The 72,089-nt window shown below is 32.9% G+C and overlaps 4 protein-coding genes across 9 annotated transcripts; 1 reads left to right on the top strand and 3 right to left on the bottom strand.

Annotated features, from left to right (window-relative positions):
* Nucleotides 1–22,259: 22,259 nt before the first annotated feature.
* Nucleotides 22,260–34,121, top strand: LOC107892383 (sister chromatid cohesion protein SCC2). 5 transcript variants are annotated; one of them, XM_016817459.2, is made up of 27 exons: nt 22,260–22,896; nt 23,418–23,513; nt 24,429–24,570; nt 24,644–24,737; nt 24,822–25,078; nt 25,593–25,700; nt 26,145–26,256; nt 26,509–26,605; nt 26,692–26,878; nt 26,992–27,423; nt 27,511–28,040; nt 28,152–28,362; nt 28,439–28,489; nt 28,598–28,756; nt 28,882–29,049; nt 29,404–29,856; nt 30,353–30,522; nt 30,767–30,875; nt 31,068–31,229; nt 31,334–31,438; nt 31,520–31,753; nt 32,105–32,238; nt 32,321–32,614; nt 32,690–33,122; nt 33,215–33,307; nt 33,411–33,536; nt 33,615–34,121. In XM_016817459.2, the coding sequence occupies exons 1-27, from the start codon at nt 22,616–22,618 to the stop codon at nt 33,843–33,845; spliced, it is 5,469 nt and encodes a 1,822-aa protein (XP_016672948.1). In that variant the 5' UTR covers nt 22,260–22,615; the 3' UTR covers nt 33,846–34,121. The 5 variants fall into 5 exon arrangements, with proteins under 5 accessions (XP_016672948.1, XP_016672946.1, XP_016672949.1 ...); XM_016817457.2 differs by having other exon boundaries at nt 22,269–22,896; nt 23,418–23,527; nt 24,437–24,570; XM_016817460.2 differs by having other exon boundaries at nt 22,371–22,896; nt 23,418–23,527; nt 24,437–24,570; nt 29,461–29,856.
* Nucleotides 34,122–34,441: 320 nt separating this feature from the next.
* On the bottom strand, nt 34,442–37,007 carry LOC107892382 (biotin carboxyl carrier protein of acetyl-CoA carboxylase 2, chloroplastic). The gene is made up of 7 exons (XM_016817456.2): nt 36,587–37,007; nt 35,705–35,758; nt 35,456–35,607; nt 35,038–35,371; nt 34,871–34,942; nt 34,709–34,774; nt 34,442–34,624 (listed from the first exon to the last, which is right to left on the bottom strand). Exons 1-7 carry the CDS (start codon nt 36,737–36,739, stop codon nt 34,601–34,603), a joined length of 855 nt encoding a protein of 284 aa, XP_016672945.1. The 5' UTR covers nt 36,740–37,007; the 3' UTR covers nt 34,442–34,600.
* Nucleotides 37,008–38,023: 1,016 nt separating this feature from the next.
* LOC107892381 (probable mitochondrial-processing peptidase subunit beta, mitochondrial) lies at nt 38,024–43,614 on the bottom strand. 2 transcript variants are annotated; one of them, XM_016817455.2, is made up of 9 exons: nt 42,875–43,614; nt 41,493–41,657; nt 41,172–41,309; nt 40,937–41,088; nt 40,708–40,816; nt 40,153–40,251; nt 39,113–39,178; nt 38,733–38,842; nt 38,024–38,392 (listed from the first exon to the last, which is right to left on the bottom strand). In XM_016817455.2, the coding sequence occupies exons 1-9, from the start codon at nt 43,535–43,537 to the stop codon at nt 38,305–38,307; spliced, it is 1,590 nt and encodes a 529-aa protein (XP_016672944.2). In that variant the 5' UTR covers nt 43,538–43,614; the 3' UTR covers nt 38,024–38,304. The 2 variants fall into 2 exon arrangements, with proteins under 2 accessions (XP_016672944.2, XP_016672943.2); XM_016817454.2 differs by having other exon boundaries at nt 38,024–38,396; nt 38,735–38,842; nt 42,875–43,613.
* An 8,556-nt stretch (nt 43,615–52,170) lies between these two features.
* On the bottom strand, nt 52,171–56,038 carry LOC107892380 (uncharacterized). Its single transcript, XM_016817453.2, has 8 exons — nt 54,976–56,038; nt 54,842–54,887; nt 54,571–54,660; nt 53,979–54,098; nt 53,795–53,893; nt 53,070–53,129; nt 52,891–52,985; nt 52,171–52,441 (listed from the first exon to the last, which is right to left on the bottom strand). The coding sequence occupies exons 1-8, from the start codon at nt 55,809–55,811 to the stop codon at nt 52,309–52,311; spliced, it is 1,479 nt and encodes a 492-aa protein (XP_016672942.1). The 5' UTR covers nt 55,812–56,038; the 3' UTR covers nt 52,171–52,308.
* Between the last annotated feature and the right edge of the window lie 16,051 nt (nt 56,039–72,089).

The following is a 72,089-nucleotide window of genomic DNA, read 5'->3' on the forward strand; positions in this document are numbered from 1 at the left end:
ATAACATTTCTGTGATAATTTTTTCATGTATTATATCATTTTATCCTTAATATCTAGATTGGAAACTAGCCATGGAATAGTCACATTGTATAGTCTAATATCATATTTCTTGATATTCTAAGTAGATTACTACAAAAAATAAGTGTGATATCTCATATAAACTTATTCGAGTATGGCCATACATTTCTAGTCTCACTCCATCAAAAGGCCTAAGATATTGCTCCCATTATGTAGGAGGGACAAATCCTATCTTGATCAACCATATCCCTCTACATAGATTGCGACATACCCAACATCAGTCTTTTTAGCATAACCTGTTATGGTAGACGTTTGATTGTGTCAAAATATACAACTCACTATGTTGGGACAATGATGATCTCATGTCTGAGGATCATATACATAGTTATCACTATGAGTAATGTTGTGACTATTACATAATAATCCAAGAACCATACTCATAGCGGGCCAGTCCAGTATGTTGTTCCCTAACACATACTCACGTATTGATTTTGACATCCCTATGTCAATGAAAACACTTTGTCATCAATCAACTACACATTAGTCTCAATGCATTATCATTGTCCAAGCCCATAATAATACTTGACTAAAGACCTTTTAAGAATAATCATATTATTCTCAGGAATTTATTATTAATCAGTTTGTTTGTACACGCAGAAAAACAAACTGAAATAACAATGACAATGCCTTATATTAAAAAATAAGGGAAAATGAATATGTGATTACAATCATGTCATGATTAAACTTTGGGCATGCTCTAACACAGTTGACTTCACGGGTAGAGACATAGATGTATTCATTGGCAGAACGATACATTGGACTAGACCCAAGATGAATTATTTTTGAATCTATTTGTGAATTAATTCACTTGTGACATTCATGGTGTGGTTTACCTAAATCCTGAATTAGTCACTTATCATGCGTATGTAACTCATGTGTTTTGATACAAATGGAGGCTTATTCTCTAAAGATGATCGAGCCGATAGCCAGTGTGTTGTGTACATGACTTGTGTATGGTATGACTTTACTAGAAACAGTGGAATTTATAGTTCAATTAAAGAGTTAACGATATCCTCTCATTGCCATTGTGTGGATTGATAAATATGGAACATAACCACGGGTTGCTGGTTCTCGAAGGAGCAATTTATCACAGTCATTTGTTGATAGTGATCATAATCATTAAGAAGACACAATAGTAACAATGAGATAAAATAGGATTGTATTGAGTGAACGGATTTAACTCAAATGAATCAAGGATATCATATGAGGGTAACATACACATAATGAGATCATTGGCAAAGCTGTTGGATGAATTGCTTTCGTAAAGAGTATACAATAAGGAGTTTTCAATCATGGTACTTCTTTGTGGATTGACTCCATGATTAAGTATTTGCAAATTATCGAAATGATACTTCTGGACATAATTACAATTACTAGAGCCTAATTGTATATGCCCGATTGGTCCCTCCGTTAGCTCAACAAAAGCTCAATCAGTCTACATTTGAATTAGAAGAAAATTCTACGACTTTGGAAATAATTTAATTGAGTCGATTTATTCGATGTGGAATTAAATTGGACGGTCGTAAGAATTGTTCAACTAGAGAATTTGATTAAAGAATTTTCTTGAAAAATTAATTTGTAAAATCTAAGTGATTTTTGGGAAAATTAATATTGATCAAGTAAAATTAAATTAATCAAATTAATTAAAATTAATATGATATTTTTGAAAATTAATTTTTAAAGTCAGATAATTGGCCTAATGGGTAATTGAACTTGAAAATTGGACCTGAGATCATAAATTGGGCCGGAGAGCTCAAAACTGATACCAATACCCAAAATTTGGTTGAATCGGGCCTAGCATATGAAACCGGGCCGACAGTACATCAGATAAGACCCAAGTAGAATTTGATTTCAAATTATTTATTCCAAAAATAATATTATTTTAATAGATTTAATATTAAATTAAATTTAATACTTATCTTAATAGGATTTTATTAATTTAATATTAAAGTGATTATCTTAATATTAAATTTAATTTAATGCTTATCTTGTAGATAAATATTCTATTAATTTAATAAGATTTAGTATTAAATTTAATCTAAAATTTATCATTTATTAATTTAATATTAAAGTGATTAAGTTTAATCATAGTTGAACTCTCTAAACTCTCACTATATAAATAAAGCATTGGGTCATTATTTTTCACACACTTGAATTCAATAAAATGTTGTAAAGAGAAAATTATTTGAAAAAATTATTTTAGAAAATTTTTAGAGATATTTTTCTTATTTACAACCTGACCCAAAAGTTTAGAGAAGTTGCGAAATTACTCAACTGGTAATTTTTGTGACAATTTTTTTATTCGAATCGAGCCCATACTCGGCAGACGTGAGCTTGAGGATAGCGGAGAAGACTACTCGGTCAAAGCGTTCATCTTAGAGGAATAGAAAATATACAATTTTGATTAAGTGTTTATTACTTTAGATATCACAACCAAGTTGTTGTTTTGGAAAAAAAATTAGAACTTTGGTTTTTCCCTAAATTTATTTTCCGTTGCATTTTCCAAACACGGTTTCCCAACCCTAGACTGATAGTACATCAGGCAAGACCCAAGTAGAATAGATACTAGATCCATTTATGGATTTATTCACTTGTGAGGTTTATAGTGTGGCATACCTTAATCCTTAGTGAATGATGGACTCTGTTTGCGTGACTTGTATATTTTGATGTAAGTAAAAGCCTGAGTTCAAATAGATAAGGAACAGAAAGCTGGTGCGTTGGGTATACAACTTCTGCAATACGTAGTATCCTTCACAATAGTGGAATTTATAGCCCAATACATGGGTAAATGATATCCTCTCATTGGCATTACATGATAGATGAAATGTAAACATGGCTATGGGTCATTTGTCTTTGTGATGAATAATTTAATTACTATATGATAGTAATTGACTTTTCATGAATGAAAATGTAATGGTTATCATGAGATAAAATAGGTTCATATTGGGAGAACAGATTTATCCCAAAGAGATTAAGAATATTCTATGAGGGTAACACACTTATGACAAGATCATTGGATGAGGATTGATCGAATAGCTTTTGTAATGATATGTTATTAGTGAAAGCTTAGTCATGATACTATAGTGGAATGACTTCATGACTAAGTGAGTTTATAATTAATAGGCAAAAAGTTGGAACTTAATTATAAATCATTTGAGCCCTAAATACATATGTCAATCAGTCCCTCTACTAGCTCATTGAAACCAGAAATGAATATGAACCGAAATGAATAGAAATAAAAAAGTTAAAGAAATGGGTTACATTCAGAATTGAATGTGGTTTCTCACTAAGTATGGAAATGATCTTAAAATTAATTTATTTTTTCGAGTTATTATTTAATTAATTGAAGTTAAAAAATGTAATTAAAATAATTTGTCATTGTGAATCTGTTGAATGTAGAAATTAAATATATTTTCTCATAGATTCTTTTACGGAAAGGTTGCCATGATTCTAATTGAATTAGAATTGGATTAAGAAAATTATTTAATTGGAAAAATTAATTAATTAAAATTAATTTAATAAATAATATTAAACACCAAATGCCACTCCACTATCATCCACTAACTCACAAATGGCATATTTACCACTTAAGGACATTTACTTTAATGTTCTATAGCTATTGGACACCTTTAGCTTATAGAACACAACTTTTACGCTTTACGCGATTTAGTCCTTTTTACCGAATTAAGCATTCAAACAGTAAAATTTCTTTACGAAACTTTCACACATATATAATCACATGCTGTAAATATCAAAAATAATATTAAAATAATTTTTTAACCTCATATTTGTGGTTCCAAAACCACTGTTCCGATTTAATTAAAATCGGGTTGTTACACCTTGCATGGTTTTAAAAGATTGAGTGGGAGAAGGTCCCCAAACAAGACCTGCGGCCTCCATCAATGGTCTCTTGTGATGACATGATAATCTAACTACCCCATAGTGTCTTCACTGAGGATATTTCCTAAAAGAAAGAAGAATTATCTTGTAATTGTATGATAGTTGGTCAGCCACGTTGTAGGTATTATCATGCAATATAATTGAACAACGTGACTATAGACGTCTAGCCATACGTATTGAGGGTTAAATAGATACATCACGGTAGATTTTGTAAAAATAGAGTGAAATAGGAAAGATTAGTGTGATATAAGAAAACTGCAAAAACAAAATACAAGTAGAAAAAAAAAGATGTGAAAAGCAAAAGCATTTGCGAGTGAGATGTATTGAAAAAGAAAGTGAAAAAGTCTCGAAAATAAGAAAAACTCATTAATTAGTGCACATGAATTCATAAGCTAGCCGTAGTTACTATATTATGTTGTGATTTCCTATGTGGAGAGATAAGGTAGGTGAGAGAAGGAGAAATAAGACGGTGAGCGGGTAAGGGTCGCTAAGGGGGAAGAATAGGGATTGATACGATATGTCAAACTATTTTCGTGTTTGTAACCATTTCAATGCTTATTGTTTTTTAAATTTCATACCAGCCCTAAGCCTTAGAATATTACAAGCCAAAAAGTCCTATATAACCTAGGTATCCTTATGCATAAATGGATATTATACTAAATAATCGCATAAGTTGTTTTTTGCATTCTGCTAGGATAATCAAACTACTTGTATTATTTGTTGATGGATGCCTACATGCGAGACCCTTAATGCTTTTATACTTTGTAGTGCACTGAACTTAGATGTTTGAGGTCAAAAATGGTAAATCAATTATTCATCATGTCAAAATTATTCGTAAGAATGAAATGCCTAATCAAGTGCTCCAAAGTCAGTACTTGTATCATATTTGCTCAAGGGTTGTCTTTTCCATTTCTTGTTTTTTGTTTGTGCTGCTTGAGGACAAACGACTTAAGTGTAGGGAAGTTTGATTTGTTGTACTTCGGTATAGCAGATTAAACTAATTTTTGCACTTTAGGAGCTTGAAAATTAGCATTATCATTAGGTTTTAATTATGTTTTAACAAGTTTAATTAAATTCAATAAAATGTGCAAATTGAGTCTTTTATTGACCTTAGGGGGTGAATAAGGCCTAAGGGTGAGCTAATGAACTTTGTGGGTGTGCAAGAGACCATTAGAAGACGTGCTAAACCGATACTGGTTACTATGTCGCAACACAGCCAATGGTGTCGCAACATACCTCTAAAAACATCTTGAAGAAGAGTATATTGACTTCTATGTCACGGCACATGACCTGATATGTCACGAAATCGACTCTAGACGAGAATTAATACGAGCCAAAGGGTGTTTTGGTCCACACAACCAAACTTAAAGCTTAGGAACGTTAGCTAACCTAGGGTTAAGGATGACAGCCACCTCAAATCTATAAATAGGCTCATTTGGCACATTTTTTGGACACCAATTACTTAGCCTAGAATCTTTCTTTTAATTTCAGTTTAGTTTTTCTCTTTTTTAGGTTTTAGATTTATTTTCAGTTTGTTCTTTGTTTTATCTCAAGACATCTGATTCGTGGATGCAATTAAACTTTGTGAATTTATTCTTCTTCGTAATACAAATCAAGCTTTTTTTTAAAATTTATACTTTTGATTCAATTATCATGTTTACGCTTTATATTAACTCTATATTATTTACGAAAAAACATGAGGAACTAATCTCTCTATGGAAAATTAATGAATGGAGGTATAATCTATTAACTGTTTTATAGTGTTACTCAATGGATCAACTGTTTGGGAAAGGAAAAACCTAAACGCTAGGCTTAACGACCTTAGGAAGTCATCAAGGTGGGAATTAACCTAGAATTGCTATGGACTATCCGTGAACACCTTCACCCCAAGTCGGTCTAGACTGTGAGGTTGGAAGATAAGTAGTCATTGCTGACTAATTATTCTAGTGGACGTATCGAAAGATCCTGCTAGAATATCGACTAGTTGGTAAATAAGGAACCCGAAGCAATAGTTGATAAGGATTACCAAAGCGAGTTAATCACCCATAATTAGACATGATTAATTCCACTTTTTAATTACTCAATACTTATGTCCTTATTATTATTATAAAACCCCAAAAGTACCTATTATTTATACTATCATAATATAACCTATTTCAAGTACTAAGTACTCACTTACTCCGTTGTAACTATATTACAACTGGACCCGTATACTTGTGGATACCACCTCATTCACATATATATCTTTTATTGCAATATTCACACTCTGGATACTAACAGAGGTATTAGCAACAACATTCAAAGCAATATTCATAAGAGTTTCATCAAGGACATTATTAATATCACCTTGAGAAATCACTGTATCGATCAAGGATTCCATCTTTTTTCTGTCATAGGTTGATGCTCTAGAACTAGTGGATTAGCTAACAACTCGTCTATTTATGCAACAACTTTCTCTATAGAGGTATCTCCACCATTATTCTTCTCCTCTGTTTGGCTCCTTTGAGCATCTGAAGGGCCAACGATAGTGGGGCATTACCGCCTCCACTGGGCCCTTTTCCTTAAGACTTTCAAGTTGAGGTTTTGATGTACTTTCCTTTCAACTCTAGGTCATTTCTATACATTTTAAATTCCTCTTAAGAAGAGATTTTTGCTTTTGTTATCATGAATAAGAGAAGACAACGGAGTTGAATAATAAAGAGACAATGAAAGCTTGAATAGTTATAGCTATGGAAAATATGAATCGATGAGGGTCACTACATAACCCCTTTAAAGACGCTTTTTAAAAATACAATCAAATCAATTTCTAGTCTCTCATAAATGAAAAACGTATGTCGCCACCATTATCATCACTCCCCTTTTCTCCCTCTACGATTTGGTGAAAGAAACGTAAATCAACAAATATACTTTCCTAACAAATTTTTGAATCCAAAAATGTCCCTTATCAAAATAGCATCAAGCTTTAGCATTTAGATTCCTTCTAAAAATTGTTTGAGCCAGTTAGACTCATCACACACCAATAGAGGACCTCAAATGCTCGAACTTAGTAGCTTCCAACGGTTTAGTGAACAAATTAGCTAGTGAATCTTATGTAGACATGAATTTAAGCTCAACAACACCATTCCCAATCAATTCCCTTATGAAATGATGCCTTATGTCTATATGCTTGGTCTTCGAATATTGCACTAGATTATTAGAAATATTAATGGCACTTGTGTTATCACACAAAGTAGTAGTCATGTTCAGTTCAACACTAAAATCCTTCATCATTTACTTCACCTGGAGTAATTGAGCATGGCAACTCCATGTTGCAATGTACTCAGCTTCTATAGTAGATACTAATATAGGCGTTTACTTTTTACTGTACTATTATACCAAATTTGAACCAAGGTAGAAGCATACACCTAGTGTACTCTTCCTATCATCAATGTTACTAGCCCAATCAGTGTCACTGTAACTAACTAAACTTATCGTGCTATCTTTTGATAACCAAATTCCCAAATTAGTAGTTCCATAAACATATCGAATAATCTTCTTCACTACTTTCACATGAGACACTTTCGAACTTGCTTGGTACTTGGCACATACTCCCACATTGAATGATAAGTCAGGTCTACTACCACTAAGATACAATTGTCTACCAATCATACTTTTATAAGTGGTCTTTGAAGTGGGCGCTCCCTTATCATATTTGGACAGATTCTCACTAATAGCCATAGGTGTCCTAATTGTTTTAGAATTCTCCAATCCAAACTTTTTCACCAGGTCCTTTGCATACTTTTCTCGTGAAATAAAAGTTCCACCCTTCATTTTCTTAATTCAGAATCCAAGGAAATAGTTCATTTTCCAACCATACTCATCTTGAATTCACCCTGTATAGGCTTCACAAAGTTGTCTTTAGCTGTTGTTAAAGTGGCTCCAAATATGATATCATCAAATGACCCCCTTTCAAAACTTTGACCAATAAGAAACTGAGTTTGTAACACCCCTAACCCCTTTCTATTGTCGGATTAGGGTCATGGGCATTACTAACCAATCAGAACATCTAATGGCATTTTAAACAGTAGTATAAGCTAACTAATATCGTCATAAAATTTAGGGGGAAATCATGCCAATCAATTACTTTCAAGATAGTGTCTTAGATAATCGAATAATGTATCATGATATTTCATTCCAATTCAGAGTAAAAATATTCTTACAGGCTTTAATTCGAGTTTATATATCCCTAAAAATAGTCTATGAACAAACATGAACTAATTTGGAACAATTTTAAAAGTTTTATGGCAATCTCAAAAATACCTAGAAACAGGGGACACACGGTCGTATGGCCAGGCCATGTGAAACACCCGTAACTTTCGAAATTGGGACACATGACCATGTCCCAGCTCATGCCTCTGGTCGTGTAACTCATTGACTTCAGACACTCGGCCGTGTCTCTACTCGTGTAACTCATTGACTTAGACCACACGGTCGTGTCGTAAGTCGTGTGCCAGCTCGTGTAGAAACTACACCTATGCTATTCTTCAACATGCTCAGGGCACAGGCCCGTGTGTGACACACGGCCATGTGACAGACCATGTCTTAGGCCGTGTGCACCTAAAAGTACCTTAAAACTCAAGTTTACCATTTCCTACTTGCTTGAGCAGTAAACAACTCAATTACCAGCCATTTAACCTATCGAAAACACAATTAAACATACTCAAAATAATTCAAAACAATTATCTAATATGCCTAACCAATGCACCCACATCGATACCACATTTTATATCATCAAACATACTAGCAAGGCATCAACCATTCAAAGGTTTCATCCATACTAATCTAACCAATATTGAACTAACACCTAGATACTTAGGCTATCAAGCTTTAAGTTAAAAACACATACCAAAACATTAGGCTAAGCTATCATACCTGTTGAATCGCCGGCACCCCTATGGCGCAGCGAAAAATAAAAATCCGGCGATCCTAACCAGGGATCCATGTGTGAGGAACAAATCGGGGTGAAAGAGGTTGCGAAATTACCTAATGTTTATTCAAAGTAGACAGCAACATCTCAACAACGAGTAGTCTGATCTGCTGTCGAACCAAACCGCAATCTATCGTGATTCCGGCCTCTACGTAATCCACCCAGTTGACTACGAACGGAAGGAATCCCCAAAACAATTTTGAGAGTTATTTTTCTTTGACGGCTGCTAGACTCAAACAAAGAAAAACAGGATTATATATATCCTTTTGTTTTAGGGTTTTTTTTAAGAATTAAATAAATATAATAATATTTTAATCCGAAAATTATAATTACATTAATTATAATATAAGTTCGGTAAACCATATATTTATTTGAATTCTTATGCTAACCAAATTCATGTCCTCACTATACGTACAACAACATTGTACATAATGTGTTGGAAATTTGATTACCGAATTAAATTAATTCTATAATTAATTTAATTCAAGCGACCCCAAAAACAATACCAACTATGGTTTATTCCGTTCATTTCAACTATAGGGTGTGACCCTGTAGGTTCTTGTAACGTTAGCAGTAACACTAGAACGATTCTAATGCTACGAACAATGAGTGGCATCTAGCAATGCATCATTGCTACCTAAGTCACAAGAGATCATGATTCGACATAACCTTTTTATGATTAACCTTTTATGCAATAATCCTTAAGTCCTTTATCTCTGGATTGGACACAAGTCATGGAATAGTCACACTTGCATTGTCCATTTCATGTTCCTTGATATCTTAAGCAGGCTACGATATACAAATAAGTATGACATCTAATATCAACTTATTTGAGCATGGCCATGCATTTCTAGTCTCACTTAATTAAGTGGCCTAAGATATTACTCCCATTATGTAGGAGGGACTTATCCTATATCGACCAACCATATCCCTCTACATAGATTGTGGTATATCCAACATCAGTCTTTATAGAACAATCAGTTACGGTGTACATTTGACTGTATCAAAATATACAACTCACGATGTTGGGATTATGATGATCTCAAGTCTGAGGATCATATAAATATTAATCATTATGAGTAATGTTGTGACAATTACATAATAATCCAAGAAACATACTCATAACGGGTCAGTCCAATATGTTGTTCTCTAACACACATATTCATGTAATGATTCTGACATTCCATTTCAATGACAACTCTTTATCATCAATCAACTACACGTTAGTCTTAATGCATTATCGTTGTCCTATCCAACAATAATACTTGACTAAGGAACTTTTAAGAATAATCATATTATTCTCAGGATATTATTATAAAACAGTTTATTTATATACACAGAAAAGAAACTGAAATAATAATGGTAACGCCTTATATTAATAAACATGATAAATCAAGTATGTTATTACAACCATCTCATGATTGATCTTTGGGCATACTCTAACATTACCAACATTGCCTCAACTATAACCACATATATATACAATTATCCCTCATTTCACTAAGAAACCAAAATATCATCATATCATAAACACATCAACAAAAGACCCTTTAGGTACATGTCATTACAAAATAAAACATCACCACACTTGAGCTCGGGATTCGTTGTTGGATACTATGTCAACGATAAGTTGAAAGCACCTAACTTGCGTACGAAAAACAAAACCGCACACTGAGTATAACTTAGTGGTATTTCTATAATCCAAACAATTTAAACTTGATATGAATAAATAAGATATAAAGATGCAATAAGTAATGTCTTAAAACATATGTATCCAATCAATAATGCCAACTTACTCATTCTTTAATCATATTCAATAGAGTTCACAAATTTTAGTATATGGCAATAGTATTTTATATGGCATTTGAGAAACCAATTCATTCAATGGCATATTTCATCTATACTTCCAATTTATGATTTCATTTCTCATAATTCAATCCATATTCACAACAATCTACCATTTCATATTTCATTTCACATCACATTTCCATTTCTCATCCATGTTATTTCAATATCGAACACATTGATTTTTTATCATTTATTTTCCCTATTAACACAACTTAGACTTGGACGGATACACGGATCCAACCAACACCCCAGTTTGGCGCCCAGTGTCTCATTGGATAAATCTGAAGTAATAACTGCGCCCAGCGCTATATAAATTGACACCTAATGTCTCATCAGTTAAATCGAAGCAAATTGGCACCCAGTGCCTCATCGACTCGAGGTTCAAGAAATCTCTGAACTCTTCATATCCTATGGCATACCTTCTATATTCGACTTAGCCCGAATAGTTAATAGGGTTTCATTTCATATTTCAATATAACTAATGTCTCATTTCCATATATATATTTGTAACATATAGGCATTTTATTCAATTCATTAACAATCACGATTCTCAAAAAATATATTCAATTCATCATATATATACAAATACGTACATTTCTCGATATACATATTTAAATCCTTATAAACATTCATCAAATCAATTCAATTTGTTTCATCCCAATTTTAACAAAACTACTCACCTCATGTCTTACCGTGCATAATAGTTCAAAATGCAACAATTTACAAGAGTTTGAATTATAGAAACACAAACCGTATATTCAGAGCTACTCGATGTTGACCTTGTCTTTCCCCTTCTTACTAGAGGATTCCGGAACGACGTTTACTACAGAATAAAATAATTACAATTAATTAATAACAGACCACTCAATTCACAAGAATTTCACTTTTTCTACTATATTTTGCTAAATTTTGAATTTAGTCCCGAAACCAAAACTAATTTTAATCTCCACATTAAATCTCTAATTTTTATACTAATTTAACTCTAAGCTAAATTTAGCTTATTTTCCACTTCTAGCTTAAAAATCTATCAATTCAACCCTAGTACTTAAACTATTCAACAATGACAACATCCAAAATCTTGAATAATACTAAAACTTACAACATGGGTCGGGTAGCCCTAGATACCGTGATTCTAAAAATGTAAAAATTACAAGTATAAGGACTAAATTGACTAACCAATTGAACTTGAAAGGTTAGAAACCCCTAATGTTGTCGGTCTCTTCTTGTTCTTTCTATATTTTTCTTTTAATTTGCATGCACTAATTCTCTCTATTCCCACTTTCTTCCTATTATTTCTTTTATTATGCTTTAATTTTTATTCATTGTTATTATATATTATATATTATATATTATATAGTCATTTCATTTTTTTGTTATAACATATATATAATAAGTTAACATATATAAATATATGTATATTCATCATTAATGTCGTCCACTTCAACAAAAGTAAATGTCTATTTACTATTTTAGTCCCTTTAATTTATTTAAATCTATAATCAACTTTTAACTCATATGCGATTTAGTCCCTGTACTTGAACAAGTTCTAATTTCACGAAATTCACTTAACCAAAATCTAATTCATTACTAACCTCGTAATTATTTAATAAAAATATTTATAGATTCATTTTACGGGAACGGAGTTCCGAATCTCACTTTCCAACACCCTTGACTATCGAGTCATGACAAAGTTAGCCTTTCATTCCATGCATGAGGTGTCTATTTGAGACCATAAAAGGCTTTACTCAATTTGTACACATAATCAGGATGTGTAGGGTCTTTAAAACCTTTTGGTTGAGCCACATAGACTTCCTCTTTCAAGTAACCATTTAGGAAGGCATTCTTGACATCCATTTGGTACTATTTACTATTAATATGGGTGGGCACAACAAGCAACATCCTAATGGCTTCAAGTCTTCCCACTAATGAAAAAGTCTCATCAAAATTAACTCATTCAACCTGTGTGTACCCTTGTGCAACCAACCTTGATTTGTTCCTTGTTATGTTCCACCGCTCATCAGTCTTTTTTTTAAGATCCAGTTAGTGCCAATGATTTTGCATCCAACAGGTTTAGACACAAGTTGTTAAACTTCATTCCTATCGAATTGTTGGAGCTCATCTTGCATAGCTTGGATCTATACATCTTGTAGAGCTTCTTTAATACTCTTAGGTTTGTATTGAGAAGTATAGCATGTAAACCTCATCATGTTTCAATTTTTGTCTAGGCTTCCTTCTAGTTCATACACCACCATGGATGCCACCAATAATATCACTGGTAGAGTGATTATTTCAGGCCCTAGAAGAGGGCTGAGATTGGTCAAATTCATCATAATACTCTTTTGTCTCAAATTCATTTTCATCTTCCTTACTCTCATTAGCAAATCTGTCATTCATCGTTAAGTGGTCACTAAAAGTTGGTACAACAGCTTCCACTAAGGATTTCAGAGGATTATCTTCTATCTGATTGCCTTCATGTGAGCCTTCATCATCTATCACAATATTAATGGGCTCTATCACCTTCTACGTCCTTTTTTTGTAGACTCTATAAGCTTTACTATTTGTGGCATACCCCAAAAACACACCTTCATCAGACTTGGAGTCAAACTTTCCTTAATGTTCTTGATCTTTCATAATAAAGTAGGTATTTCCAAAAACATGAAAGTATTTCACACTTGGTTTTTTACCTTTTCGCAACTCATAAGGGGTGACTTGAGTCTTAGGCCTTAAATGTACCCTATTTATCACATAGGTAGTTGTATTAAAAACCTCATCTCAAAACTTGTGAGCAATACCTTTATTATTGAGCATCACTTTAGCCATCTCTTGAACCGATATGTTATTTGTTTCTACAACTCCACTATGATATTGAGTTTTTGGAACAGAAAACTCATGCTTAATTCATTCATCCTCAAAGTAATCAAAAAAATCCTCATTCTCAAACTCCCTTCCATGGTTACTTCTTATCCTTCTCATCGTTCCAATAACTCGACCCTTCTCATTCATTAAGGTTCTGCACAATTTCTTGAAAGCTTCAAAGGTGTCAGACTTGCTCTAAGAAATCTTACGCAAATGTATCTTGAGCACTCATCCACACACACTAACACATATCTCTTGTTACCAATACTATCTATTTGCATGGGGCCTGTCAAATCAATGTGAAGTAATGCTAGAGGTTCAAACGTTTGAACTTGAGAGGCTCTTTAATGCTTCCCCTATGTTGTTTATGTTGGAAAAAATGGGTTTGGAAAACACAGTGGAAAATAAATTTAGGGAAAAACTAAAGTTTTAACAACTTTTCTGAAACAAGAACTTGGTTGTGATATCTACAGTAATAAATACTTAATCAAAATTGTACCTTTTTTATTCGTCTAGGATAAACACTTTGACTGAGTAGTCTTCTCCTCTATCCTTAAGCTCACATCAGCTGATTGTGGGCTCGCTTCGAATTAGAAAATTTTTCACAAAAATTACCAGTGGGGTAATTTTGTAATTTCTCAAAACATTTAGGTTAATTTGTAAATCAGAAAAATATCTTTAGAAATTTTCTAGAATAATCTATTTAAAGAATTTTCTCTTTACAACTTTCTATTGAATTCAAGTATGTGTAAATAATAACCCAATGCTCTCTTTATATAGTGAGAGTTTAGAGAGTTCAACTATGATTAAAATTAATCACTTTAATATTAAATTAATATAATATTTATCAAGATAAATATTAGATTAAATCTTATAAAAATAATAGAATGTTTATCTTCTAGATAAACATTAAATTTAATTTAATATTAAGATAATTAATTTAATATTAAATTAATAAAATACTATTTAGATAAGTATTAAATTAAATTTAATATTAAACTATTAAAATAATATTATTTTTGGAATAATTAATCTAAAATCTAATTCTCTGGTGGAATTCCAGTAGGAGTGTAATTCTTCCACTACTCAACCACCAACAACCAACCGCCGCAGGCCACCGGGGCGCCACCGTCGCAGCCACTGGCACTGTCGTGTCTGGTGATGCAGGTGCGACACCCTTATGGCACCCTGAGCCAGTTCGGCTGTTGTCAGTTCGGTCCAGGTCAATGGCGACCCGACCGGTTCGGTCTAGCCACTGGTTGGACCGTCGACTCGGTTTTACATACTGGGCCCGATTCAACTAGTTTTTGGGTCTTAGTCTCAGTTTTGAGATCCCGAGCCCAATTTACCATCTTCAAGTTCAATTACCCATTAGGTCGATTGTTTGACTTGAAAATTAACTTCCAAAAATATCATATTAATTTTAATTAATTTGATTAATTTAATTTTACTTAATCAAAATTAATTTTTTCAAAAATCACTTAGATTTTCCAAATTAATTTTTCAAGAAAATTCTTTACTCAAATTCTCTAGTTGAACAATTCCCACGACCACTTAATTAATTCCACATCTTATAAATCAACTCAATTAAATTATTCTCAAAGTCGTAAAATTTTCCTCTTATTCAAATGCAGTCCAATCGAGCTTTTGTTGAGCTAGCGAAGGGACCAATCGGACATATACAATTAGGTTCTAGTGATTGCAATTATGTCCAGAAGCATCGTTTCAATAATTCGTAATTACTTAATCATGGAGTCAGTCCACAAGAAGTATCATGATTGAAAACTCCTTATTGTATACTCTTTATAAAAGTAATTCATCCAACTGTTGTGTTCAATGACCTCGTCATGTGTGTGTTACCCGTATATGATATCCTTAATTCCTTTGAGTTAATTCCGTTCACTTAATACAATCCCATTTTATCTCATTGTCACCATTGTGTCTTCTTAATGATTAATATGATCTGTCAAAAAATGACTATGATAAATTGATTGTTCGAGAACAAGCACCCCGTGGCCACGTTCAATATTTATCAATCCACACAATGTCAATGAGAGGATATCATTAACTCTTTAATTGAGCTATGAATTCTACTGTTGCTAGTACAACCATGCCATACACAAGTCATATACCCAACATACTAGCTATGGGCTCGATCATCTTTAGAGCATAAGCCTCCACTTATATCAAAGCATATGAGTTGCATACGCATAGTCAGTGACTAACTTAGGATTTAGGTAAATCATACCATGAACGTCATAAGTGAATTAATTCACAAATAGATTCATAATTAATTCATCTTAGGTCCAGTCCAATGTATCATTCTACCAATGAATACATCTATGTCTCTACTCATGGAGTCAACTGCTCCGATAGCCAAAACTAGTCGTCCCTTCAATTGGAATTGTAGACGACATAATAATCCTTCCCAGTATTTGAATCAAATGTTCACTTTGATTCTTTTACAAGATTACAAACTCATTTAGATTATCTATTGAAGTAAGTCGTCTTTCTCGCAAAAATGTAAACGTTCTTTACAATGTCACTTATCTTCAGTTTAAACTTTAGACAATCAATGAGCTAATATTTGCTTATCACAATATCGCTATGCATACAAAAAAATAAAAGACAAAAAAAAGACATAATAGTGAAATGTGAAATTAACTTTATTTATTTATCCATCGTTCAAATAAATAGAAAACAGTTACATGTTTACTACAATATGGGCACATTTCCCAACGGTTTACCCTTAAAACAAATATTGCAGACTCTTAGAACAACATCACTCAGTTTAGGAATACCCTTGGCAGCCTCGAACTGGATCAGTCTTTGAAATCCTTTGTAATGCATATGCCCAAGCTTCTAGTTCTATAGTTCTAATTCAAAGACACTTGCCTTGTTACACTTCACAGACTGTAGAACATTGTAGCAATTATCAAAAGTCCAGACCCCTTTTATAATATTCTCTTTGTCTTGGAAGAGACTTCACATCCATTTTTGGTGAAGTTGACCAACATCTCTTGATCATACAACTAGCTTATACAAACCAAATTAGCTTTCAAACCACCTACCAGTAACACATTTTTTAGCCTAGGAAAACCAAGAGCATTTAGAGTACCTTTATTTCCATTACCAAAAGTAACTCTCCCACTTGGAAAATCTTTAAAGTCAACAAGGAAATTTTGATTCCCTATCATGTGTTTGGAACAACCACTATTAAAATACCACACATCTTCATGAAAAACCTTCAAGTATCTATTTGCTACAAGTAAACATTTTGTTTCATTCTTCCTCCAAACTTGTTTTTATCTTTTAGCATATGAGTGGATGCGTGTAGTTGGAACTTCAGGTGGCATTGAATGTTTCCACCTCAAATCATGTAACATCTTGAAACACCTTGGTCTAATATACTTAGGTTTATGACAATAATGACAAACTGTTCTAAAACGAGTAGGTACCTACTTATCAGTTTGAATTACCACAGCCTTGGTTGAGCATTCACCAACTTCACTTTGCTTGGATGCTTTCACAAATACAACATGACTCTCCATAATACCTTTCCCTTTGTTAACAAATCCTAGTCCACCTCTTTTAGGTTCTCTTATTCCAAAGGAAAGTATTTCATCCAGTTTGTTACTCCTAGCATTGAACTTCTCCAAAAGATTTTTAGTTTCAGCTAAATCCTTCTTGGTGTTAACAAGATTATCTAATTCCTTGGTCAACAAAGACTCCTTAACCTCAACTTGCTTGATTAACTTCTTATTTTCTTCCTTAAGTTGAGCATTCTCTTGTGACAATTGAGTGTTCAACTCACAAACTTGTTCCCATTTACTCAATATTGTCTTCTATGTGTTTAATCTCTCTCTCAGAACTAGAAACCACACTTGAAGTAAAGGCTACAAAATTATTCACTTGATCCTCATCAAACTTAGAGTTCCTAGAGGTGTTTTCATCACTTCACGAGGCACACAACACCTTCTTTTTCAGTTTGAATATGTTCATAGCTAAGGTATACATGGAGCTAAATGCTTTTCTTCTTTTCTTTATTAGTTTCCTATTTAACAACAATACCTTTACTCATGTTCTTAGGAGTTTTCTTTGATGTTTCAAATTTTTTGAACCTCTTATCTTACTTCTTAACGGCTTTATTGAAGTTTTGTGTAAGCAGAGCAATCTGCTATTGGAGCTATTTTATTGAAGAGGCATTGGGAATTACCATTTTGTTGGCAACTTGGAGTGTAATACTTCTTTTTCCCTTTGACTTAACCCTCTTATATTCATCCAAGTTTAGTTTAAAAGATTGTAGGTGACCATGCCCCAACGTGCATGTGTCGGAGCTATGAATCAACACGAATACAATTATAACTATAGCGGTGCACTGCAAGTGTGACAGGTTAGTTGTAATATTTATATGTATTATAATAGAACACTTTGAGTATTCTAATGATCGAACCCAAGGGATTGCCAAATTGGTAAATGTATTTATCAAGTTAATTACAAGTTAAGCAATTACTAATCTAATTGAGTCGAAAATTATTAGTGCAACCAAATAAAATAAGATTTGAGCTCTATCCAAATTAAAAAATAAAAAAAAAACCAAACTAACTTTCTTATTTTTTACTAGAAACAGTACAAATGGATTGAAATGATGGTAAATGAGTCATGGTTTACTAACTAAGCTAATAAACCTATGATAATTATATTGTTTGCCACTCTTAGTTAGGAATCTCCTCTCGATCTCATCTTAAACTAAAAAATACCATCTAAGCTCTCTTCTCGATCTCACTTAGGCATATAGATCTCCTCTCAGTCTCATTACTTGGCACAAGTGTATCAAAGTTCTATATGATAAAGTCTCTTCTCAAACTCTTTTATCTAAATCTTCCGCTAGAGGCGTCAATTTCAGTGTAATATACAATTTAATACACTTGAACAAACAACCAATCTAAGACATGGATAATAACTTAGTTAATTAACTCACTCATCAATCAAACAATAAAACAATTCAGCACATGATTAAACTTAAATTCCACACAAGCATTTTAACAAACACATGGTAGGCATAAAATATAAAAGATAAAGGTTGAGAAATTGCTTATTAATGGATAAACATATGATGAAACGTGAACATTTAATCCATCTTCATCCACAAGATTCCAACAAAAATGAAGAAACAAAAATACTACAACAAAAATGAAAACAAAATGAAAAGAAAAAGAAGAAAAGAGAAAAGAAAAATGAAAACCTAAGCTAAGAAAATAACAATAATTTTTCTACACTATCATATCCATCCCAAATAGTTGATATAATATGGTATTTATAGGCAAAAAGTATTGGACCTAACATTGACAATTATGCCATTTATATGAAAAGTAACATGCTTCTTTGGACACAAAATTGCCTCTGTAATTTTTCACTCGTTAGGCTTCAGTGTCGCAACACCTAGGCTTTGGTGTCACAACACCATCGTTAGTGGTCCTAGCTTCTTCATTTCAACCATCAGTAGTGGAATCGTGACCTCGAAGACTTGGAGTCACGATCTCGAGCTTGGTGTCACGACATAACACCCTTAATGTCGTGACATCCTCGGTAGACTGCTCCACGTTGGTTTCTCGTTGAAGTCTTGCACCCCTAAGGTAATTAAGGCTCAGTGTTGCAACATCCTAGCATCAATATCGTGACACCCACGTTAGATGTAGTTTTCCTCAAGGTTTAACTATTGTTGTTTCCCTACACAAGCTGAAATCAATCATTAGACTATGACATAGTTTAACCAATTTGGGTCTCAAAAGAGGTAAAATATAAGAAAACCTATCATTGACACTATAATATAAGAACTGAAAAAAAATTAAAAAACTCATAAACTACTTGAAAACAAGCTCATTAAATACTCGAGAGCCTAATTTGACATATCAAATTATGACTAATCAGTAGGGACCCTATCAACTCAACAATCTTCAAGCTCTCCAAGTCTTTGGCCTTTTTAATAGCAGTCACTTTGATAGAAAACCTTTTAGGTAATGACCTAAAGACCTTTCTTACCAGTTTAGAGTTGGATTACTATTCACCAAAGGCAAATACCTGATTGACAGGTTACACAACTTAGTATAGGACTCACCAATTGCCTCAAGACCTTGCATTCTCAAAGTCTTAAATTTGGTGGTCAAAATCAACATCTTGGATTACTTGATAATATCATGGCCTTATATTTGGCGTTGGCAACTCTCTCTTCCAATAGTCCATTCAACCTCAGGCTTAGGAACCTTTCCAACATCTGAATCAATAGTAGGAGCTTGCTAGCCAATGAGAACAAAATGTTATGCCCTATAATCAACATACTTAATATAGGTTTTCATTCCAACCTTCTAGTAGGGATAATTACCATTCTCAAGTACATGGGGACAGGTAATTGACGAACCTTCCATAGTCAGCAAAAAAAAAATAAGATTCACAACTAAATACGTTAAGTGTTCACTCTGATACTAATTGTTGCTACCTTAAGTTGCTTATTTGCTTAAAATGAAAACAACAATCGAAGTGCTTAGTGAATAACAAATAACACCAATGATTTGTTTACGCTGTTTGATTTCCCTACGTTTGCGGAGCCTAGCTCAATGAATAATTCAACTATCTTTGTTCATAAATACAACAAGCGATTCACACTCCATCATTCCCCAAGTATAGATATCTCACCTTTGTACCTAAAGACTAGAACATTCACTTTCAAATCCTCCGCTTGAGAACTTGGGCAGAAACACTCAACAATATTTACAATAACAGTTTGTACTCTCTTACAAAAAAAAGGTTTCTCAATGAACAGATTAAAATGCACTCAATAAGCTCTCATACATAACCCAAAAAAGCCTTAAAGCATATATCAATTTCGGCTTGCTAACATAGAATCTAAGTGAATACAAAGTAATTCATTGAAAATAGTTATTGCAATTACAACTTTCAAAACACAACCAATCAAATATATATTTCCAAAACAACAACACAATCTACATCGATCCTCCACATTCTAGGGGTTAATTTGATTCACTCGAATCCAATCCAATCTTCAAAGCCTATGGATTGGTTTCCATAGATGGACCAAAGTATCTTCAATATAACAACACATAAACAAGTCCAAATATTTTCTTCATTAAATTGTCAATCTAAATACGATAAGTAAAAAACTACCTCAGTGGCAGTCTGCAGTTGGCATTACCAAGTGTCACTTAGCAATAATCAGCTCACCTTGCCTTAACATATATCATATTATAAATATATCAATTATATGTGTTAAAGTACAATAATATATTTTGTTGTTTTGTTAATGTTACTATTTCAAGGTGTTTTTTAAGTTCTCAATATTTTATTTTAATGTGTTTTTATTGTGTTGGGAGTATTTAATTTAGCTATTTTAAGTGTATTTAAGGATTTTTAAAAAAAAATCTTTTTCATACAAAAAATAATAATTAAAAATATAAATATGGGCAAGTTAGGTCAAGTTTAAACTTTTAGTTTTCTATTTGAGTAAAAAATCAAATAATTTTTTAAGTCAAATTAAACTTGGGCAATAAAAATCAACATAAATACTATCTATAGACCTGACTCATAAGCAAATCTATGACTTGCATTCCAAAGCTGGATGAAAAACCAATTTGATATATCAACAACCTTAACAATAATAATAGTGAAGCTTTCCTTATATTGCTTAAGCAAGTACATATAAAGAAACTCACATTATTTTTTTCTTGCAAAAATAATTTGAGTTTAATGATAAAGATAATGTTTAACTATCTTTTCAGTCCTCGTACTTTTTGCACATTTAAAATGAAGTTCTTTTACTCAATCTCACGAATTTAAGAATTAAAGTCTAATAGATATAAATCAGTAAATTATTTTTTTGACATTTTCAAAATAAAAATAATTTAGTCAAGTGATTAATTTAATGCCTTGCGAAAGCCATATAAGTAATAAAAAATAAAAAATTTGTTCCCAACACGAATGACATTCTCGTCATATCGAAGACATTCACTCCACGCATTCCGCAATGATTGTTAGATGGCAAGTTCAAAACGTTAACATCATCTTACACGAATCCTCGCCTATAAATACCCCCAAGAATAATAAAGAGGGGATCGCCTCCCAAGCAAATAAAGCCTACACCCTAGCAACTTATTCCTCGCACCTAGTCTCTAGCCTCCCTTTACCTTCACTCTTTGTAACCTCCGGCTCTCCACCCCGATTGGGTGAATTGGCCTCCACATCCTTCTCCTATCTCTCACATTGTTGTATCACTTTATCAAAAAATATATGATAAAATTATAGTTTGACCCCAAAAATGTTAGAATTTCAATTTAATCATTTTGAAAATCATATAGATATAGCCTGATACAATGATGAAATTACATTTTAACTATCATAAAAAATATATAACTTAATCTCGGCTTCTGGCTTCGCCCCTGCTTTTGACGATGTTATCCGTTGGACTTAAATTATTAAACCAAAAGAGTAGTGAAGCTAAATTTCAAATATACCAAAAATACAGGGACTAAGAGATAATTAGTCCAATTCAATCACGCAAATATAGCTTTTCTGCGAGACTCTAACAGCCAGCAAGACAAGAAAGCAGTAAAATAGGTCAACCAAGGGCATTTTAGTAACTTGCTAAATTTCGACGATTCCAATTTCAATCTTTTTTCTTGTCATAATAAAAATCACAGAAAGGAAAAATCCCCCCCCCCAAAAATTCACACTTTTTCCCCGCCATTTATTTTATCTCTTTTAATTTTTTTTTCCTTTCTTCCCAAATCTGTTCTCTTTTTTCTTAGGGCTCAAAACCTCTTCTGTTCTTGTTTTTTTAAATGAAACCCTAATTCCTTTTAGATTACCCTTAGATTCCTACAATATTTACTAAAAGAACCACTCATTTTCAACTCTCTTCATGCTCTCTATCTGCACCAAATCCCTCACGGATCGATGAGCAATCCAAGTAGCTCGTCCTGGGTCTCGGATCAACCGGGGCAGAGGTTAATGGACATGGCCCACTGCGGTATCGGCTTGACCAACACCATCCACTCCGAGGTGGCGCAGTGCTTGCCGCTTCCTTCGTTGCCTGTTTTCTGTGGTGCTTCGGATCTGGAGCTCCGGCTGTTTGACGATTCGGCTGTTGGAGCTTCCAGGTCTTTGAACCGACCTCAAATTATAGCTCAGGCTAGTCGAATTGCTGATCTGCTTCGCGAAACTGACGTTTCATATCTGTAAGTGTTTAAAATTCTAGTGAATTTGAAATTTTAGCTCAATTCTTTAGTGTTTTCTCAATGCAGTGAAATCTGAAAGAAAATATTTGGACTTCTAAGTCTTTGATATTGTTATTGATTATATAAGCTTTATCTCTTCTTTTTTTTTTTTGAATAATTTGAATTTATTGGTTAAAGCTCCCACATAGTTGCTATTTGATTTAATTGCTGTTCGGCGTTCGCTATGTTCTATATTTCTGTTCGAAGTTGTTAAAAGGAAAAATTATACTCGTTTGAAAGAACGATTTATATATAGAGAGCATATGTAATTCTATCATTTATGAAAAAGATGAAAGTAAAATTATGCGTTTTATGTTAAATAACTGTAATTTTGATTTTTCAGAAATTTTTTATTTTTTCTCCATAAAAAAAAGCCAAATATAAAAAAAGTAACAAACAACGGAATTTTAAATGATTAGTTATGGATTTGAGATGCCAGTCTTAGGTGTAAGCAAGTGAATATATTTCTTTTTTTGGCGCAGGAATCTTAGGGATGAGGCAGATTCAGTTTCGCATGACCATTTGGAGCCCTTGGAACTTCATGCACAAGTTCTCCAATACAACCCTGCAGCATTTGAGTATGTTACCCCTGGTAAACAAAGTATTCTCGTTTCTCTTGTTCATCTTATCTGATGCCCTAATAAATGGGAGTACTAAAGGAATTGAGCCAATGCATGATAGTTCTTTCTGATATATGTAGATGGGGAAGTCCCTTTACAAAATTAGAGTGTGATTTCTAGAGAGATCACTGAATTATTTCATTAGCTTATTGAAGTATTTGTAAAATTGTACTTACCTACAAGAGAACTGTTGTGATGAATCCCACTTAGCTTTATGGCATGATGAAAGACTGATATGCTGCTACTTTAGAATTCAATATCCTTCTATTCTGCATCAGAGTTGCTATTAAATGAAAAATCTCTACCACGATAGTGTAGCCCTTAACTTAGATGATTTGCATTGTGCATGAAATAGTCGGCATATATATATATGAAAAGTGGTGTAGGTTCTTTTGGTTATATGCTTTTGTTCCATATAAGAAATAGGGCATATTAGCTTATGGTTTGTTGTATGAAAGTTAGTAGAGTAATGCAGAGAAATTGTGGATGGGATGTGTTGGTAGGAAGATTATGGTGCATTTGTGTTTCTGGAAATTGTACATGCATGAATGCACTTAAGCTACAGCTCCTCTCGTGTGCTGATTTGCCACTTTTACTATGAATTGGTTAAGCAAAAGTGTATGTCTAAATTCCAAGTCAATTTTTTATTTTTCCCTTTTGGGTATACTTTATCATCCTATTCTTCATACCACTGATGCTTTTCCACTTTCCACTGCATTTTAAAGCATGTTTTGGGAGTGCTTGATATAATAAAGTCCTTTCTGTTTTGTTACTGTCCATTGACTTTGTATGTTTGCAATCTTCTGTGTTGTATTCTTTCCCACATTCTTGGATGTTGTTATCTGGGCTTATTGTTCATTGCATTTCTTCAAGTCTCTCAGGTCTTGTCAAGGGGAAAAACTCTGGTGGCGCTGTGTTTGAAAGGAAGCCATCTGAGTCAAGTGCTCCTCTTATTGGTCAATTCCAAAGAGAGACTCGCGGCAATCGCAATCAGCAGACTGATGTTGTTGCTAATGTATGGATGGGTTTCATTTTAGTTATTAAAGCCTGACTATCTTAACATACTTAATTTTATAGTTTAATTGCAGGATATGCCAAAATCGTCTTCCAAGAAGCCAAAAATAAAGAAAAAGGCTGATGACACTGGGTCATCAGTTCTACCAGATCCTTCAGAGCTTCAAGGTTGCCTTGGTTTTTCCCTACTCCTCCGCTCCCTCCTCTCATTTGTATTAACACATTTATTTTGCCTCTAATGTTTTTCTTTAGATGCTATAATTGGGAACTTCCGTGAGCTGCTCGAAGACTTCTGCAGCAGAGCTCAAATTCCTACTGATGATAGGGATGAGATGGAGTGGTTATCATTGCCAGTTAATGATGTTAGAATGCTTGTAAATGAAATTATGTCAGTACGTGCAAAGAGACTTCTACATTTGGTTCCTGTAGATATTCTTGTGAAATTGTTACGGGTTCTAGATCATCAGATACATCGGGCAGAAGGCTTGTCTATTGATGAATGTGAACATGTAAGTGATGATTATCTGGCTTTAGGTGTGCATAGTGTTGCAATTATTATTTTGTTCTCATCTGTTATCATGCTTGGAAACAGGAAAAGTGGGGATAGTTCTTAGGTTCAAACTTAAGCAATATCATTTTGCCTTTGGGTATGGATGGTTTAGCAGCATCTTGTTTCAGGTTTTGCATTGGCACTTGATGGTTCTTGATCAATCAGAACTGATGCTGTGTGCCTATTTCCTAGATTAGTTTTCATGTTTGTCTTATTTTTCAAGGATTCCTCTACTTTGCTGAAGGATTCTTATTAATTTATATGTAACAATGCAAGAGGAATTTGAAAGCAAAAATGAAAAATGTGCTTACTGTTAATAGATAACAGAATATGAATTAAACAAATCTGTGTGGTGTTCCTATAAAGTCTATTAAAAATTTCTGATCTTTTTCAGTTTTCCTGGTGTTATGGATTTATATCAGGAGCATCTTGTGGTTCATAAGCCTTAACTCATTTTTGTTCAAATGTTTCAGCAAGACTCAGATGTATTCTCATTAGTATTCTGTGCCCTGGAGTCCATTCATGCTTCTTTGGCAATAATGGCACATAATGACATGCCAAAGCAATTATACCATGAAGAGGTATGTGCCTCATTTGGGTAGCTCTTAACCTTGACCTTCTGGTGAAGTTTCATTTTGTCCTTATGCGTTCTGTTGTTCCATTCAAAGTCCAAACCTTTTAAATTATTCCAATAATTCCTGACTGCTAAAAATCTGTTAAAATAAATGGAAGTCTCATCTGTCAAGAGGGTGGTTTTCATGCAAGCTCTTTCTCTATTTTTTAATTGAATTCACTATGGGTAGGACTAAATAATAACACTAAAAAAGGTTTGGAATTTAAATTAAAAAATTGAGAGTTAGGGATCAAAATGAAACTTTTTGAAGGCTATGGCTGGTGCATTTTGCTCACATCATATCTTTTGTTAAACGATGATCCCTGCTGCTGTACCTTGCATTCAGTTTTTATTCTGCTTGTCTGTTTCTGCCGTTGTAACATGGATTATTTATTCTCTTTTTTCTCACCAGATTATTGAAAGGATTTTAGAATTCTCTAGGCACCAGATAACAGATGTTATGTCAGCTTATGACCCATCATATCGTGCCTTGCATAAACCAAGTGAAAATGGAGCAGTTGAAGGTTAGCCATCTGATTTATGCAAAATGTGCTGCATCTTTTTTTTCTGTGCATCTTACCAATGACAGAATTGTCTTCATTTGCATCAATAATCGTGACAGTGTGTCAAAAGTTCATATTGTCTTCATTTTTTATAATAAAACTGTATCTTTTTTCTAGTCTGTTCTCTAGATTTCATGGTCAGTCAAATGGTACTGGGTATATTATGTTAGCTTTCTAGTACTGAACAGCTTAATTTTACGTTTTTTCCTCTAGATGATGATGATGAGGAGCCTGATGCTGAACTGGGGTCTGCTAGCAAGAAAAGACGCAGTACCAAGACTGCTAAAGCAAAGAAATCAGCGATGAATAAGTGTGTTTATTCATTAGTATTATGGAAAATAATTTAGTGTAGCAGAAGTTAGGTGTCTTCTTATTGTTTAACTTCTTCCTTGATAGGGTCTCTGGTGCTGTGAATGCTATACTACAAAAGCTCTGTACTATTCTTGGTTTACTCAAAGACTTGTTATTGATTGAGAAGTTATCTGATAGTTGTGTTCTACAACTATTAAAGACAAGCTTTACTACTTTTTTGGTGGACAACATTCAGCTCTTGCAACTCAAAGCAATTGGCTTGCTAACTGGGGTATGAATCCAGATGTTCAATTTGCGGTTAAAAGGATAGACATGATTAAATGCTTAAGGTAAATTATGGCAATTAGATGTTGTTCTTTAATCCTAGTGTTATTTTTGATACAGATATTCTACTCATATACCCAACATAGAACATATATAATAGATGAAATGGTTCAGCTTCTCTGGAAGTTGCCTGTTTCAAAGCGAGCAGTAAGAGCGTATCACCTACCTGATGAAGAACAGAGGCAGATCCAGATGATTACAGCTTTGCTGATTCAGTTGGTTCATAGCAGTGCTAACCTTCCTGAAGCTTTAAAGCAAACATCAATTGGAAGTCCCATCTTGGAAGTGTCAGTTGATGCTGGTTATTTAACTAAATGCCATGAATCCGTTCAGGATACATGTTGTCATTTCTGGACTCGTGTCCTTCAACGTCTTGCTTCTGTAAAGACTCAAGAGGCCTCTGAGTTGAAACTGATGATTGAGAATCTTGTCACTGATTTACTGACAACATTAAATCTACCTGAATACCCTGCTGCTGCTCCTATTTTAGAGGTGAAAAAAGATTGATTATATTTATTTCATCATTAGTATTTGGATAAAGATGGTAGTGGTTCAAAACTAAGGAGCTATTGTTTGCAGGTTCTTTGTGTTTTACTGCTCCAAAATGCAGGTCTGAAATCTAAGGATACCTCTGTTCGTGCAATGGCAATTGATCTTCTAGGCACAATAGCAGCAAGGTTGAAGCATGATGCTCTCCTCAATAGGAAGGACAAGTTCTGGATATCGGAAGAATTGCTTAGTGTGGATGATACTGATCGTAGTTACCCAAAAGGTGCATGTTCTATTTGTTTTGATGGAAAGGAAGAGAAAGTGTTATATAGGTGTCAAGGTTGTCAAAGATTTTTCCACAGTGATTGTATGGGGGTAAGAGAACAAGAAGGTCCTAACCGTAGTTGGTACTGCCAGTTTTGCATGTGTAAGAAGCAGCTTCTTGTATTGCAATCATACTGTGAATCGCAGTACAAGGATGATGAGAAACCGAAACGTGGTCGCTCAGAAAGTTCTAAATCTTCTGATCCAATTACGAAAGTTGAAATTGTTCAGCAGATGCTTTTGAATCATCTTCAAGATGCTGCTTCTGCTGATGATGCCCATCTTTTTGTTCGATGGTATATACTTTTAAGAAATCTCTTTCCTGGCTGTTATGCATGTGAGAATTGAAAACTCAAAGTAACTCTTCCTAATTGGTTTTTTGTTTAAACTTGTGTTCTTTGATGCAGGTGTTATCTTTGCTTATGGTATAAAGACGGCCCAAAATCTCAACAAAATTTCAATTACTATGTTTCTAGACTGAGATCAAAAGCAATAGTGCGTGATTCGGGGACTGTTTCTTCACTGTTTTTAAGGGATTCAGTCAAGAAAATTGCTTTATCACTGGGACAAAATAATTCTTTCTCTAGAGGATTTGACAAGATTCTTTACTTGCTTCTGGTTAGTAAAATATTTTGCAAGTCCTTGATTTAGTAGGTAAGGCAGGCCTGGTTCTTATTACATGTTTTCTTTCCAGGTTAGCTTAAGAGAAAGCTCCCCTGTTATTAGGGCCAAGGCTTTACGAGCAGTAAGTGAAAACTTCTTGCAACTTGTCATTACTATTGTTTGGATTTAGCATATTCATTTTTCATTTATGTTGACAAACCAAGTTTCTGCATGTGTTTGATCATGGCAGGTTAGTATTATTGTAGAAGTTGATCCAGAGGTATTAGGTGACAAACGTGTTCAAGTGGCTGTTGAGGGAAGGTTTTGTGACTCTGCAATATCTGTCAGGGAAGCTGCATTGGAACTAGTTGGCAGGCACATTGCTTCACATCCAGATGTTAGTTTAAAGGTACTTCCTACTTGAACTCCACTAGTCCATCTTATTAAAGCTGGGCATCTTTTATTGACAACACTTGTTTCTGTTTCATCCCCCCCCCCTCTTTTTCTCTTTTCCTAAAATATGGGGATGATTAGTACTTTGAGAAGGTAGCAGAGAGGATTAAAGATACTGGAGTCAGTGTACGGAAACGAGCAATCAAAATTATTCGAGATATGTGCAATGCGGATCCTAACTTCTCAGGGTTTACAAATGCTTGCATTGAGATTATTTCTCGTGTTAGTGACGATGAATCAAGTATTCAGGTAATTCTGAAACAATAACAATGAATTTCATGTCAAAGACTGAGGCACTAATGCCAGTACCTTTGTGGTGTTAAGAGTTACTTTTTTCTTCTTTTCAAATATTAGACTGAGGCATCAGCAAAATTGTTGTGCAAATAATCCTTTTCTTGTATATTAAAAACCATCTTGGGGCGTTTTTGTTGTATGAAGGGCATTACCGTGGTACCTAGAACCTGGTGATGCAAACTATGAGTCCTGTTTTTCTTTTGTTCTAACTTAATGAAGTGACATTGGACATTTTTGTAATATATATTTTAACATCAAAACTATTGCTCTGGCAGTTTTCTTTCTTAGTCTCTTCTTTTTCATCTTCAGGATCTTGTTTGTAAGACATTTTATGAGTTCTGGTTTGAAGAACCTTCTGGAATGCAGACTCAGTATCCTGGAGATGGTAGTTCCATTCCGTTGGAGGTGGCTAAGAAGACTGAGCAGATTGTTGAAACACTGAGGCAGTTGCCTAATCATCAGTTTCTTGTAACTGTCATTAAACGTAACTTGGTCCTTGATTTTTTCCCTCAATCAGCGAAAGCTGCTGGAATCAACCCTGTCTCCCTTGCTGCGGTACGCAGGCGATGTGAAGTGATGTGCAAGTGCTTATTGGAAAGAATATTGCAGACAGAAGAAACAAGTAATGTGGAAGCAGAAGTTCCTACACTCCCCTATGTGTTGGCCTTGCACGCATTTTGTGTTGTGGACCCATCACTTTGCATGCCAGCTTCAGATCCTTCCCAATTTGTTATCACACTACAGCCTTACCTTAAGAGTCAGGTTATTTTATACTTTCTTTTAATGACATTGATGGAATCAGGTGTCTTTTGGATCTATTAGCTTTCTTGTCTGCATTCATATTTTAAGTCATGATCTTTGTGTTTACAGTCTAGCTATCTTCATTTGAATAACCAACCATTCTGTGCTACCTGCTTTTTTAGTAGCTTTAATTGCCAGAAAGCCAATAATGTTAGTTTTGAAATAACAGACTAGTCTTATTTTTGTTGGATTACATCGAATATGATATTCTTTGTCTCTGGACTGCACTGAAGTTTTGCTCCTTTCCACTCATCTTTGGGCATGTCAATCTTATGGTTCTTGTTATTGGACCAGTTTTTTGTTGTTTCAGGTTTTAGGCTAATTCCTTCAATTTTCTCTATTGTCATTGATTATTTTCTAAATTTTGCTTCCTGTATTTTTTCTTCACTGCTGTAATCCAATGGTTTATAGGCTGTGGGGGTTTCACCTTAATTGCTTTTTCACTTCTTGTGTTCAGGTTGATAACAGAGTTGGTGCACAGTTACTGGAGAGTATAATCTTTGTAATTGATGCCGTTGTGCCGTTGATGCGAAAGTTGCCTCCTAGTGTTGGTGATGAACTAAAACAAGATCTGAAGCACATGATCGTCCGGCATTCTTTTTTGACTGTTGTCCACGCTTGCATCAAGTATCTTCAGCTTCCCTTTCTTAGCGTCTTCAACTTTTGTGTAATTCCAGTTGTTTGCTAAATTTTAATCTTCATATTAAATTCTATTTCCGCCAGAGGTCTAAATTTATAGTTTGTTCCAGTTTTTGTATGCTTGGAATGTGATTCTATGCTATATTTGTGAGTAAAAAGGCAGGTGTTTCTACTCAAAAGGTATTCTGTTTCTGCTTTCAGTTCCCTCATTTATTTTTATTTCTCGTTGCAGGTGTCTTTGTTCAGTGAGTAGAAAGGCAGGGAATACTGGCGATGTTGTTGAGTATCTCATTCAGTTATTTTTCAAATTATTGGATTCCCGGGCAACTGATAACAAGCAGGTTCATTGCTAGAAATAATATTGTTATTTCCACCTGCAATCTTTTTGGCTAGTTTGGTTCATATGTACAGATCTTCTTTTTGATTATGGAAATAGGTTTGGTTCGGTTGTCTTTTCTTTCTATGAAAAACTTTATATGTGAATCATAAAGTTGAAGTCAGCTCCTTTTATATTTTATTATTATCTTTTGCAGCAAGTGGGCCGCTCTCTCTTCTGTCTTGGATTGCTTATCCGCTACGGAAACTCTTTGTTTGGTGGTTCTAGTAGCAAAAATATCGATGTTGCTAGCAGTATTAGTTTGTTTAAAAAGTACCTTGAAATGGATGATTTTAGCATAAAGGTTAGATCTTTGCAGGTAAGACCCTTTTTTTCCTACTTATCTCGGAGTTTACTTCATCTCCGTGCGAACATATTTTAATATATAACAGATTCTTTTGTTCCTATGGCTTATTATTTTAGGCATTAGGTTTTGCTCTAATTGCTAGGCCTGAATATATGTTGGAAAAGGACATTGGAAAGATTTTAGAGGCAGCATTAGCAGCGAGTTCTAATGTTCGTCTTAAGGTAAAATTGTCATCACTTAATTTCTTTATTACAATTATCTTTCTATGTACAAGATGCATGCTAAGCAACTCTCTCCACCAGATGCAAATGTTACAAAATTTGTTGGAATATCTTCTTGATGCGGAAAGTCAAATGGAAACGGATAAAGCGAGTGATGATCAAGTTCAGTATACTGTAGAAGGTGGCCACAGTGTACCTGTAGCCGCGGGTGCTGGTGATACTAACATTTGTGGGGGTATAGTCCAGCTGTACTGGGATAATATTCTGGGGAGATGCCTGGACTTTAACGAAGAAGTTCGCCAATCTGCCCTAAAGGTGAGAAATTTTTTACCTTGTCTTATTTCTTTGGGACGAAGCAATTTTGGTACTCTGAATCTGAGTGAATATATGTAAGATTTCAACAAAATTATGGGTGGCAGTTTGTCCGGATTAAGAAATTTATAAAAATTTACGTACAATTTGTTCATTTGGATAGAAAGTAGACTTTTAGAAGGGGAAAAAGGAAAAGAAAAATCGAGCCTTACATGATTCCAATTCTAGTATCGAACTATTACCAGATGCTGCATGTATGATTCTCTATTAATCAGTAAAATGGTTGACTTTCTTGATTTTGACTTTACAAGGTCTGTTTGGACTGATAATTTTTGTGATATTTTACCGATGCAGATAGTGGAAGTAGTTCTTCGACAAGGCCTTGTTCATCCTATTACTTGTGTCCCATGCCTTATAGCCCTAGAAACGGATCCTCTGGACGTCAACCAAAAGTTGGCTCATCATTTGCTAATGAATATGAATGAGAAGTACTTCCCTTATGCTATTGAAATCATTTTGTGTCCTTACATTTGCTTATCGTAATTAATTAATAAAAGCTTTAATTTTCAGATATCCTGCTTTTTTCGAGAGCCGACTGGGGGATGGGCTTCAGCTGTCATTTATCTTCATGCGCTCAATTAGTGGCAATGCACATGAAAATCCTAATGAAAAATCCCAATCAAAGCTTCCTGGAAATTTGAAAGCGAAATCTGATGCTGGGTCTTTAACACAAGCAAGGCTGGGAGTTTCTAGAATTTACAAGCTCATTCGTGGAAATCGGGTTGCCAGGAACAAATTCATGTCCTCAATTGTGCGCAAATTTGATACTCCTATCTGGAATGATTCCGTTATACCTTTCTTGATGTGAGTTACTCATTGCCAAATCTAAAACTTTCTTCCTTGATTAATTATGCTGAGAAGTTGATTTCCCTTTTACAGGTATTGTACGGAAACTCTTGCTTTGTTACCATTTTCATCTCCTGATGAACCACTTTATTTGATCTACACCATAAATCGAGTGATACAAGTCAGAGCAGGGGCTCTTGAGGCAAATTTGAAAACCTTGAGTTCAAATTTACTGCAAACAGATGCTCAGATGATGACTAGTAATAACGGGATAGTTCAGCCGGATTATAGTCAAGCTGCTTATAATCATATGGCTACGCTTGATTTGAACGGAACATTTCAGGAGCCGCCTGTGGTTCAGCCTCCTTTCTTTCACATGACATCAATCGATTTGAATGGTACAATCCAACAAAACTTCAGTTATCAGTCTATTTCACATTATCCTCCTACAATCGAGACAACAATGCATAAGATGGCCCCTTCTGAACCTCGTGCTCTTTCCAAAGATGAAATTCAAAAAATCCAGGTACTTTCGAACCCTGCAAACCCTAGTTTTCTATGGCCTGCATCGACTGGTTTTGAATTTCATGGATGAAAACCATTTTTTTCTATTTTCAGGCTGACGTTCTTGCCGCTACTGCATTACAGCTTCTTATGAAGCTAAAAAGACATCTAAAAATTGTTTATAGCCTGAACGATCAAAGATGCCAGGTTGAACTTACGCTTATGCCATTTATTTTTTTTCGGAACATTTTACCATGAATCGCAGATACGAAACTGACCTCATTGGTGAATCTTATTTTGTACAAATTAGGCCTTTTCTCCAACTGAACCCATAAAACCGGGGGATGTTCTAACGAGGCAGAACGTTCCCTTTGACATCAGTGAAACACAGACAACCTTGCCTAGCACCTATCAAGAATTGGTGCAGAGATATCAGGTAATTTGAACAAACTAGGATGTCAGGTTTAGAAGTTTGAACTTCATTGTCAACAGTTCTTACACGGCTTTTATACAGGAATACAAAAATGCGTTGAGGGAAGATGCAATCGATTACTCAACATTCACAGCCAATATCAAAAGGAAGCGACCAACTCCGAGGAAAGGAGGAAAAGCGGTGCGAACGAACGGTGGTGGGGATGAAGACGATGATTACGATGAAGAGTGGACAGGTGGGAGTGGTGTTCGTCGGATGAGTAACAGCGGACGGAAAAGTTACAACATAAGAAGCAGCAGTCGGCAGCGATAGTAGAGATGTAAATATAAAAATGACAGGTACGCTAACATGTACATCAGAATGAAGGAAAAAAGAAATGAAATAGGGAGGTTTAGGGTGATGAGGACTGCTTGGGGTTTTATTCATTTTAGATGGTTTCCATTTTGTAGTGTTTTAAATTCAAATCCACTTTTGATATTTTAAGAATGGGATGTTTGGGTCATTGCTGCTGCCTTGGCAACACACCATTTGTAACTTTTGTGGTCTTTTTATAAGCTGGAAAAAATTAATGAAATCTATTCGTCTGAATTCATTTATTATTAATGTGGGTTTTCTTCTGGGGTGCAGGTAGTGTTTTGAAAGTGTGGCTTTCGTTACACTGAAACTTCCATTGTTTTAATTATCCACATCTTGAGTGGATGTTTTAATAACTTGTTTTTTAAAATTTAATAATATGATTGATAGTTGATCTTTGACATTCTTAATTTATAATTAAATTAGAGTATTTTCCCACTAAAAGATGAGACAATTTAAAAGATAAAATCAAATCGAACTGTTGAAACATAATTTTGAGATTTTTATGTGCAAATGAGCATTCAAAATTTATACTAAATAAAAGCTCTCTACAATAATAATAATAATAATAATTCTGCCTCGATATCAAAAACATCAACAGTAGTGTTAATAATTCCCAAAACCACAAACACAACCATAATTATTAGTTTAAAAATTACAGATTAAACCAAAACCACTGCTCTTCTTGGTCACGTAACCTTCAATCTGCTCCTTCATGGTACAATCACAAATAGAGGCTGCAATTTCCCAAATATGACCGTGGATTCAGACTATATATATATAACGAAAAGAAAATATAGAATAGGAAAAAATAAGGTTACCATGTCCACACTAACTGCTTTTCCATCCTCAGCTACTATCTCAGTTATGGTTCCGGATTGGTCAGCCTGATTTGGAACCGAAAATTATGAATCAGAAATGAATATATAGACATTCAAGAAGAAAAATGATCGGTGTAAACACTTTCAAGAGTATGAACATACTTCGATTTCGTTCATCAGTTTCATTGCCTCAATGATGCAGATTACTTGACCTTTCTGTACTTTATCTCCCACCTGTAAAAACCATTTGAAATGAGTATCCAAATCTTCTTCATGTATCACTGAATGAAAAATTCCGACTAAATTATGAGTCAGCTACAAGCAATTACCTTGACAAATGGCGGTTCACCCGGTGCCGGACTCCGGTAGAAGGTTCCAGCCATGGGGCACTTGAGTGGAGGATGAGATGAGCTGCTAGTTTTAGCCGGGGATGCAGCTGAGGGCAGTGCTAGTGGTGGAGGGGCTGGGTTTGAAGGTGCCGGTGATGCTGTTGGGGCTGCTGCCGGAAATGGGGTTTGAAACATGGCATGATGAGGCATGTACTGTGGCATGAAAACTGGGGGTGCTTGTTCCGGTGGCTGCAAAGCTTCCTTTTTTCTTATTATAAGTTCACAATCCGATTGCTTCAGTTGCAACTCTGTAATATCTCTCGAATCAACAAGCCTATTCACAGTAACACCAACATCATCGATTACGAAACTGATGCTTCGCGTATACAACACATTTTATGTAAATGAACCAACTTACTTAACAAGGTCCGATACTTGTGTCATGAAAGCCGAGATTGCTGCAACATCCGGTATTGTATTGCCAGTAGATTTATCATCTTCCTTTGGCAATGCAGCTTTAGACTTCATGTCAACTACCGGTACAGAATTCGAAGATTTCTCTGCTGCAACCTTAAAGTTCACAAAGTTATATTTAGTAGTACAACATCGATATATATCTCTCATTTTAAATGCGAAAAACAATTAACTTCTCCGTCAAAAAACACACCTCGTTAAGCTTTGCACGTGCTTTGAAGGCCATAGTTTTCTTCTCAGTATGCCACTGCAAATCACAGCCACATCAAGAAACAATATCACCGAGATGTTGAACCGATGACTACAATGCAGACATGATTATCGTATCCGGGCATTTTTCGATTGCTAAAAAAGGACACTTATGTTCATATATGTCGAGATTGTCTCAAAAAACAAATATGTTTGATAGAAACCTTCAATGTTCTGTCACTAAAAACCCAAGCAGAAAAAACTAAGATATTCATCTAGAATTGATTTCTCATATGGGGAATACTAGAAACATAGTAATTGTCAAACCATGTTGCTTGAACTCGAGTACGAATGTTAGACACGGATATGTGGCCCCTATACGAAGAGTCAAATTACATTGATTGCATTTTGCCCCCTCTATTAAAGAAAAAGTAAATTAGTTATTGCAAACCGATCCTTGTGCTAAAGGTTTCATCTATTTATACTTTTAAAAGCGGTCTCTGTCAAACATGCTAGTTTTTAATTGTACAAATGGACGAAATTAAGGCAAAATGCAATCTAACTGACCTCCATAGTACTTTTACCCAAGTATTTTGCTATTGATCTATAATACATGGATTTATATTTAATGCAATTCTATGCATCATTGCTAAACAAAACACAAAGTAACTTCATTTTCTTTTTGCAGTGCTCAACCATGGTTTCATAAGGTTCTAAGAACAAATTAATCACATTTAAGTACTTGAAATAAAATGATAAACAAGTCATTCATGAACTATTGCAAACTAAAATCCTCAAAAAAAAATCATTAACCATATAATCAACTTAAGCCCCATATCTATTCAAAACACACCAAAAGAAAAGAAGAGAAAAATAAAAAAGCAACCTGGCATCCAGAAAATGCAGGGACCTTAATTGAAGATCCAAATGAGAAACAAGACTTGGAACAATGAGGAAGAGCAAAAGAGATCTTTTGGGTTTGCTTTGGTTTAACAAAAGAAGAGATCTTAGGGCATGGAACAGAGATTGAAGAAGCCATTTTAATGGAGGTTTAAAGCAAAACCCAGGCTTAGTTTTCAGCTTTATATATAAAAGGAAATGACGGCGATGAGATTTAAGAAATGGGGAGAGAAATCTTCGGAAAAACAAAAGAAAAGAAACCCCAAAATAGCAAAAAGCGAAAGCAGAAATTTTTTTCAAATGAATTTTTGTTTATTTATTTATTTATATTTGAAGTTCGATAGTTACGATGAACACTGTTTCGTGGTTTTAACTAACCTCAACTACATGTCGCCTGCTTCTTTTTTTTCATAATTTTATAACTCAATTCACTATTATTTTATTTTATTCAATAATAAAATATTATATTATTATTTCAAATATTATTTCTTCGAAAAATTATATTTTAGATTTTTTTGTTCAATGAATTTAAATGGTATGAAATTCTAAATATATTTTAATTATCAAATTAAATTGATGTTATTTTATGTAAAACTATAATCCCTAACTTAATATCACACCAAGGTTAAGCACATAAAACTAAAATTAAATAATTTTGGGATTACTTTTATAGTCCTAAAAACATTATTATGACTTTTTTAGTAAATTAAAATATTCCCAATAATAAAACCCAAAATGTAAAATTTATGCACTGAAAAAAAACATCAATTACAAAATTAAGATCCTTATTTGCATCACCTGATATAAATTAAAGGCATCAATCAATTTGGACCATAAAATTAAAAGGTTAAAACTCTGTCATTAATACCTCTACTTCCTAGAATTTATAAACTTAATTAATATTCTTTCACGTTAATCTTTATACTTTTTAAAATTTAAAATTTTAATCCTAATCAAAATAATAACAATAATGTGTTTAATTATAAATTTTATAGATATTTTATTATTTTAAATTTCTCTACTATTTAAAACTTAATATTTCAAAATTATAATCATTAATTTATTCATTAATTTTTTAGTAAGTGTAAAGACTACCATGAAATTTAATATGTTTCACGCATCAAATTGATGAATTTGGCGAGAATTAAAATTTTAAAAATCGAAAAATATAAGGATCAAATCCACAAATCTTACAAAGTATAGGACCAATAGCAAAATTTAACCAGCTAATGCAAAATATAAATGATGGGTAGCAATTAGCAAACTGGCAGTTGGACTGCCAGCGGTGACACCCAATATTTTCAGCTCAAAAATAAATGACATTTAGTGCTACCATCCCCCAACCACAAATGCAGCTCAACATTCCAACCTATGTTACTTGGCAAGCAAATGAATATATGCATCCAACAGGGGCATATCCAAATTATTTGAAATATCCTTCATATTCCTCTCAATGTGTTGGACATGAATACTTCAAATAAAATAAAATAGAACATACATTACGGCCATTTCTGATTCTCTCAGCTCAAACACTAAAGACAGCCATACTTATTACAGAACCAAGAAGACTACAAAATGAATATAAAATTTACCCTTGATTGTTTGTTTCCCTGGAAACTTTGCTTGTATATAAAAGTGCCAAAATGAATTTTTTTCTTGTGATTCCCCCCAAGAAGGTGATCCCATTGATAAAGAAAAAGCAAATTAATCTAATACCGGTTCCAGTAAGTACGGCGTCTGAACCAGTTGTAGTCGCGCAAACCTTGGATAGGACCCATGGCAGCAATGGCGATATCCTGTATAAACCAAACACAAACATTTATATCATAGAATTTGGTAAAAGTACCATCTATATCATGTAGTCAGATTGCATTTTGCACTCTATTCAAAGTGTAAATTGACCTTTTCTAGTAAAACATTTCATCCATTTGCACTATTAAAAACCAGCTTAGCTAACAAAATAACTAGCACATGAACGTTTAACAGGAGGATCAGTTTTGAACAGTAATTTGACCAATTTGCTCTTGGATTTAACGTGCAATGACTAATTTACCATTTTTTAAGTAAAGGGGGCAAAATGCAATTTGATTCTTAGCACAGGTAGTTAAGGGCTAGGTTTAGTTGCAGTTCATACCCTGTCATAAATAAATCGGTTTGCCACACGTTTAACAGTGCTGGGGTCAACAGCATCGATCCTAGCAAATAATTCAGCAAATGGGATTCTCCGACCGTATGTAAGTAGCTGCAAGGATGGGAGGCCAAAGGCAAATAAGTGCTCGAAATAAGTAATAAACAAGGTACACAAGTGTTTTGCCACAACTATTTAAGATCATACAATTCCGTATGAGCAAAACAAAATCTTTGTTTCCAGTCAATTGAGATTTGTCCTTGAATCATTTAGAACTTTATTTGGATAAAAAACAGCTGTTGTGCTGATTCAAATTATGTGATTGCTTGAATTCCATGCACCATTGGAATTAAAACCCTTTATAGTTTCGGAAAAAAACTGTACCTGGCGTCCAATGTCTTCAGCTACAGGACTGGTTCCATCTATGTGAAGCATCAAGGATGATTTTAACTGCAAAAAATAAACAGTAGTAGTTAAGCAAATGGCAAGTTCGATAGGCAAGTTAATTACAGGAGAAACAATACATTCACCGTTGCTTAAACTTTGCTAGTAGTCCCTATACTTCACAAAGGTTGTGGATTTAGCATTTATACTTTAATTTTATCTATTAGATCCCTGTGCCTTTCAAATTGGTCAATGTTAGTCACTGTACTTTTCAAATTTTGAACTTTTAGTCTTAACCAAAACAGTAGCAATTAAATTCGTTTGATTAAATTCAATTACTAGTCATGTACTACGCGTACACTTGTAGACTTGATCCATATACTCTAATTGAATTATTTTATGTCCCTATACTTCCGAATTTTGAAATTTCAGCCTTGAGGTAAATGATAGTCATTAATCCATTAATTGAATTTTTAGTGAGTAATGTGTGGAAATAATATGCTGACATAACATTAGATTTATGATAATATATTTGGCACATAAGATTTTATAAATAAATGAACTTAATGAATTTAATAGTTATCATTTGGTAAGGAAAGAAGTTTTAAGATTTGAAAAGTATAGGGACCAAAAATGACCAAATTAAAGTATAGGGATTAAATCCACAACTTTTGGAAAATACAAGGACTAATAGCAGAATTTAACCTTCACTATTTATAGGGCACAGGCATTGATTTGGAAATTGGAATACAGATGTCTCTGTCTGCTAATCAAGGATGATAATGGCTCAGTCTGGTTTCGGAAAACAAATTGTAGCTAAGTTTGGATCAGTTCATCAGTACTTCAACTTTTTTAAAAAGAAATATTTTTTTAATAGTAATTTTTCATTCTTTCAACAATTTAGGAAAACAATATTTATTTTTATACTATAAAAGTAAAAAACTAAGAAATAGAATTTGGCTTGAATAAACGAAATCAAACAAAGTTTCAAAGTTAGCATGTATCAAACGATAATAAAAGATAGCAGCATTTGTAGTTACCTGATTACGAGCACGAATGACATCAGCTTCCGAAACACGATAGGCTAGCTTGGTTGTCTCATACATAATAGCATAAGCCAAATCATCCAAACAATCAGGCTGAAACCATAACACAGAAATTATTTCCCAAAATAAAATAAAAAGAACAAAAATATACAAATAGCCAAGTACTGGTGAACAAAACAAAATTTTTACACCCTATGTTCTTCAGACTCAGGTGTGTCAGTTACTGGTGAGTGTCCAACATTTGTATGCTAAACTTTTTAAGATATTTCATGCATTTGGTGGGTCCTTGGAAGATCAGATCTTATACCCGTATCCAAAAAAGTGTTTGGGTACTTTAAGAAAAAAGCAGAGTTGGAGCAACATAGGTTAAACCACTCTCATAGGAAAATGCAGCAAGAAGATGAATTAAAATTATTCAGATGGTATCAAGTAATATTACGATCTTTTATCTAAACAATTGTCAATCAAACTTGTAGGATTTGATCCTCCTTTTTTTCAGCAAAACTTTTATTTCAATCATAACATAGTACAGAAACACAGCAACCTCACCTTGGCAACAGCATAGACACCGAAAAGACCGGTATCTTTATAGTTGGTGTTGAAAGCCATCATGCTTTCTGCAATTTCATTAATGCCGACTCTTTGTGCCAGCTCAGAGCTGTTTAAAGGATTTGAAAGCTAATCAAAACATTGTTGCAACATAAGAGTTTCATTGTGAGACTTGAACATAGTTTAGTGTAAAATATGATTCAAGATTCAGCATAAGAATAAAGCTCACCCCATGTGTTTTCCACCCCCAGCATTTTTGCTCCACGAACCCAACATTGCCTGCATAACCATGAGCGCAATGGAATCTGGATCTGTCCAAGAAGCTCCCTCAAAAGCAACAGCAAATTGCGCCAGAGGAACATCATCATTGATCATTCTAACCTGATTTCAGAGGGTATATCGCATTGAAAGTGAATGTTACTGAATAAAACAGTTCAAAATTTACGAAAGAAATGACACCCCACCTCAGAACCAGTAAAAGTTGCTGGTTCGTTCATAACTAACTGAGAACCAGTGGTTGGATCAGACGATAACTTGGTAAACAACTTCTTCACTTGGTCAACAATTTCCTCATGCTTAACAGCACCGGATGCAGCAATGACCTGTAATAGTTACCAAATAACACAAATTTTATAAGAACCGATCAACAACTATTGCACAAAGTACTTACATAATATGCTTGGAGATCAACAGAATAACATGGTATTCCTTAGTTTAAACTTTAAAGCGCATAGCCATGTCGTGTTAAATGAACAACAAGAGAAGATGATTAGTTCTTTGCATACCATTCTAGGAGCAGTATAGTGTGTCTGAATATAGCTTTGCAAATGCTCTTTGGTGATCGTCCTAATATTATCAGCAGGTCCGAGAATAGTTCTACCAAGAGGAGTGTACTGGAAAGCAGTTGAATGCAAATGGTCAAAAATAACCTCCTCCGTTTGACCCTCAACCTACAAAATTCCCCAGAAGATAGCTTGCGTTATGGATAATCAACATAGAACCAAAACAAGTGCATTTGGCATTATCTATAAAGAAAAGAATGATAACAAACATCTTTATGAGACTTGACAAAAGATTATTTAACACCAAATAGGCGCACCTGGGGAAACAAATGAGACACCTGTGCTTGCATACTACTCGAATTACATTCTAAAAAGTTTGAATTCAACTTGATCATTGACAATTTGAGCTTGAGCAACTCGAAATATTATACAAGCCATTTCAAATATCTTATGTTTGACTTGAGTAGCTTTCTAACCTAATTGAGCTTTTTTTCTTTTAATTAGCATTGGAAACTTTCAATTTGAACTTGAGCTTGAACAGTTCAATCTTTATCTCCAATCAAGCTCAAATTCGAAAATCTGAATTAAGCTCATTTTTTACTAAGTAAATACGCCTAATCAAACAAGCTAAAACAATTTGGTCTTTATCTCAAATTGAGCTTCAGCTTTAAAAGTGAAACTCGATCCAGCCAAGCCTCAACCAAATAGTCCATCTAAAGCAGCTACTTGGAAACTAAGGACTTCCATCACATATTAGTAAAAAACACAAGAAAATTATTTTAAACAAATAAATTTAATATCTTTACTATAAAAACCCTGAAGCCAATAATAATTTGTATTGATCTAACAATCCAATTACCTCCTTTGACCCTAAAAGTAAATAGTCAACTTCCTAAATTAACCACTAAAACACAAACCATTCAAAAACACACAAATAACCAAATCAAAATCAGGCAAAACACAGGCTCAAACACAATTTTTACCTCCCAACACACATCAAGCCAAAACCAATTTTTTTTAAAAATCCATTTTTAGCAAATCATATCCTTCTCCCTGCTAATTATATTTCCTTAACATTATACTCTACATTTCCTAAAGATCATATATATATAAACACATAACTTATTCAGCTCCTAATGCCAAGCAAAAACACAAACAACCCAAATTTATTCCCTTCTATAATACCTGAGAACAATACATTCTAAACATATAAAAACATATATTATAAAAAGAAACCTTACTTAGAAACCAGCAAAAACACAAACAACCCAAATTTATTCCCTTCTATAATACCTGAGAACAATACATTCTAAACATATAAAAACATATATTATAAAAAAAAAAACCTTACTTAGAAACCCCAAATATCAATGATTTTTAATTACCTCTTCCATTTCCCTTAGAATCACATCCCTTTCCCTACTAATTCTGTGTTCCTCAAACTTCGAATTCTGCAAAATATCGGCCAATATATCCAACGCTTTAAAGACATCTTTGTCCATAACTTTAGCGTAATAAGTCGTCTGTTCCCTAGAAGTATAAGCATTCAAATGGCCTCCCATATTCTCAATCTCTTCCTCCAGTTCCCTCGCAGACCTCTTCTCTGTCCCTTTAAATATCATATGTTCCAAGAAATGCGCTGTCCCATTCGTCTCCTCGGTCTCAAATCTCGATCCTGCATCGATCCAGACCCCAACCGTGGCTGTGTGGGAAGACAGGGTAGATTCGGTTGCCACACGAAGGCCATTGGGCAAAGTTGTGATTTTGGTTTCGGGGGAAGATAAGATGTGGGTGTGGGATGTTACGGTTGGGTGAGGGGAACCGTATTTGAGGAAACGAGGATCTGGGTTTTCGAGCTTTTGGAGCTTTGATTTAACGGCGAGGGCTAATCGATCGTAGATCATGGCGGTTGGTGGAGGAGGGGAGATTTCTTTAGATTCGGCGGCGGCGAGCGGAGAGGCGGCCGAAGAAGATGATCTAGCGGCGGTGAAAGAATATGATGGCTTGCGGGACCGGCGAGCAAGAGAAAGCAGTTGCTTGGTCGCCATGTTTGATGATTCTTTTTCCCCACTGTGTAATTTTTAGGGTTTCAGAGAATTAGGAAGAGACGATGGGTGTGATTGTTTATTAGGGATACTGCAGTCGTTTTTAAGTTTAAAGAAGAAGGGTAAACTACAGTTTTAGTCCTCCAACTATAATAAATTTCTTTTTTAATCATCAAACTATGAAAAGTTATAAAATGGACACTCAACTATTCAATTTCCTTTTTTCTGGTCACTCAACTATTGATTTTTGGGTGTTTCCATTTTTATGTTAACCAATTGGTGTCCAAAAATAAAAAATTAAATTGTTAGGTGACCATTTTGTAACTTTTTATAGTTAGGTGATTAAAAAAATACTAATAATTGAGTGACTACTAATGTAGTCTCTTTACCCCTCTTACAAGCTTGATTCATAATTTTTTGTTTTGGTAAGCCTCTGACACACCAGTAATTGCATACAAGCATCATAAACATAACTCTCGAGTGTTTAAGTAAATCTGTCTTATGGCATGTCAATTATATCGGAACACTTTTCAAATGGTAACATAAATTTCTACCACAACACTTTTCAAGTCTCAAACATTCATCTCAAAACATCATTAATAGAATTATTCATCCAAAAATGAAAAATTAAACCAAAGCCAATAATTTAGAGAAACATAGAACCAAGTTAGAATGTCAAAAAGTAATGAGTAACAATGCATTTGATTAAGTAAAACCTCAACATCGCTTTTTCTAACACTTAACCAAAACTCTCAAAAACTCCAATTTAATCTCACCTAAGCTGTATGATTAAGATTTAGAACTTAAAAACACTTTAAACCCTGTATAAAACCAATAAAAATCAGCCTCTACAACTCATCCAAAACTTCAATAATCTACCCAAAACCATACCAACTCTCAATTTCAATGTTTTAATGTCATTGTGGAGTGTGCCTCGTATTTATGAATCAATGTTGCGATGACACAAAAAATGACGTTCCGACAAGGGACATATGAGTTGCGACGTGGCGAAGTGTTTCCAATTCAATCGGATTTTCTTCTCCTAGTTAAACTCTACTATTGTTTCTCAGTTAAACTCTGATTAGTTTATGGTTATTTTAATCATGTTTAACCTGCGAATTTAGCCTATAAAAGGGACTGTTATAACCTAGATTAATCATCATCATCTTTGAGGTTGAGAGAGTTTTGTGAATTTTAGGGAATTTCAAGTTTTAATCAAAATGTTGCGTTCCTTCAGAATTTAAGGTTATTTGTTGAAATTATCTCTATCTTGTACTTTTTCGGTTTTTTGCTAATTTAGTGAAGTCTCAATGAAATTATATTTTCATGAAGAAATTATATTTACCTTGTTGAGATCAATGAAATTTTTATGAAGAATAAAAGAAAATGAATGAGGGAGTTAATGGGAGTTAGAATAACATTCCCTCCAATTGAAATTGGCTAATGGGTCATTTGCTAATGAGTCTCTGGTCTAATAGCATCTAATAGCTATTTAAGGCCTCCTCATCTTTTTAATTATAATTTCTATATTAAAGACATCTGCCTCACTAATTTTAATTTTCTTTCAAAATAGTTCATAACTCAAATTCTAATTTCTAAACTCTAATTAATTTAATGCAATTTAATAATGGATATTCAATTATACTAAGTCATAAAAATAATTTGATACCCGTTTTCGAAAAACATCTTTATTTAACTTTCCAGAACGTCTTAGATTTTTTATTTTCAATGCTTTACGAATTTTTTGACATCGAAAATTTTCGAGTTTTTACAAATTTGGTAAGTATGGTAGTTTGGTTGCAACGGGAACAACCTTTTATCAAAGTAACGCTTTATTAGCCATGACCTTTTAAGGGCCTTAATGTCGCTCCTCGAAGAAGCCTCTTAAAGCTCCAATACATCATTGGGTGAGGCCTACCGAAGACCTCAAATGCCGTTATTGTAGAAGCGTTTTAAGGCTTTAAATCCCCGTCGGGTGAGGCTTCTTAAGACCCTAATGTCGTTTTTAGTGTTGTCCTACCAAAGGCTCCAATGTCACTCTTAGAGAAGCCTGTTACGGCTCTAGTGCCCCATTTGGCGTGGTCTCTTAAGACCTCAACTCACTAAAAAGCGATTGCTAGGCCCATTGGGCATAGCCTTTTAAGGCTTCAATAGACGACACTACAACATGCCAAGTAAGACTACATAAAAAAAGGTGAAAAAAATAAAGTAAAAAATAACAAAAGGCATTAAGACAATTTTAGAGTTCATTACATATATACTCTAATGAAGTTTACCAAATTAGGCTAATCCAGATTTTATCATAAATTCATTCTTATGGAATTGACTCATTCTAGCGAATCGCTTCGTTTTTAGTAATTTTTCACACTATTTAAGAGGGGAACCCCCTATTTTAATGACTCGACGTACCCCTTACAATGTGAACTACCAGAAAAACCATCCTAACTTTTCTACAACAACCGGGCAAATGAGGAAATTGAGTGGTGAAATGTGGAAAGAGATGTATATAGTTGTTTATTATGGATAATGCACTAAAAGATTTTAAATCTTACTAAAACCAGGTCATCTTTAAGTTTAAAGATGAAAAGGTAAATGCGTAATTTAGGTATTCACCATTTAAAAAACTCTTGAAATTAGGGTTTTCGAGAGAACAAAAGTTTGATTCATAATTTTTGTTTTTGGTATACTAAAGAAATATGTTTAAATATAGTCTAGATTATGGCGTACCTACGATGTGGATGAGAAAAAATTAGAGTTAATGCAATAGTTGGGGCCTGAACTTGGCAAATATTTTCAAATTGGGTCTACTTTATTTTTGTCCAAGTTAATCCTTGATCTTGACAACTGTTACCACATTAAGGCCTATATTTTTCTTGGTTATAAGTTAGTCCCTGATATTTCTTTGAAAAAAAAGTTGGACAGAAAAATATCCAGACTCTAATGTGAGAACAATTGTCAAGTTAGAGGATTAACTTGGATCAAGAAAAAAGTTTAGACCCAAATGTGAGAACAATTCTGTAGTTTGAGTCCCAATGTAAGAACAATTATCTAGTTTAAAGATTAACTTAGTTAATAATATAAAAGTTCAGCCCAATGTAGGAACCAAAGCTCAAGCCCCAAAATACGGATTAACTCGTCTATGTAATACATATATTTATTAAAAATGATATAAAAATAAAATGCATATTTGGTTGGAATGGTAAAGGTAAAAGTAAAGATTCAAAATTTATTATGTGGGGTTCAAATATTTTTAGATTGAGTTTTTTTATCGATTTTATATAAAATGTAAAATGATAAAAACATCCTCATTATAATATAATTTACTTTGTATATAAAAGAATATTTTAATAAATTTTCAACTAAATTGGTGCTTGATTGATTCATGACACCAACTCAATTAGGGGTTTAAAGGGGTGATAGTGGTTCGGTTTGGTCAGACTTTTTAGATTTTTCAAACCTTCCATAATTCGGTTTGGCTCAATTTGGTTCTCGATTTTTTCATATTAATTTTTTGTTCTGATTTTTTAGACTTATTTTGATAAAATGAGCTTTATTTTATGGCTTTTGAATATTATTTGACAAAATTTCAAAAAAAAATCATAAATGTTTTTAAAAAAACAATAAATTTTGAAGAACTTTTAAATTATTTAACTATTTTAATATAAAATAATTATTTTGTATCATAAAAATAAAAGTATATTAAGTAAAAAATAGATTTTAGTTTGGTTTCGAATAACCGTAATTTTTGAAGTTGCATTCCATAAACCATCCAAATACCTTAATTCCGGTCGGTTTTCAGCTTGGTAGATTTTTTTTCCTCAACCCTAACTTAATATAAGTATAAATATAGATAATAACTTATAAGTCAAATTGTATAAAAGATCATGTACCATGCGGTTTTGTGGATTTAGACAATTTACTATAATTTGATTATTTCTCTTTTTTGATAATTTGATCATTACTTTAGTATAGTTTGCCCACTTTTATTTTTTTTTGAAATGTATAGTTTTAGTTTTTTAGGTCAATAATTTTTTTTTGTTAATTTTGTCAAATTAAAACTTTTCTTTGAAAAAAACATGTGGTGACATGACATACACATAGGGTTAATTAGCAAAAAATGTCACTTTTAAAAGTTAATTAGCAAATTAGGTCATTTTTTCTCAAATTTAGGGAAATAGGTTGATTTTAAATAGAGAAACAGAAAACACCCCTACAGAAGATGTTTTTAGCTGATGTGCACGTCCTATAGGACATGCTTTCAGCCTCTTGACTGCCACCTCAGCTAAAAATGCTTCCACCAGGATTCGTTTTTGTCCTTTCCAAAAAAATCTGTGTTAGGTGTTGGAAATTTGGGGAGAAAGATTTATTTGTACTTGTGTTCTAGAAAGAAATTGTGATAGTTTAAATGTATGTTTGAGTTCATGGTGATACGGTAGCACTTGGAGACCCACACAATTCAATTCCCGTGTGGGAAGTGCACCATTACCTTAAAAGATATCACATTGCAACTCGAGGTCCCAATTCACAGTGGTTATACAGTCACCTTTTTTCAAGTATAACTAGGGCTCCTAGTTTACGGTGGTTATGCATCATGGGTTCAAGTATAACTTGACCCTCCAATTGGCGGTGGTTATCGGTCACAGATTCAAGTTTCATGCCACCAGAAAAGAATACTTTATAAACCTCATACATAAGTTTTAAGATATAATCATAGGAAAAAAAGGGTTTATAAAGTATCCTCTTCTAGTGACATGAAACTTGAACCTATGACCGCATAACCATCGACAATTGGGGACCGGAGTTATACTTGAACCCGTGATGCATAACCACCGCCAACTAGGAGCTCTAGTTATACTTGAAAAAAAGGTGATTGTATAACCATTGTGAACTGGGACCCCGAGTTGCAATGTGATATCTTCTAAGGTGATGGTGCACTCCTTACACGACAAATGAAATGTATGGGTCTCTGAGCATTACTATATCACCATGAAATCAAACATATCTTAAAACTATCACAATTTATCCCTAAAACTCCAACATAAATAAACCTTCCCTTCCAAATTTCAACACTCAACAAAAAAATGAAAATAAACTTTTTTTTAAGAGACAGTGGGTAAGGGAGTTGATGGAGTAGGGAGAGCAAAACCCCCTTTATATAGGCAATTGGGGGAAATTTAAAAAAAAATTATTTAAGAGCCTGTGACCATCTGGGATTCTAAGGATGAGGTGTTTGAAAATTATCTTGAGATTCCTGGATTCTAAAATTTTATCATGGGATTCCCTGATAGGGTTAAGGTTGTGCTGAATGCGTTTTCTTCCCACACATTTTCTTTCTGCTGAACTCTAACCCTAAACTCAAAATTCTCAAGCCTGGGAATCTGGCACGACATTTTGTTAATGCTTTTGATTTTAACTACAAAATGCCAATGTTATATACTGGAAACACTTATATGAGTATGCCATCAAGTCTACACTAGTGGTCAATTTGCAAGTAATTTTGGTTTTAATGTAAAGTTTACAAGAATGGATGATGTAATCCTTACAACATGCACCGACGAAGGGACATCCAACCCTAGACATGTAATTGAGGTTGATAACGAAGAGGGATCTAAAATTGATAACGATCCAATTCAGGAGTTCGAGCCAGATGGTTCAGAAATTACATTATTTTCTAAACCAAAGGTCGTTTCTACTGAACCAGAAGAGAGTGGTTCTAACGGTGGAGGTCTAGATAATGCTGGAAGAACCTATCCGGGTTCTACAACATATGTACCTCCACCCCACATGCTTAATGTTGATCTTGATGTTGAAGGTGGGTTAGAATTTCCAAAACTTACTCATAGAAGATCGAACTATGCAAGTTCTTCGCTAAATGTCGACGATTTACAAGTTGAAAGGAGTTTTCCTCCAAAGATGTTTTTGTTGCTGTAGTGAATCGGTATAACATAAAATATGAGGTCAACTTCCAGGTTACAAAATTTCAATCAGAAAAATATGAGGCCAAGTGTGCAAAGCATAACAGTAGATATCCATAAAAAATCATGTCATCTGTGAGAAAGAAGACGAGGCTTTGGATAATCAAGAAATATAATGCTCCATATACTTATGTTGTTGTAGGTACATCACAAGATCGTCCAAAATTAGATTCTGACCTAATCTCTGACATTGTCTTACTTATTTTGAAATACTTGTATTGTTGTAGGTATGTCACAAGATCATCCAAAAAAATGGGGTTAGTGAAAGCACCAGAAAAATATGAACCATACTGACCGAAAGGTGATGCACCCATCAGTATAGTATTTTGGATTGAAGCTGATGATCATGAACTCGATGCATGTACTCTCGATCGTGGCCTTATGTGGGGTCGTCTTGGCCTTCTACGATGACATTGCCTACTCCTTTCCTCCTCCAGCAATAGTTATAGCTTACCATGAATTTTAAACCATGTCATGTAATCCGAAGAGGTTTCCAAATCCGGTCGGACAATTGTTTTGTTCATAGGTATAAAATTGTACCTATGTTCCCATATGTAGATATATTTGGCATGGATTTTAGACCAATCTTCACCGGTTCTCCCTGCAAGTTTATCTTGTGAAGTTCATCAAGTTCCTAGGGTGATGGCAAAATATTTTGCATAAACTCGAATTGACACATCTCTTGGCCAAATTTGTGTATCTCAACTGTTGCAAAAACTATCAATGACACTTTAACGTGCCAGATATTGCGATTCGCTAAAAATTTTACCAGAATGCATTCTTAAATTCTCAGATCAGAGTATGACATTCATTCAAACTACAGTATGAAATTATAAATTTTGTTACGTACCTGATATTAAATTTCAAATCCTTACGTAAATATTATATATTTGAAAATTTCAAAAACTAACATCAGCTTCTTATTGTTGATCTAACAATAAATCAAATATCTTCGAGCTCGTCTGATATATCCATATGACTCGCGTCATTGTTCCACCTATTCAAATAATATGTTATTTTAAAATTATAATAATGAAAAAATATTATGATAACTGTATTATTAAATGAATTTTACCTTATTATGAGTGAGAATTCATAAGGGACGTTTACTCGGGGAAGTAAAAATAGTAGGCGGTACAATGCCCATGATTGAAGAAGGAGTATGCAATTACCAATTTTAATTTTTTGTACTTCCTCTCGGTATAATGTCGCCAATACAACTGATCCCCAATTGAGTCACCTCGCTTCTTTTAAGTCGACTAGTTGTAGGAACCACCTTAAATGTACCAGATTTCAAGATTTATCTAGCATTAGAAAACCTTCGATTAACCTTAGTACGGATGCTCAGGCGTATTGTTGTCTTTCAATGGCACTAACGGAGTTGTCGGTATATGAGTAATTGTCTTCTAACCATTTCATCTTTATCCGACTACCACTAAACTTGTCTGGAACCTTGCCTAATAGTTGGTCGCAAGGCTGCCTCATCAATCAGTAAACTGAGTTGTAATGCTACATCCTCGAGTGTAATTGTACACTCACCACACAAAAAATAAAATGTATGTGTCTCGGGTCTCCATCTTTCCACCAAAGCACTGATAAGTGGGGGCTCCAATTTAATCCCCCCAACGTATGAGACACATGCAAGAATCCTTTCTCTCGCAAATGTGGTTCAATAACACGCAGTGCCCTCACACTTAAATTGTGCATATACGTCTTGATAATTCAATCTTAATAATTAATAATATTAACAACTTAATAATTATATCAATTAAAATAAAAATAGTAATAATATTTTCTAACTATTTGTAATTGGATGTTAGAAATGTGTTTGTCATCCAAACGAATAAGATGCATTGACATTTTTAAAATTATAAAAATAAAATAAAATTAAAGAAATTACGAAATATAAAATTAAGACAAGAAGAATTTGAGAGAAATTGAATGAAAAAATTGAGAATAAAATAGTAGAGAGAATTGAGAGAATAAGATTGAATGAAGAAAAAAATAAAATAAGTAGGGTTTATACGAAAAATGAAATAGTCGTTGGAAGGTAAAAATGTAATTAGCTGTTTAAAATTTTAACCGTTGAAAAAAAATTTACCATTGGATAAAATGACTGTTGGACAAAAACGCCTTTTGGAAGAGGCATTTTATGTTTCTCTCACCAAAATCGTCCTATTTTCCTATATTTTTTTGTCTATGTAAAAATCAAAAGAAAAACAAAAATGTACATGCTATATACGTTTAAAGAAAAATATTTCAAATTAAATTATTTGATAAAATTAACAAATAGAAACTTGGTCTCATTAGTGAATTAAGAGTAAATTCACCGGATTTTTACTAAATTATAGAGGTGTGTAGATCCATTGGATTAAAACAATTATTAACAAAGTTAAGATTTGTAACATATAAAGAGATTTGCTTCGGTCAAAATACATATGAGTTTTGACATTGTTGGCAAAAGTTGAGACTACATCTTAAAATATTTAAGTTCAAGTTTTCCTATGCGCGGAGTTGCGATTAATATATTAGATTAAATTTCAAATTCTTAATTTATACATAACAAAATGTGGTTTATAGGATGCTAAACATTTTCACTTCAATATTTATGTTGAAATTAAAATAGGTTTTTTGCTCTTCAAATTTATGAGTAATTTAAAGTTAACAAGCAGCACACTTATCATTTCATTGATCCCATTGTTTTCCACATTTAAGAAGGAAAAAAAGGGCACAAAATTGCAACTAAATTAGTTGCTCTCATGTACAAAAAAATCAAATCATCCTTCAGAGAGGGAAAACCTATATATCTCTCACTTCATTGCCTTGGAAAGTGTATGAACTCATGTCACTCCATGATATGCAGCATTTTATCTTCTTATGTTGTGAAATGTGGAACTTTGGCTCCTTTGGTATTGTTGGATTCTTTGTTGACCTTAAAAACATAAAAACCGCACACATTACCATAAAAAACAAACAAAATGAAGAACTAGAGTGACATAGATCGGTAAGCATTCAAATGATGTTCTGAGAAGTTTGAAGCTAAAAACCAAAGGCAAAAATCGGTGAATGTATCTGAGAGGTCTCTCTATTATAGCAGCCTCAACAATTTAACTAGAACAGAGTTAACATTATTGTTGAAAGGACATCATTTACTGTTAATACTTTTAAAGTTTATACTTCTATAAATAAAATCTTTTGAAAAAAATAAGTTTCAAGACATTTTTTATATGGTAAATGTTACTTCTGTTACTATTTAGATTTATTTGACTCTTTTTAATAGTATAGGGACTAAATTGATCGATTTAATAATTGAGGGACTAATTTGATCCATTTGTATAATATAGGGACCTCCTAGGTACTTTAACCGCAAAAAATCTTTACCTTTTGGGAACAAAAGGCCTGTCAAAGTAGGGCATAGGCTGTGCTTTTGGAATGAGCTCTTTTCTCAGCTTCTTTATCTCTTCTTCTTCTTCCATCTACAAAGGGCAAAACACTAATTTAGATAGAGCCTGAAACAAGCGAACAACTTTATATCATATGCATTTTTCTCATCCTTTTACCTTTTGCTGTCTCATCCTTTCCATTTTATATTGCTCTATTAGACTCATCTTCTCAGCTACCTGTGACACACACGTACAAACTATTTTAAAATTTTTAATGTATTTGAAGAGTCTTTGGAGCGTCACATCCAATACCGATACTCTTATCTAAATATGCATCAAACATAATGATTTAAGAAAGATGAAAAGTTGGAGCAACATAGCGCAAAAAACATGATTAAGGTTCCACATTTTAATGCCTTGAACCTCAACCTATATGTACTACCAATCAAATACATATGAAAGCACTTCAAAATATCAACACTAATATATATAAATAAAAATATGAACATAAGTACTTCAAAAAATATATACGAAATTTGAGCAGTCTAGCACAAAAACATGAGCAAGGTTCCTTTAATGCCTCAAACCTCAATCTATATGTATTACCAGTCTATATGTTGGATACACAATAAAGCACTTCAAGAGTACCAATGAACATCAACGTATGTATGCATATACATATGAAGGGTCTTTTTGGTGGGTCACATCTCAAATAGAATACCTCTATTTGATTATGTGTCGGACATAAGCACTTCCAAGGGAAGAAAAATTGGGACAACATAGCACAAAAACATGAATTAGGTTCTACATTTTAGTGCCTCAAAGCTAAATCTATATGTACTACCAACCAAATACACATTAAAGTACTTCAAAATACGAAACGCCAACGTATTAAAATGAACCTGATGATCAAACTCAGCACGCTCCACTGCTCGCACATCACTGTGTAGTCTCAGGTCTACTGGTATTGTGTTCTCTTTCACAGGAGGTTTGATGGGGACCTGCATTAACAAGACAGTTAAATAGATGATAAAGTATACTTTTCAATTCATTTAAATGATTAAGTGTCTCTTTGTGGCTTACTACCTCTGGTTCATCAGTTGTCCATGGGAGGCCTTGAGCAATGGGGATCCGTTTCTTCTCTTCTTCCACCATAATTTCTTGGATCTTTTTCATGAATTCTTCTTCCTTCATTTTTCCTCTTTGCTGTAATAAATAATAACCAGTAATTGAAAAGCTTATAAAATAAGAATACATCAAAACAAATAACATACGTGGTCCAAGTCCAACTAGGTAGGTTCGTCTAATTCAGTCATGATATTACGTTGGTCGTCTGATACCAATCGTCTTTTTTCAATTATTTTTAATGGAACCAACCGATTGCACACTCACAGAGTCGGCGCCAAGGGGGCAGGCAGGGGGCTTGGCCCCCCAAAAACGGCATTAAAGTCTTTAAAATTATAAGTTAGTTTAATGGTAAAAATACACTTTGGCCCCCAAAATGAAAACTTTTCAGTTTAATCCCTTTAAAATTCTAAAATAACAAGCATATAGAAAGATAGTTTGTACTTTGGCCTCATCAAATTTTATAATTCCCCCCCCCCCCCAAAGATAAACTTCTGGCTTCTTCCATACACACTCAGGTCCAATAACTGAGACTTTAAGTCAAAAGATGTACCTCAGTTCTTAGCTTGAATGGTTTCTGAGAAGTAGGTTTGAGCTGCTTTTTCCATCTCCTCCCACCAATTCTCCCAGTAGATTCAGAGTTCTAAAATCCACATATAAATTAAAAGAAAAGACATAATATCTACAGGAGAAATATGAAAATAGCTAGCCTGAGAGATTACTTAAATAAAACAAGTAGCTATAAGATATTAGACCAAAGCTTAACAATGGAAAAAGCCTCATTTAACATTCAATAAATTAGCAGAAAGTGATTGGTTACTTACATTTCTTCGGTTTCTTCGACCCCCATTAGAATCCCTGCTTGAAACACTGCAGAAAAACACAGGAACATTAGTACAAAAAGCAAATATATATGTACTGTAGTGGGGTAACTAATCAAACAGTTGGTGTGCCTAACCTTCTTTGGCTATCCCACGAAGAAGAAACCGAGAAACGCTGATCCAAACCAAGATTCTCAGCAGTCAAAACAAACTCCGATGGAAGGAACGAATCCCTAGTCTCAGTAGTCACCTTTGGTGGCTCTAATCCAGGTAATCCCCACTTCATTGGCTTCTTCTTTTGATCTTCTTTTGGCTCCTCTTCCTCATCTTCTTTCTTCTCTGGTTCTTCTTTTTTAGGTATCGAAAGAAGCTTTTCAAAGGCCTTAACCAAATGCATAACTTTCCCAGAATCAGGTACACTATTCCTTGCTTCTTCCATCAACTTATCCCTCCTCCTCTTGATTGTAGAACTACCTGTTTGGCTTGAGTTCTCGATTTCATCATCAATCTCTTGATTATCATCTGATCCATACCCTTCTCTAAGATTCTCAATCAGATCAACCTCTTCTTGTGCCTCTGCTTCAGTTTCAGTTTTTTTCTTAATGAACTCTTCTTGGGATGCTCTTAGATTCTCATAAGCAACACACAAACACTTCTTTGAATTCCCACCAAAGTTGTTGTCTTTACATTTGCAATCTATCACAGCCGTTGGATTCGAATCGAATCTTTCTTTCTTCTTCTTGGCTACCACGAACTTTCTTTCCCGGAGCTTGTTTCTTGGTGAATATAATACAACTGGGTTCTTAGAAGAACATTTCTGGGATTTTGAAGATTTCGTTAATGGAGAACTTGAATTAGAGATGTTGGGATCTGAATTCTCGGAAAGTTTAGGAACCTTTTGGGTTTTTGATCGAGAACTACTTTCTGGGTCTTTCACAGGAGTCCTCTGTTTTGAAATCTTAGCAACCTCCATTGAAAAGAAAAAAAAGAAATCTTTCAATAAATTGGAAAATAAAATCTGGGTTTTGGTTTATGAATGATTGGGAAAATGGAGAATTCCGAGAAAGTGAGAGAAAATATGGAGTCTTTGATGTAAAGAATTGAATGAGAAGGAACCAAGAAATCAAAGAAAAGAGGAGAAGAAATAAGGAACGTGAAGAGGGACTTTTGGCCTTTTGGGACGCTCTAACGGCTAGTTTTGTGTTGTCCGTGAGCCGTAGGATTACTTGCTTAAAAATGTTGTGTTTTATTTATTGACCGTTAGATTAATGGCTTTAAAACCGTTATGAATTGAGAAGATCAGATCATGTGGATATTGAAATACCCTTCGTTAATTAGAAAATTACAATGGAGCCATTTTGGCTTGGGCAATAATGGGGTTATAGTTTAGCGTAATCTGGGCCCATTTTGGCTAGTAGGGTTTTTTTTTGAAAGTGCTATAATGGGTTAATTTTGGTAATGTATTTTCAATTTTTTTATATTTTTTAATTATATTTTTATTTTTATTATTGTTTTTGTTAAAATGGTACCTAATTTTCCAACTAGTTATTAATATTGTGATGAATGATTTATCTACATTATTGCATCATAAATCAATTAGACATCAATTCGGTTACGAAAATTACTTTGATATCCTTTTGCATTTAAAATAAGTTATATTATTCGAGGGTATTTTAGTATTTTTTAAATAAAAATATGAAAACTTTAATACCTTATAACCGACCTATTGTCGGATCCAAGATACAATGTGTCACACTCGTTGCCAAAGCAACTACAATCAAATTATATTCAATTAATATCAATTAACATGAAAATACAAATAATATAAGCACATGACATGACATATAATCATTTTTTGGGTCTTATACAGCTTACGAAAGCTCTAATGCTAACCCGAGGTCGAATTAGGATTAAATTGTAATGTTGAAAAAACTTCAGCTTAACGTTGCGACATATGGAGTTCCTAGTTGCAATATAACTTACTATTTTACCCTCATTTTGGTGACCAAATTCGACGTCGCACTGTAGCCTGAAGTCCTGATCTCATTGCAACGATACTCATTTGATGTTGCGATGTTACATACTGTTTCTACAAATTCTAAATGAATATCAACCTGCAACTTTTCAAATAAACTACCAAACATAAGCAATTCATATCCAACCAATATATGTCATTTCGTAGCATTAGTTCATGCAATCATTCAAATCATTCAAAACTTATACATTCATACTAAATTCACTAATGTCATTAGCACTTACAGCCTTTCATACCATTTAAATCATATATACACAAAATTTATAAATATGTGACAATTATTTAACCAAATTTACTCCTTTAAGCCCTACCTCTAAAGGATATATGAACTTAGAAGCAAACCAAAATTGACTCTACTTAGGTACATGCTAAACTTAGGACAAAATTTGGATTTATACAAAATCTGTTGAGTTGAGGATTGATTGCTAGATGCTGGACCTGTAACGACCTGATAATTAGGGGTGTTAGAAAGTATATTACCGGGACTCCGTTTCCATAAATTAGACTCGTAAATATTTATAATAAATATTTACAAAGTTAGTTGTGTAGTTAATTAGGTTTCGGTTAAGCGAATTTACTTGAATTAAAAGTAATTAGGTATAAGGATTAAATCGCATTTTAGTTAAAATTTGAATTATAAATTAAAAATTAATTAAAGGGCCAATGTAGTAATTATACCTATATTTGTATGGTGGACGGCATATGTTATAAAAATATGTTATAATATTAAGAAATCTTAATTATTAAGTTAAATGTATATATGTATTATATAATAATTAGTATAACAAAACAAAATAGGTATTAAAAGAAAGAATAAAGAAAAAGAAATAGAAAGACATACAAAATTAAGAAAGAAAAAGAGAAAGAAAGAAGAAAGGAGAGACGCATGTCCTAATGGATTCAAACTTTCAAATTTTAATTGGTTAGTCAATTTAGTCCCTTTTCTTCTAATTTTAATATTTGTGGAATCCTAGTATTTAGGACTACCCGACCCATGTTGAAATTTTAGCAATTGTTAAGATTTTAAATGTTGTTAATGTTGGATGATTTTAGTATTAAGGATTAAATTGATATATTTTTAAGCTAGAAATGGAAAAGGATTAAATTGTAGAACAAATTGTAAATTTTGAGTAATAGGGACTAAATTGTGAAAAATTAAAAATTTAGGAGTTTAATTGAAAATAGGGAGTTAAATTTATTTTAAAGTGAAATTTGTATGAAAATATAGAATTAAATGTAAAGAATAAAAATTAGTCTCGGTTTAGGGGCTAAATTGGAATTTTGGCTAATATTGAGTAAAAATTGAAATATTTAATATGAAATTGAATCGTGTTGTATTGATGAATTTTAATTGTTTTAATTCCGTAGCTAACAGTGTACCGGAATCCTCGACTAAAAAGGATAAAATCGACGTCGAAATAGCTCGGAATTCACGGTTTGTATTTCTATAATCCGGACCTAGTTACTAATTGTTGTATTGTTTATTTAATGCATATGGTAAGTGGTTGAGGTGAGTATTTGGCACGTTGATATTGAATTGAATTAAAGTTGATTGAAATAGATTGAATTGGTATATATATTATGAATGTATTGATTATTTGAATTGAAATAAATATATATGTGTAAATGTGATCATGTGCAAATATAATAATTGGATATTGGTTGCATTTGGAAAGTGAATTGGAACCCTATTAATTGTATCGGGCTGAGTTGGATATAGATGACATGCCATAGGATAGGAAGAGTTCAGGGATTTCTTCGACTTCGAGTCGATGAGGCACTGGGTGCCAATTTGTTCGGCTTAACCGATGAGACACTGGGTGTCAATGTATATAGCGCTAGGCGCAGTTATTACTTCCGATTTATCCGATGAGGCACTGGGTGCCAAATTGGTGTATTGGTTAGATTCGTGTATCCGTCCGAGTCCGAGTCGTATTAATAGGGGTAAATAAATAATAAAGTTCTATAATTTATATTGAAATGGCATGGTATGAGAAATGGAAGTGATATAATGAATTCAAAATAGAATGTGAAATATGTTGTAAACACATGGAATATATGAGTTATATACTCATGAATTGAATATGGAATGGATAATGCTCTTGTTTAAATAAAATGTGGTTGGATATGTGAATAGCTATTTATATAGCAATTGTGTGAATTAGGACATTGTTAATCAAATGAAATATGATAGCATGTGTAAATTGAATGTAGTATGAAATGATGTCTTAATATGTATGAATTCAAAAGGTTAGGATATGATAGTTGTGATCTTAGCCATTAATATGTGTTTATAATTAAATTGTGCATTTTGTATTCTCTTGTCTTTAAATGTTCGAAATATAGAAATATCATTAAGTTTTACTCAGCGTACGATTTTGTTTTTCTATGCATAGGTTAGGTACTTCACTTTTGATTGCCGATTCAGCATCCAATAATGATCCCGAACTCAAATATGGTGATGTTTAGCTTTTGTGTCGGTATGTACCTAGGATGTCTAGTTGATAGTTATTTTGTGGATGGATTGTAAATGAGGTTATAAGTGTAATATTGGTTTGATATATATAAACATGTGTTTGTGTTTGAAGCCATAGTATGGTATGGTAAATTGAACCAAAGTTTGATATGTGCATGTGAATTTAAGTTAATGTTTTAGGTAGATATGAGCTAGGCCAAATTGATGGATTTTGGCATGTTTATAATTTTGATTTGAATGATGCATTTATGATATGTTTTGATGATATAAATGTGGTACCAATGAGGGTACATTGGTTAGGCACCTAGGATGATTGTTTTGGCATGTTTTGAATGTGTTTGATCGTGTTTTGAATAGGTTAAACGAACAGTTTTTGAGTTGCTTAATACCCAAGTAAGTAGAAAATGGTAAACTTGTTGTTTAAGGTACATTTTAGGTCTACACGGGCGTGCGAGGCCATTTTGAAGGGTACACAGCCTGGAACACGGGCGTGTGGCTTGGCTGTGTGACCCAAGTCAGTGAGTTACACGGGCACGGACATGGGCTGGGACACGGCCATGGGTCCCTACTTCGAATGCCCACACAGCCAGACACACGGGCATGTGACTTGGCTGTGTGAGTCACATGGCCTGGCCACACGCCCGTGTGAACCCTGCAATTAAAATTTTTCTAACTTTTCCTAAAATTTTCAAATATTCCCGATTTAGTCCCAAATTGTTTCTAAAGTGATTTTAAGTCCTTAAAGGCTTTAATAAGGGACTCTATGCATGTTAATGATGAATTATATTATGTCTTTTTTAATGTTTGAAAATGAATGATTTAGATTACGGTTACTCGGTAATACTCTAAAATCCTATTCCGACGACGAATACGAGTTAGGGGTGTTACAAAATCAATTGCTCGAACTACTAGGATCTACTTTACTTGCGCACGGAGAAAAACAAATCGTACGTTAAGCAAATAGCTCATTGGTAAATCTATGATTCAAGGTAATGATATACAAGTTAAAACCAATATGCATTTACTCATTTCAACTCCAATTCATAAGCATTTCTTATGCAAATCCATGTGTAACACCCCGAAAGTTGCTATAGTAAGAAAGTGAGGTATTATCTTTGATACAGTAAAATAAGGAAATAAAGTAAAAAAAAAGATAAAGTTTGAGGTCTATCAACAAAATCTGTTTAGGAAGTATATTATGATGTATTTAATTCAAGAAAAGACTAAATCGCAAAAGTGAGAAAAGTTTCGTAACCCAAGAGTAAATACTCAAATTTGAGGGGTTAAAGTGTAAAAATAAAATTTTAAAGGACCAATAATGCAAATATTTTAAGGGTGGAAGGATCTAGAAACTAAGGAAAATGGATGAATTAAGACCAAATTGAATAAGTGAAAAAAGTATGAGGGTTTAAATCAGAATTTTACTAAAATGAGTGATGATTCAATAGAGAAATTTTGAAGGATCATAAGGGCAAAATGGTCATTTAATCAAGGAAGATAATTTTGAAGAGTAATGATGATGTTGGTGATATTTTAGATTAATTAAATAAATATTAGTTTATTAATATTTTGATTTGACATTTATTTATATTTTATTAATTTTTATTTAGTATATAAGGAAAGAAAGATGAAGAATTCTCTTCATCTTTCCATGGTTCCAATGTGAGAAGAAGAAAAGAAAGAAAAAATATTTTCTTTTCTTTACAATTTGGTCCTTTTACCAAAAATCTACCATTCACTTAGAAATCAAAAGAATTTCCATAACTATCAAGTGATAAAAATATTAAGGAGACTATAGGGAGCTAGAATATCAAGTTAGATTCAAGAAAATAGAAGTTAGAGGGGAGAGAAACTCAAGTTAAAGTTTGGTTTCAAGAGAATAAGGTATAGATGTTAAGGTTTTATATTATTTTTAAGCTTAGTAGTGATAGAAAAGCATAAAAATGGTGTTAAAGTAAAGATTTCTCATGAGGAAATATTGTGTTTTTGACATGTTGATGAAGAGAGAAGTTGAGTAAGTGAATCAAGTGGTAGGAGAAGAGAAAAATAAGAGATTTTGATAGAAAAGAGTTAAGTACCCATGAACTTTCTTGCTATTTAAGGATTAAAATGTGATTTTTGTAAAGTAAGTGGTAATTAAGTAATATATATAGTGTGAAATAATTTCTTAAGTGAAGGAGGAAAAATAAAAGTATAATTGTTGGGTTATGTGTTAGCAAAAATATACAAGGGATTAGATAAGTGAAATTAAGGGAAAATGTGAAATTTTATGGAAACAAGGACTAAATTGAAAGGCTTGAGAAAATATGTGGTGGAAATAATACAAGTGAAATACATAGAAATTTGATGTGGAAAATGAGATAGTGAAATTAATTATGTGAATTAAGTGAGATGTGAAAGAAAAATTATGTAATAATGAATAAAGAACTTTTATGAAAAAAAGGTGATTAAATTGGAAAGTTATAAAAGTTTACAAGGAAATATTGATAATAAAGCACATAGTGAAAAATAAAAGAATATATGAATTTTGTAATCCAAACTACAATTATTTCCTAAGTTGTGGGAATTAAGGGTTAAATCGTAAATTTGGGAAAATTTATATTAGAAATAGAAAAGTGAAGTGCATAACACTTAGAATGAGAAAAATTGATGGTGTAGTGAATTTAGGAATATTAATAAGTATTGAATTATGTTATATGTGTTATTAAAAGTAAAATATATTGCTACACGAAATATTGTGCTAACGACTAAATTACAAAATATATAAAAGTGATATGTGAAATACATGATAAGGATTATTAGTGAATTATGGATGAATAATGAATTTAGAAATATATTACATGTAAGAGAGGAAAGAAGCCATTTTCTTTGTTTAAGGGTTCGACAAATTGGAGATTAAATTAAGGTATGGATTTTGTTTGATTTTTGATAAATTTTACGTTTTTGATATCGTTGCTTTGAATACTAACTAGCCCATGCTTGAATTTTTGAATTTGTTGTGTATTTTGTAATTTTCCATTGATGAGAAATTGTTGTTTTTGTTGTTTGATGATGGAAAATAAAAATAAGTAGTTAGATTATTATGTTTAATTAAGTAATTTTTGATAAAAATGTGTATTAATGATTAAATTGTGAAATTTGTAAACTTAGGGGTCAAAATATGAAATAAATGAAATAAATAGGCTGCTAGGGACCTAAGGAGAATTTGGCCTTACATGGGTTTAGTGAAATTTTAAGTATTTTGTGTTGTTTTGAAATAGGGACTAAATTGTGAAAATGTGAAATACTAGGGGCTAAAGTGAAAATTTCCCAAATTATGTATTTTTGGATGAATTTGAGTGAATATGTTATTAAACAAATCAAATTTGAATTAATTTAGATCAAGAGAGAAAGAAATTAGATTTGGAGTGGGAGAAATCAAAAGTAGTTGAATAGTCCTTCCGGTCCATTCGTCTCGGTAAGTTCATAAGTAAATAAATGTTGTTAAATTCAAATGTATATGTTTTAAATGTTGTCGAATTGGTATGTATATATTTGACATATTGTTGAACTAATATAAGCATGGTGTGACTAGTATTAAGCTTAAATTGATCGAATTACGACGTCCGAAAGTCCCGTATGAATCATAGGAATAGTTGGGATACATATGTCATGACATAGGATTCTGATATGTGTTTTTGTGTAAGACTATGTCTGGAACGTTGGCATCGATTTGAGATTTACGTGTAAGACCATGTCTGGGACATCGGCATCGTATATGATTTCGTGTAAGACCCTGTCTGGGACAGTGGCATCGATATTTGATTACATGTAAAACCAAGTCTGGGACGTTGGCATTGTACTACCTTTTCGAGCTATTCGAGTATCTTATTTGATTCCGAATGGTTCAACGGGAAATGACAAGTTGAGAACGATTGTGAAATTAAGCTAAATGAATCAGGTATGTATGAAATTTATATGTTTATGATAAGTAAAGGCAGGCAAGGTACTTAATGTGATTTTATGAATTTCCAAGTGTGATGAGTGTTTATGTGGTTTAGATTGGTTAAATTTTGGCCTAGTTGAATTGAATTACTAATAAACTTGAGATGATTTATTTGCTTAGGGCTTACTAAGCTTTCAAAGCTTACTTTGTGTATTCTTTCTCTGTTTTTTTTTAGATATTTAAAGCTAGCTCAAGTTCGGGATCGTCGAGGAACGTCTTCACACTATCGATATCCATTTTGGTATCTTGAATGAAAACTTGTGTTTAAGATATATGGCATGTATAGTCTAGCTTGATATGTTTGGTTTTGAAATGTATATATATATTTAGCCATGTGAAAATGGCTTAATCTTGATATTAATGCTTATGTGTTTTCGGTCATGGCAATAGCTTATTATGGAAGTATATTTTATGGTGTATATATGTGTGGTATTTGGTTATATGGTTTGGTTTAATTAATGAGTTAGTTGATGGTTGTGTAATTTTGGTCATGGTATACACATATTTTGGTAAGTATGTTCCATGACATGTATGAATGGTGTTTTGGTTATATGTCTTGGTTGAGTAATGATATGAATGACTTATAAATAGTTCATTTAGTAAGCTTGATACATGATTTGATGTGCATTTGTGGTTGGTCTTGTGATTCGGCTCAGTGATGAGGTGAATTGATGAATTTATGTTTGATTGTGTGAAGGTTATTTAAATCAGTTTGTAATGGTTAAGCATGCACATATCATATGCTTGAATGAGTGAGGTTTTTTTTTAGGTACGGTTCAAGATGGAAATGGCATGAATTTTTTTTAGGCTAAATTTGATGACCGAATATTGGATTAATGGATTTGGTTGTGTATATGAAATTTTGGCATATTGAAATTTCATTATTGAACTTAGAAAATGGTTAAGGATAGTCAAGTGGGCAGTGTATGAATTGGTTAGTTTTACAATTGAAATTCAATCATGTAGTAATGCTTGTATGTACTTGTATAATTTTGCCTATTTTGCCATGTGGTATAGTTCAACTTAAGTTAATATGTACATGTACAAAACTCATAAATAATTTATATTGATATTAGTTAATGTTATGAATTGATATGGTTAGTTGTGGTTTAAATATGTGCAAGTGGGTAAGTTTTTTTTAATGGATGTATTGTTGTAAGTTGAGTAAATGAAAGTGACATATGATTGATGTTTATTTAGGTGTTCAAATGCCTTACTATATTGACACAAAATTCGGCTAATGGAATTATAATGTATATATATTACAATATGATGTTTTATAATAGTAAAATATGTTTAGTTAGTTGGTTAAGTGGTAGACATGTATGAATATTATAAATTTTTGACGTATGGTTTGAATTTGGTTTTTGTGTGTTAGTTTGATTAAACTTTTGATATGGATTGGCTTTATGGTTCATATATTCGAATCTAGTATAAATTATTCGTGGACATTCGAGTTTAGTAATGTTACAAATGTATTGTTATTCTTTGGTGCATCAAAGGTGATAAATGATTGTGCTGAATTGTGTCTTATACAGTAATGCCTCGTAACCCTAATCCAGCGACGGATACGGATTAGGGGTGTTACAACTTTAGTGCTCTCTGTTTAATAGTGCATAACAATGCACCTCTGTATCAGTTCTGTATATCCTAAGTGTTCTGTTTAGCCTATTGGGCCTCTGCTAAAAAGGTAAACAATTTTCGTTACAAGGTAAAGGTTTATCTTCGATTAATGTTTGAAATATTAAATTAGTAAAGTGAAGACGTAAGTAATTTGAACGTATTTGAGGAAGTAAGAAAGACAAAAACTAGTAAGTTAAATATGTAAAAATAAATTGTGAAAGAAATAGTGAGGAAATCATGAAAATTTACACTAAACGGTGAAATATGATACATGTATAAAAATAGTAGTAATTTTTATAAGTTGATTTGAGGACTTAAGGACTAAATTGTGAAATAAGTAAAAAGTTACAAATGAATATGATAAATAAACAAAGAAATGAGATATTGGAAATTAAGAAATTTAATAGAATTTAAATATCATGGGTACTTACTAAGTCTTCACCGACTTAAAGCGTTTATTTTCAACGCGTAGGTATAGTGATTTTGAAAAGTTGTAGTTGAGGTTGTGAGCATCCATCTCATCACATCTCCAACTGCCAAGAGGGTATGTTTCAAAATTTTGAATAAAATGGTGTATACTTAAGAAGATTAAGTGTGTTTCAAGTAGTAGGTAGTAAAATATAAGTTATGAAAACTTTTTTTTTTAATGTTCAAATATATTAATGATTAGCCAAAATTACTTTGGCACCAAATGTAATATTCCTATATCAAGTTCCTTGGGTCGAACCGGGCATAGGGGTGTTACACCATGCCAACAACTATCAAAACAATGTAAACATGCATATATTCATGTTAACGCACTAATTCACTAAATATGCATACTAACTTATCATTATCATTCATTTCATAAGCAATTGAATCAATTCATATAATCATTTATTGTTATATGTATGTATTCATTTACCAACATCAACAATTTAACACATATATTCCATTTCATATTGGCATTTCAACCATTTACGAGCCTAATGGCTTTTTCATACTTATTTGGCCTTTAAGGCTAAATTTTGATTCTTTTCACATTCTATTATTCCATTGCAATTTCATGTCATATACCATTTATTCGATTTGTATGTTTATAACCCTATTGACCAGACATGGACTCGGAACGGATACACGGATCTATCACCCAGGGTTGTTGGACAACGATGACGCGAAACATATACATACTACCACCTTGGATTGCCTGGCGACGATTGCTATCTCAATATGATAAATTGTCACCTTGGGTTGCTCGGTAACGATGGTTTCCAGTTGATAATTTGACCCTATGACATGTCAACTATATCTGACTCGTTCCGAATAGATAATGGGTAACTAATTTTCAAATTTATTATAAACACCGTTCAAAACATATTTAATCATGTCCAAATACCCCATCAATTTATTGAATCATCATACAAGCAGCATATATCAACTCAATTTCATACCAATTATCACATATCAATCAATTCATACAACTTCTATTATATTCAATTTAGTCTCTATCTCGATATTCAATCTAAACTGTATCAATTCAATTCAATAATCCAATAATGACTCACCTCAATAGTATATGATGTAAAATAACATGAATATGCAATAATTAAATTGGTCCTGAATCATAGAAATACAAAGTGGAATTTCGAGCTACTTGTCGATGACTTTCGACTTTCCTTTCCCTCTACGTTAGCTATGAATTGCCATAAAAAATACAGCACTATTAATTTCCAACCAATTCACATTCAATTATCAATTCATACAAATTTTTTTATTTATTCAATTTAATATCTAAAACTGAGACAAGCATAACTTTCAATCTAGACCTTCAGATTAAAATCCGATTTCACATTTATTCATTAGGGAGACCCTACTTTATATTTATACTAAATTTCCAATTTAGTCTTGTAACACCCTTAACCTGTATCCATTGTCGAAATAGGGTTACGGAGCATTGCCGAAGTTTACAGATCAATAAACAGATATTTCATATAATATCACTTTCATACTAGAAATCAATCGAAATCAAACATAGTATCCCTTATACGAGCCCTTGGGGCCCAAAATACTTGTTAGAAACAAGTCGGGACTGTAATGACCCAAAATTTACAAGCATCGGAAAAGTACATTATCAGGCCTCCGTCTTAGTAAACTGAGTCATAAAAAAATTAAAAATTAAAAATAATTAATTATTTATTTGATGTAATTATGAGTTTAGTTGAGTGCTTAATTAGGTATTAATTGGGTGAATTTAGTTTAATTAAGAGAAATTAGGAAAAATGACTAAATTGAATTAGGGGTAAAAGTTGAATTATAGATTAATAGAAAATAAAATGGATTAAAATGGCAATTAAGCCATTAATAAGAAATGAGGCAGCATAAGTGATAAAAATCTTAGATTTTTATGTTTTATATATATTATTTTATTATATAATATAATATATTATATTAATTATATTATTATATATTAAATAAACCAAATAGATGACAAATGTATGGTAAAGATTAAAGACAAGTGTAATAGTAATAATTATATAGGTACACTTGTAATAAAAATAAATATATGCTTAAATAATAAGTAAAAGATTTTTTTAATAATATATTATTAATATTATTAGTTAAAATAAAAGAAATAAAGTAAGTAAGTAAAACAAAAGAAAAAGAAACAAAAGAAGAACAGAAAAGAAACAGAGAAAGAGAAAGAGACGAAAACAGGGGAAGAAAAAGGGAAAGAAAAGAAAGGGGGAAATTTGAGATATTAAAACTTCAAGTTTAATTGGTAAGCTAAATTTAGCCCTTTTTTCTTAATTTTGATGTTTTAGAAGCTTTAAAACAAAGTTTTGTTGAAATTAAGTGGAGGTTATGGAAGTTCATAGGTTTTTGAACAATTTTCATTTTGAACAAGTTGTTAAATTAGGGGTTTAGTTGATAGAATTTCTAGTTAGAATAGATAAAAGGATTGAACTGTAAACTAAGTTATAAGTTTTACATAGTTGGGATTAAGTTATAAAAAGCCTTAAATTAGGGTTTAGTTATGAATATTGAATAGTTGAGTTAAATATGGCAAGAAATTAAGTAGAAAAGAAGTATAAATTAAGTTAGAAAGGTAAGTAAGCTTAGTTAGAATTAAATTGGGAATAAGTAGGAATTGAATAAAATTTAATTACTATTTTTTATACTGTAATTAATAGTGAAAATAATTATTATTTTCGTAGCTGACAAGGAAAACAAGGCATCGACATCTAAAGGAAAAGAAAAGATCATTGAAGAGTAAACGCATATTCCGGGTTTGTATTACTATAACTTAATCTATTTAATAAATGCTATATTGAAATTGTATTCATGGGACATTTAAAGTAAGGTAAGTAATAACATTTGAAATTAAGTAAGAATATGTGTGAATATTGAATTATATGTGAATTGAAATAATAGATGTTTTGAATTGTTTGAGTATTTGAAATTGTTGTGGAAATGAATTCGAAATTGGAAAAGTAAAATAATACTCTATTAACTTATCGGACTAGATTGGATACAAATGGCATGCCATAGGATTTGTGGTGTGATAAGGAGATTTGTAGTTCGGCTGAGAAGATGATTATGTTATTATATGCTTCGGTTTATCCGAAGAGGCATTTAATGCCTTATTGGTGTGTTTGAGAGGATATGATATACTGGTGTGTTATGGATGATTTATATTATTCCAGGTGTGTTTAGGTTGGATATTCTGGTGTATTTGGGTGGAATCCGCGTATCTGTCAGAGTCTGAGCCTTGTTAATAGGGTAAATAATTGAAATGAAAATTTGAAAATGAGATTGGTTGATTTGACACTATTGAAAAATTCGAGAAAGAATGTATGAGTTAAATTATGAATTGAATTAGTATGTAATATATATATAAATTTAAGATTTGTGAAGTGATATATAAATATGTATATTTAGTTTAAGTGATTTATAAAGATTATGGTCGATGTTTGAAATTTTATTATTATTAAATAGTTTAATTTATAGTAATACCACTGAGTATGAAATACTCAACGTACGGTTGTTTCCGTGCGCAGGTTGTAGAAGTCAAGTACTGAACCAGCATCCAAAACCAGACCCGACTTCAGCAAATTTTGGTGATGTATATTTTCTTTTGGTAATGTGGCACGTACATAGGATGTGTATAAATGTTATTATGTTTTGAATATAAATAGTTAAAAATGTTAGTATTATAAGTCTAAGAATTTTAATGAAAGAAGTTTATCCATTTCAATTTAATTAGTACATTGATAAATTTAAATTGATATTAAGTTGATTGAGTTTGATTAGAAGGTATTTAGAATAGAAAATGAGAATGTGAAATGAATTGGTTGAATTGGTTATGTTTGGAAGTGATATGGTTTTATTTGCAGGGGGTTTTATTAAAAATAAGTAGAACTGTTGTCGAAATTTTAAAAAAAAGTTGGAATATTCGAACAAGTTCCGTTTATATATATATATATATATGTTTTGGGCTTTGAGAGTCCATTATATGGATTTTGTTATTAAATTATATTACGAATGTTAATTTATGTATGAATTATTCGTAAGTTGTCTGATATGTTCAGTAATGCCTCGTAACCCTGTTCCGACGACTGTTCGGGGTTAAGGGTGTTACAGGGACTAAATTGGGTACTTAAAGAATTTTTTGAAAAACATTGAATTTTTTCAAAGTTGTAGGGGACACACGGCCGTGTGACTCACACGGTCAGGAGACACACCCATATCTCAGGCCGTGTGGACATTCGAAATAGGGACACATTGCCGTGTCCAGCCCGTGTCTATACCTGTGTAACTCTCTGACTTGGGTCACACGGCCAAGTCACACGCCCGTGTGCTAAGCCGTGTGAGCATATTGACTTGCATTTTTAAAAGATACAGGGGACACACGGTCGTGTCACCTTGCTGTGTGTCACACACGGCTGAGCCACACGCCCGTGTCTCTACCTATGTGGATGAAAATAGGTCATTTTCTACGCCACATTTCTCACCCAAATTGATACCAACCTAGCCTCAACAATTTACACATCAGCAAGCCATGACAAGGCATTCAACACAAGCTAAAATCAAGTCTTAAACATGTATTTTTATCACATAGGTACCTCAAATGACAATTTGAAAATATGGCCACCAATATCCAAACTTACCTATTTAATTTACCTAACCAAGTTACCAAAGTTCATTATATTTCAAATTACATACATACATATGTCACTTATATTAACATCACAATTATACCTTAATTTCATACTAATCTGTAAGTTGATTATATAAACAAAATATTATTCATAATATTTTCATAAGCTAAATTTTGACCAAAATCGAACAAAAGCCTATACATGCCATATAAACCGTATTTAATGTTTCAAAAACTATCGAGATAAGCTGGATAGTGTGACTTGAGTGCTGAACGCCTGAATCAATCTTTCAACCTTCCAAAAATCTACAAAGACATTAAACAACACATATAAGCTTAATTAAGCTTAGTAAGTTCGACGAGTTAAACAAAATCTTACTGAACTTACTATAACAAATCAAATAAATAAAATCATTTATGTCAATTCCCTGCCATTCACTGACAATTTTCTGTCATTCATAACTTATATTGATAAATACATCCGTATTCAAATCAATATAAAAATGAATAACAGGTCTTTCAAATTCATTTAATAAATCACTTTACCGAAATTTTTCCATTCGAAGAACGACTTATGGATAAGAATACATCGTCAACAGAAGCTCGTAAGAGCTGATCCACCCAGTCACGCCAAACAAAAAGTAAAACACGAGAGTTTGCAAAAAAATGCTAAACCCTGATTTACTTGGGTAAATGCTGATATCTCCCTCCAATATCATCATACACCAAAACACGAATGTACTCAAATCCAACGTTCAATTCAAACCGAATATCCAATTCAATATTATAATTTAAACAATAAATTATTTCCAAAAATAGAATATATATACATAATACCAATCATCAATTTATACAAAAGTTAAATTTTTAATTGTACGAACTTACCTGGATTGAATTATAGTAATTGTAAAAGTTTAGAGACTATTTCGCTATTTTTCCTTTTTCACGAGTATCTACGGGATCTTAATCTAAAATATAAAATTACTCATTCATTAGCATATATTTCATTTCCAATTCATTTCACAATTAATACCCTTTTATTTTTCAAATTTACACAATTACCCAAAACTTTTACAATTTAATCCATTAATTAGTTAATCTATCAAATTAACTAATTTTCTCAATTAATAATCTATCCAAATATTCTAGGCCTTCATAAAATCCCTAATAAACCCAAAATTTACTATCAAACCCTAATATTTTAACCTTTTCACAATTTAATCCTAAAATTAATATTTAACAAAATCACTTTATAAAATCATCATACAACACAATCAAAGCTCTAAATCCATGTTTTTCATCGAAAACATCTAATATTTATCAATGAAAACTTCCAAAATTTTTAATAAAATAAAAAACAAAGGTATGGCTTACAAAGGTATGACTTAGTTGGACCTAATTGTAACAATCTCAAAAACATAAAAATTATAAGAAACAAGTAAGCATTGAACTCACATAAAGCAAGGGTATGAAAAACCAGCTTAAGCTCTCTCTCCTATGGCTGTTTTGGCTGAAAATTGAAGAAGAAATGTCTAGAAAACCTTTAAATTCAATTTGTTTTATTTTTTTAATTTCATCAAAATTACTATTTTACCATTGAATCATTTTATTTTATTATTATTTTTTCTTCATATGCCGCCTCACCTTTTAATTTTGGTTTACTTATTTCTTAAGTCCTCCCTCATTTATCAATCAAGTCGTTTAATCACTTAAATATTATAATTAGCAAGTTTTGCACTTTTTTCAATTTAGTTCTTTTTAATTAGTTAACTATCGAAACGTTAAAATTTTTTAACGAAACTTTAATACCACCTTAATGACACTCCTTAAATATTTATAAAAATATTTACGGCTCGGTTTATAGAAACGAGGTCCCGATACCTCACTTTCTAAAACCACTTGACCTAATAAATCATTATAAAACACAAATTACCAATTCAAAAATATTTTTAAAACCACATTTGACTCGTAAATATTAAATAATAATATTTACGA

This window comes from Gossypium hirsutum, chromosome D09 (assembly GCF_007990345.1).
Source record: "Gossypium hirsutum isolate 1008001.06 chromosome D09, Gossypium_hirsutum_v2.1, whole genome shotgun sequence".
NCBI classification, from domain to species: domain Eukaryota; kingdom Viridiplantae; phylum Streptophyta; class Magnoliopsida; order Malvales; family Malvaceae; genus Gossypium; species Gossypium hirsutum.

Excerpts from the sequence above, each read along its gene's own strand:
- LOC107892383 (XM_016817457.2), top strand. The coding sequence starts at position 22,616 with ATGAGCAATCCAAGTAGCTCGTCCTGGGTCTCGGATCAACCGGGGCAG. Across the intron at positions 25,701-26,144 it reads AGCAATTATACCATGAAGAG|ATTATTGAAAGGATTTTAGA; the intron begins GTATGTGCCTCA and ends TTTTCTCACCAG. Across the intron at positions 28,041-28,151 it reads GCCCATCTTTTTGTTCGATG|GTGTTATCTTTGCTTATGGT; the intron begins GTATATACTTTT and ends TCTTTGATGCAG.
- LOC107892382 (XM_016817456.2), bottom strand. The coding sequence starts at position 36,739 with ATGGCTTCTTCAATCTCTGTTCCATGCCCTAAGATCTCTTCTTTTGTT. Across the intron at positions 35,759-36,586 it reads CTGCATTTTCTGGATGCCAG|TGGCATACTGAGAAGAAAAC; the intron begins GTTGCTTTTTTA and ends TGTGATTTGCAG. Across the intron at positions 34,625-34,708 it reads AAGCAGTTAGTGTGGACATG|CCTCTATTTGTGATTGTACC; the intron begins GTAACCTTATTT and ends GGGAAATTGCAG.
- LOC107892381 (XM_016817455.2), bottom strand. The coding sequence starts at position 43,537 with ATGGCGACCAAGCAACTGCTTTCTCTTGCTCGCCGGTCCCGCAAGCCA. Across the intron at positions 38,843-39,112 it reads CTGAAGACATTGGACGCCAG|CTACTTACATACGGTCGGAG; the intron begins GTACAGTTTTTT and ends CCATCCTTGCAG. Across the intron at positions 38,393-38,732 it reads CGATTTATTTATGACAGGGT|TCGCCATTGCTGCCATGGGT; the intron begins ATGAACTGCAAC and ends TTATACAGGATA.
- LOC107892380 (XM_016817453.2), bottom strand. The coding sequence starts at position 55,811 with ATGGAGGTTGCTAAGATTTCAAAACAGAGGACTCCTGTGAAAGACCCA. Across the intron at positions 54,661-54,841 it reads GTCGAAGAAACCGAAGAAAT|AACTCTGAATCTACTGGGAG; the intron begins GTAAGTAACCAA and ends TGTGGATTTTAG. Across the intron at positions 53,894-53,978 it reads GGACAACTGATGAACCAGAG|GTCCCCATCAAACCTCCTGT; the intron begins GTAGTAAGCCAC and ends TTGTTAATGCAG.